The 71,767-nt window shown below is 45.4% G+C and overlaps 1 protein-coding gene and 1 pseudogene across 2 annotated transcripts; both read left to right on the top strand.

Annotated features, from left to right (window-relative positions):
* The first annotated feature begins 1,792 nt into the window (after window positions 1-1,792).
* LOC101604538 lies at window positions 1,793-3,194 on the top strand (annotated as a pseudogene).
* A 34,501-nt stretch (window positions 3,195-37,695) lies between these two features.
* Vps4b (vacuolar protein sorting 4 homolog B) lies at window positions 37,696-70,152 on the top strand. 2 transcript variants are annotated; one of them, XM_045134677.1, is made up of 11 exons: window positions 37,698-37,895; window positions 46,881-46,992; window positions 49,085-49,241; window positions 55,212-55,279; window positions 57,700-57,819; window positions 58,766-58,922; window positions 59,476-59,624; window positions 60,358-60,439; window positions 62,352-62,571; window positions 64,469-64,609; window positions 68,744-70,152. In XM_045134677.1, exons 1-11 carry the CDS (start codon window positions 37,869-37,871, stop codon window positions 68,843-68,845), a joined length of 1,335 nt encoding a protein of 444 aa, XP_044990612.1. In that variant the 5' UTR covers window positions 37,698-37,868; the 3' UTR covers window positions 68,846-70,152. The 2 variants fall into 2 exon arrangements, with proteins under 2 accessions (XP_044990613.1, XP_044990612.1); XM_045134678.1 differs by lacking the exon at window positions 64,469-64,609 and having other exon boundaries at window positions 37,696-37,895.
* Window positions 70,153-71,767: the final 1,615 nt, after the last annotated feature.

Raw genomic sequence — 71,767 nt, 5'->3', positions numbered from 1 at the left:
AGGTTAAAAGCACTTGTTCGCAAAGCCTGATAGCATCTCCACTAGGTCTCCACTGCAATCCAGGGTCCATCCTCACAGCTCCATCTGTTCTCCATGAAAGCACCCAGCAAACCTGCTTCATACTACCCATGACTGTTTCCAAAACACAAACCATGTTGAAAATTCAATGACCCTCTCTTGCCTGCATTTCTTGTACTCCACAATACCAGGTAAGAGTGCCAATTTGTTAATCCGGGGGCGGGGGGGGGGGGAATAAAGCAGACTTTGAAGAACAGAACATTCCTTCAGCATTCAGGCCTCTTCAAAAGACTGCATTCTGTCTGTTGTCCCAATGCAGGTCAGCTGGCCCAATCTCAAAGGTTGTAATCTCATACAATTGCAGCTGAATGGATGGAAGTTTTGGCCAAAAGTTTTCTTTTTTATTTCTGTGCAATATCCAGGACACAGGCATAACAGCAAGCCTCTCACACAAACTGCTTCTAGCCCAGTCCAGGCAAAGCTCTTTCTCACACTCATAAGCCAAACATCACAGTCCTTAGTTCTTATTGAATTCAGGTCTTTCAGTTCTTACAAGAATAGTCCATCAAGCTCTACTTACAGCACTTCAAGGCATCTCTTAGGCCAAGGTTTCAAATCCTTCTACATTCCTCTTGAAAGTCAGCTCCAAAAGACCAATACCACACAGTCAAGTGTCTAGCAGCAATCCCACTCAGAGCTAGTCATTTCCACCCATAGCTGAGCTTCCTAGCCCCAAGGAGGTCAGACTTCCTTCTGCAACCTCCCACCCTTCCTGCTCTCCTTGCTCCTCCAAAGCTTCCTTCCACAAGGAAGCTCAAGATCTTGATCGAGATGATAAGATGAGAAACCAAAGCCATGTGATTCCAGGAGAACCAAGAACACTCCTGCATACAGAAGAGTTTGAAGTTTTGTTTCATTTCATTTTGTTCTTTATTTTCATACTTCATCAAATGTGCTTCAATTAACATAGTCTTTGGTAAATTTCAAAAGTTCCCTCAGCACAAGTGAAAAGTACAGAAGTCAATACTTTCTGTTTTGAGTAGAGATATTCTAAACAAAGGCGTATGCTTTATAATTCCCAGCCATGATTTCATAGTAATTCTATTTTAATCAAAATAATGCATGTGTGTGTGTGTGTGTGTGTGTTATAAAATGAACAAGATCACATAAGGTGGGGATGAGTAAAGGAAATCTGATTCCTATGCACAATGCAACTTTTCAGAACTAAATAAAAATGAAATGATAACATTTGCAGGAAAAATGGACCCAGAGATGATCATGTAAAGTGAAACAAGGACTTGCTCCGCCACCAAGTCGGCCGCCGAGGGTGAGTCGCAATCCAGCTCCCAGCGCCTCCCGCAGCGCTGGCCCCAGCGCCCGGAATCTGCCCGTCAGGACTGATATGATCAAAAGGTACATTTTGTCTCACAAATGTAAAAGCCAGCAAACGGCAGCACTGGATTGGGTACTGTGTGTCTGGCACTTGCTGCGTGCCAGCTGTCACTCTCATCTTACAGAAGTGCGGGCACAGAGGCACTAATGAAGCCACCCAGGATTGCGCAGCAGATGGGGCAGCGCGGTGACTCACCCCCAGCAGCCAGGCCCCAGGCGCGGTGCTCAGCAGGCGTGTCTGACGTCCTTTCAACCACCTGAGGAGCTGGACCGCTGTACCCTCTCTTCCTCTGAGCCCTGCCTCCTTCTGCCGGCTGGAGCTCAGGAGAACCGTTGTTTTGCCTTTTGCTCTGCAGGGAACATGGCGGACAATGAGGAGGAAATAATGAATGTCAAAGGAACAGTCATTCTGCCGATGCTGGTTGTCTCAACTGTGGTGGCGGTGTTTTGGGAAGCTATCAACAGCCCAGAAATTGGTGACAACAACAGTCAGAAGAGATGGTGGTTTCAGACCTGGTTTAACAATAGGACCCCTGGTTATCAAGAAGAGTACATAGGAAAAGAAGGATGGAAGGAAGACCACAGTGAAGAGCTTCCACTAGGCAAATGGTTTAATCCAAAGAAGCGCCCAGAGGTAGTGACAGTGACCCCATGGAAGGCACCAGTTGTATGGGAAGGCACTTACAACAGAGCTATCCTAGAAAAGTATTATGCCAGACAGAAAATCACCGTGGGCTTGACTGTTTTTGCCATAGGAAGATACATTGAGCATTACTTGGAGGAGTTCATAACATCTGCTAATAGGTACTTCATGGCCGGCCACAAAGTCGTATTTTACATCATGGTGGATGATGTCTCCAGGATGCCTTTAATAGAGCTGGATCCCCTGCGTTCCTCCAAAGTGTTTGAGGTCAAGGCCGAGAAGAGGTGGCAGGACATCAGCATGGTGCGCATGAGACCATCGGGGAGCACACTGCCGCGCACATCCGGCATGAGGTCGACTTCCTCTTCTGCATGGATGTCGACCAGGTGTTCCGAGATCATTTCGGTGTGGAGACTCTGGGCCAGTCAGTGGCTCAGCTCCAGGCCTGGTGGTACGAGGCAGATCCCGATGAGTTTCCCTATGAGAGGCGGCGAGAGTCAGCCGCACACATTCCGTATGGGCAGGGGGATTTTTACTACCACGCAGCCGTTTTTGGAGGAACACCCATCCAGGTTCTCCACCTCACCCAGGAGTGCTTTAAGGGAATCCTCCAGGACAAGAAAAATGGCATCGAAGCTGAGTGGCATGATGAAAGCCACCTAAACAAGTATTTCCTCCTCAATAAACCCACTAAAATCTTATCCCCGGAATTTTGCTGGGATTATCATATAGGCCTGCCTTTAGATATTAAAAATGTGAAGATAGCTTGGCAGAGGAAAGAGTATAATTTGGTTAGAAATAATGTCTGATGTTGAATTGTGCCAGTAGGTTTCTGAGTTTGAGAGGATTATTCTGGCTGATTCCTCAGAAAAGTAACACTTCATTTTAATTTAAAAAATACTAACAAAATACCAAAGTGGCAAATGCATACTATTTCTCCTTACAACTCTGAGCCCTGTAATATGTGAGAATGAATCTACGGTAATCAGATGTAAATTCCCAGTGATTTCTTATATATTTTGGGCTTGAGGGAAATACTGTCAGCTGAACAAAATCAACTTGCCAAAGGCAAAGAAAAAGCCAGAACACTCTACCCAGTGTGTCCGATACTGTCCTGGAGAATGGCAATGTTTGGCAACAAGGCATGGCGGGGGAGGGGGCGGTCCCTTGATTTCATTGTCTTTCCGGTTTACATGGTTCTAAAGCGACATAGAGCTGCCTTGGGGCAAGAGGACTTTTAGCAAGGACATCATCTACCATGGCAATCCTCAAGGGCTTTAAAGCTGATTGATTGCTTCAGGCTATTTGCAGCCCGTGTTCCATTAAGATGTTGCTTGGCTTCTGTGTGGAGAGTGGTGCAGATTCCTAGCGGCTGTCAGACGACTCATGTTCAGAGTTCTGAGTGAACCTGTCAATAATGCTCAGCTTGAAGCAAAAACAAAGGTCCAATGTTGAGCTCGCCATGAAATACCAAAGAGAGGGTTGGAAGAGAGGCTCTGACCACTGGGGACACGAGGTATGCTGGAGGCACGGAGGGGTGTCTCCAGCCTCCTTCCCTCCTTGACTAACAGAACAAGAGCGTGAATGGAAGGTGCTTCTTGTTTTGCCCAAGTCACGTTCAGTCCACCAGCACCCGGGAGAGGGGAGCCCATGGTGTCAGAGAGGAAAGGCCCACGGTAGACGGAGGACCCAAGCCTCACCGAAAGCCGATCGGCCATCATCTTGTCCCACCGCCTGGCTGGAGCCTCAGGGTCCCTCGGCCCATCACATTCCAAGGTGGAGGCTGACGTCAAGGACTGGACTGGAGACCTCTTCTTTCCCCGGCTCATCCGCACTCTGGAAGTGTGACAGCCAGATGCTCTTCACACAAGCACGAGCAGGTAGCCGTGGGAGGCCCGGTCATCAGGACTGGATGGCGGGACAGTCATTCAGTTCCCTTCTCCGAGAGAAGCGGTGACCTCCTACACACTACAAATCAAACACGTCAACGTGAAGAAAGTTCTCAGTCAACATCTACGTATGCACATGTATTTATATTTTGCTTGTCTTCTAGTCTTGGTCATTTGTTTCTTTTTTTCTTTTTTTTAAATTATTTATTTATTTATTTGAAAGCGATAGACACAGAGAGAAAGACAGATAGAGGGAGAGAGAGAGAATGGGCGCGCCAGGGCTTCCAGCCTCTGCAAACGAACTCCAGACTCGTGCGCCCCCTTGTGCATCTGGCTAACGTGGGACCTGGGGAACCGAGCCTCGAACCGGGGTCCTTAGGCTTCACAGGCAAGCGCTTAACTGGTAAGCCATCTCTCCAGCCCCATTTGTTTCTTTTTTCAAGGAATTTATTTGAAGTCATTGCACTGCGTTAATGTATAGCACAAAAGATTTCTTCCATAAAAAGGAAATTTAGATTTTTCTCAACATTTCACTGTGCCTACTACTTTCCAACTGTTGCCAAAAATATAAATAGAACCCCCAAAATCCTGAATTGTGGACACTGAAAAAGAAAATGGATACCACACATCAGTTAAGAGTCGTGCTTCTCTGTTATTCAAGCTGAGTAAGATCCAGTGTAAAGAAGAAAGAGGTTAATGGTTTAACTCCTGAGCCAAAGAAATGATCTATCCTGAACATTTAGAAAAGAAAGGCTGAAGGAATTTTGAGGGAATTTCTTGATTTAAAAAAAATTGAAATTTAAATCCTCAGTGGACTAATTTAAGGTCTCATTAATAGTAATGCTTATGCATTTAAAAAAATACAATTGCTGATTTATAATTGAATAAATTATTTTTTCAGTAAAATATAAAATAAAATAAAGTGAAACAAGGCAGACTCAGAAAGACAAACATGAGTTTCTCACATATGTAGAATCTAGATTAAACTCATGTGTGGGGAGGGAGGTATAAGTGTGAAAATACGTTTGTTCCAAGAATTTTCTGAGGTAAATACAAATTATAACATGTTAACTTGAACATACAGAAGGGGAAAAAACCTTCTCAACTTTTCCAGGGTCCTGGTCAGAGTATTCAGCAGCAGGCAAAGGGGCGCAGGTGTCTTAAATCAAGGGCGCTATGAGCCTGCACAGAGAAATGAGCAGGCAGCCACTATGCTTGCTCATGAATCCTCTATACCTGCTCTTTTTTTTATTTACTTATTAGAGAGAGAGAGAGTGAGCACGCTAGTGCCTCCAGCCACTGCAAATGAACTCCACTGCAAATGAACTCCAGACGCACATGCCACCCTGTGCTTCTGGCTTATGTGGGAACTGGGGAATCAACCCTGGATTCTGAGGCCTGAATCACTAAGCTATCTCTCCAGCCCCTCTATATCTTTTCTAATCCAGAATGTCTGTTGACACCTAAGATCCTATTCTCCATTTGAATTAACTGTGAGGGCAATGCTTTCAGAAAATCTTACTCATTGCCAAAACATGTAGCAATTCACAGTACTATAAAAGGTTCAAGTATGTAAGCAAACACTGAAACAATGAAGAAAAAATTCTTTAAATATGTCATAACTGCCACACAAATAAACTTGAATTAAGCAGTATCATAGAAAAATACGAAATTTTAGTTGAGAGCTGGGAGAGATGGCTCAATGGCTAAGGCGCTTGCCTGCAATGCCTAATGACCCAGGTTCGATTCCCCAGGTCCCATGTAAAGCCAGATGCACAAAGTGGTGCATGCATCTAGAGTTCATTTGCAGTGGTTAGAGGCCCTCACACACCCATTCTCAATCTCTCTCTCTCTCTCTCTTGCAAATAAATATAATAAAAATACTTTTAAAAATTTTAGTTGAGCCGGGTGTAGTGGCACACACCTTTAATCCCAGCACTCAGGAGGCAGAAATAGGAGGATCACTGTGAGTTCGAGACCACCCTGAGAATACATAGTGAATTCCAGGTCCACCTGGACTAGAGGGAGACCATATCTTGAAAAATAAAAAAAAGAAAGAAAGAAAGAAAAGACAAAAGAAAATTTTATTTTAGAGATGGCTCAGTGGATAAAGAACTTGCTGTGCAGGTGTGAGTGTGGATCCCCAGAACCCAAGGAAGAATCCGCAGCTGTTGCAAGCACCTGTAATTACAGCATGCCTGTGGGAAGATGGGAGGCAGAGATAAGAGAATCTCCCAGAAGATCACAAACCAGCAAGCCTGGCACTTGCTGTGGTGAACAAGGACAGCCCCCGAGTCAGAGTGGAAGGTGAGGACTGGCATACAGGATCGTCCTCTACCCACACACGCACAGTGACGCTCAATGTAGCTGAATGCGCCACTTCATGAAATAAAACATACAGTAACACACATTCTATCTCTCCCTGCCTCTTTCTATCTCTGTCTGTCGCTCTCCAATAAATAAATAAAAGTAAACAAAAAAAGAGGGGGTTGGAGAGATTGCTTAGTGGTTAAGCACTTGCTTGAGAAGCCTAAAGACCTCGGTTCGAGGCTCGATTCCCCAGGACCCACGTAAGTCAGATACATAGGGTGGCACACGCATCTGGAGTTCGTTTGCAGTGGCTGGAGGCCCTGGTGCACCCATTCTCTCTCTCTGTCTTTCTCTCTCCCTCTTTCTCTCTCTGTCTGTTGCTCTCAAACAAATGAATAAAAGTGAACAAAAATTTTAAAAAATATATAGTAACATGTTTACCATGAAAGCAAAAGAATGAGTATCTATTATTTAATCTTTCCCATTAAAAATTTTGGGTCTTGGGCTGGAGGTATGGGTTAGTGGCTAAGACACTTGCCTGCAAAGCCAAAGCACTCAGGTTCAATTCCCCAGGACCCACACAAGCCACATGCACAAGGTAGAAAATGCATCTGGAGTTCATTTGTAGCAGCTAGAGGCCCTAATTCACCCATTCTCTCTTTCTCTTTGTCTCTCTCTCTCCCTCTCTCTACCTCTTTCTCTCTGTCAAATATATAAATAGAAATTTAAAAAATATTGGGTCTTGGGCCTAGAGAGATGACTAAGTGGTGAAGGCATTTGCTGGCAACTCCAAAGGACCCAGGTTCAATTCCCCTGTACCGACATAAAGCCAGATGCACAAAGTGGCACATGCATATGGAGTTTGTTTGTAACTGCTGGAGGCCCTGCTGTGCCCATCCTCTTTGTCTCCTCTCTCTCCTTGCAAATAAATAAATAAATATTTTTTAAATACTGGGACTAATTTATTTGGAAGTCAACATCCAAGATATGATAGAGGGAAGGAAAAATATTCTTGTTCCATGCGAATTTCTCACTCTGACATTCTTCAGGTCTTCATGGACTCTCTCCTAGCAACCAGAAGAGAGAAATGGACAGAAATGGTGCCACCAGGGCTTGAGATATGGCTCAGTAGCTAAAGGCACTTGCTTGCAATGCCTGGTAGTCCAGGGTTCAACTCCCCAGGACACACATAAAGCCAGATGCACCAAGTGCCTCATGCATCTGGAGCTCATTTGTAGTGACAAGAAACCCTGGCATGCACATTCTCTCTCCCCCTCTCTTCTCTCTCTCTCTCTCTCTCTCTCTCTCTCTCTCTTTTTCAGGCACACACACACACATAAATAAATAAATAAATAAATAAATAAATAAATAAATAAATAAATAAAAACGTGGGGACTGAACACGAGCTGTGGGTCATCTTAGTCTATAATATAAGAGTGGAGTAGTCTAGTTAGGCAGTGTCCTAGATACTTAGGAAAGCAAATGTACTTCCTTTAAGGACGAAGATATCCATCTGCCCTCGGATAAAATAAAATCCATAAACAATACTGAGCATGCAGGTTGGCAGGCACTATGGAACATACTAGAAAGCAAAACAACGTGCATGAGAACAAGATGATTAACCCCCAGATAGTGGGATGAGGAAAGATCACCTTGTCTACTTCAGATCACCCTAAAGACCTGAACAGAACAAAAAGGCTGAGTGCCAAGGATTCTTTTAGCTGGGACATTAGTCTGCTCACACCAAACACACACACATACACACACACACACACACACACACACACACACACACACACACACACACACACATAGCTTGTTTGCAGGAAGGTATCAGACAAAAGTAAATGCCTCTGTGATGTTCTAGCTGTCATTCCAAAATACTCTTGCAACTCTAAACCCTAGTGTCAAACTCAAAGTCTGTGGGTCCAGGACATGCTCAGTGGGTAAAGGGCTTCCACACAAGCATGAAGAGCTGAGTTCAGATCCCTAGCTCCTCTGAAAACGTCAGGCATCCTGGTGCACGCCTGTAATCCCAGTGCTAAAGGAGCAGAAACAGGGAACCCCTGGGGGTCAGTGGCCAGCTAGTCTAGCTGAATCACTGATTTCCAGCTTCACCAAGAGACCCTGCCTCAAAGAACAAAGTGAGCCAGGCATGGTGGCACACACCTTAACCCCAGTACTGGGGAGGCAGAGATAGGAGGATCGCCATGAGCCTGAGGCCACCCTAGAAGCACATAGTGAACTCCAGCTCAGCCTAGGCTGGAGAAAGACCCTACCTCAAAAATAAATAAATAAATAAATAAAAGCCAGAGAGCAACAGAGGAACACACGCAAGGTAAGTATGTGTCCTCCACACGAATACTCGCACACATGTGTGCATACACACACAAAAGAACATGCATACATACACAAACATACCCCACACATTCTCTACAAAAGAAAGCAAAAAGGTGGAGGCATTCCCAAGGATAGCACAACAGGCTGTCCTCTGGCTCTGGCCTCCATACATGCATGTGTGTGCGCATGCACACGCACGCACACACACACACACAAAGTGCACACACACGTACAAACATGCATAAACACATGCATGCACACCACACACAGAGAAAATCAAAGGTCTTGTGCTATGACTAAGGAAAATGTACCAACCCATACTTCTTATGACTGCAGAAAATATATAAGATTCTGGGCCTGGCTTAAAGGTTAAGGCACTTTCCTGCGAAGCCCAAGGACCCAGGTTTGATTCTCCAGGTCCCATATGCACAAGGTGGTGCATGCATCTGGAGTTCATTTACAGTGGCTAGAGGCCCTAAGAGCCCATTCTCTCCCTCCCTCTTTCTCCCTCCCTCTCTCTCTCTCTCTCTTTCTTTCTCTCTCTCTCTCTGTCTAAAATAAAAATAAAAATAAATTTTAAAGAAAATAAAATATATAAGACTCCTATATTTAGCTGAAAGGAGCCCTTCCTTAATCCACTGGGTAGTGGAGCAATGGGTGGGGCAGTTAATGACAGTGTCCCATCAGCCCTGGGCCACTGGGTGCTCTCTGTGACTAAGCATGAGGTGGCCAAGAGCTATAACCTCACCCACACCCAAGTAGGCCAGCAGCCTGAGACATCACAGTCAAGGGCAAGGAAAGATGACTGGGCCATTGTCATGCCTCTCTACAGAGACTGTGTCACATGTGAAACCCTATGAAAGTGGGAACCTAAAGGGTGCCATATACTGGAGCACATATTCCCTTTTGAATCTTACTTATGAATCAGCGCTCACTGAGATGCAAGATGGCAATTGAACTTAGAGAAACAAGAGACCCTTGTTCAGGGAGACCCCTGCCAGGCAGCCAAAAGGAAGCCGAAGGCACTCATATGAATGGGGGACACCTGACTTCACTGTCTTTCCCATAAACAACACTCCTCATGAATCAACAACACTGATTTAATCCACTGAGACGTTTGTTGTCCAACACATTGATCAGTCATCACATTATAAGTATGTGGCCTCATTCTTACAATGGCCAACAATATTTAAAGACACATTTCAAGAAGCAGATTTTTAAAATATTTTTATTTATTTGATTGAGAGAGAGAGATATAGAAATGGGCAGGTAGAGAGAGAGAGAGAATGGGCAAGCCAGGGCCACCAGCCACTGCAAACAAACTCCAAATGCATATGCCCCCTTGTGCATCTGGCTTGTGTGGGTCCTGGGGTGTCGAACCTGGGTCCTTTGGCTTTGCAGGCAAGTGCCTTAACCACTTATCCATCTCTCCAGTCCCCAAGAAGCAGATTTTTAATGAAGGCATTTTTATTATTATTTTTTTTTTATTTTAGAGAGAGAGAACTGGTGCTCCAGGGCCTCAGCCACTGCAATCAAACTCCAGACGCTTCCACCACCTAGTGGACATGTACGATACTGCGCTTGCCTCACCTTTGTGTGCCTGGCTTACGTGGGATCTGGAGAGTGGAGCATGGGTCCTTAGGCTTTTCAGGCAAGCACCTTAAACGCTGAGCCATCACTCCAGCCCTATGAAGGCATTTTGATTGCCAGTTCGTCTGAATTCTAAAATTGAATCAAATAGTTTCATTTTTCCCAGATCATCTCTCCATGGAAGATATATAGAAAACATACTCAGCCCTGGGATCCAAAGCTATATCCAATACAAAATACATGTCTTCACATGACTTTTCTGAACCCCGGGTTTCTTTTCATCTACAAAGTGAAATAATCATACTAGCCTCATGGAATTATTAAATAAACATCTTGTGAATAAACACCGTGCGTGCAATTGAATGTCAACATTGTCTTGGACCTCCAGTTGTGTGGCTGGATCCTCCCCGCCCTGACTGCCTGTGGGCACTGCCTGGGAGCATTTAACAATCACAGTTCCCAAGCACTACCCTCAGACATCCTAGCTCATTGTCATTGCTCTGGGGCGGAGCACAAGCATTGGTAGTTCTTTTTTTCAAAGCTCCAGGGCAATTCTACATGGCAGGGTTGAGAATAACTGGATAGGACATTTCTCAAACTGAAACCTAAGAATGAGTTTCAACAGAATCAGTAAATTAGAGATTGTAGGGTGGGGCCTCTCCCTTTGTCTCCTGACCCAGAACTTCTGGGAGGGACAGCAGGATCTCCGTGGTTAGCTACTGCTGTAGGTAATTAGAATATGCACTGAAGGGCTGGAGAGATGGCTTAGCGGTTAAGCGCTTGCCTGTGAAGCCTAAGGACCCCGGTTCGAGGCTCGGTTCCCCAGGTCCCACGTTAGCCAGATGCACAAGGGGGCGCTCGCGTCTGGAGTTCGTTTGCAGAGGCTGGAGGCCCTGGCGCGCCCATTCTCTCTCTCTCCCTCTATCTGTCTTTCTCTCTGTGTCTGTCGCTCTCAAATAAATAAAAAAATAAAAAATAAATAAAAGAATATGCACTGAAAATCCAGACCAAAAGGAAAAGGGTGGATAGCTTGCAAAAACCAGCACTTCCTACATCAAGTTGAAAAGACAGAGCTCTGAACCCCATTCTCAGAAAGGATGGTCACTTTCGTACCTCGCTGCCACGTGTCCTGACTGCGGGGACGAGCTGTATAGATCCCCGCTGCTTCTACGGCTCAAATACAAAAGACCTCACTCTGGTTCATTACTCAAAACCACGAGGAAGACATTCCTAAACCAACCCGCCTGCCAAGCTCCAACACGGGAGAATAGATTCACCCGGCAGCCCGTTCAGCTGGGGAAACAGGCGTTAAAAATATGTTGGACTCACCACATTCACGTTCTCTTTTTGAATTTCATCTACAGCTTTGATGAGGGAAAGAACAAATTTTGAGGGGAAGATTAGGGGCAAAAAAGAAAGAAAAGTATTAAAAAGTTTAACCAAGTGAGGAGAGCATGGGCGCAGGAAGACCTTTCAGGCAGGATGTTATCACACTCGAACCACCTCTGCACGTCGGCCTCAGAGTCTGTGGCAGGTGGGCTCTCCCCAGGAAACAGAGGATGTGGAGCCCACGGCATCAGCCATGGGTCATAGCACCGTGTAACCAGACAGCACCGAGCACCATCTTTTAACTGCAGGCAGAAAGACTCTACAGCAGAATTCCGACTGGCCTGGCTCTGGTTACATACCTATCAATCAGTCCCTAGTGCCCACATCCCGCAGCTATTTGTAAACAGGAGGACCTCTCAAATGCCCTTGGGGAGTCCTCAGGGCAGGGGCTATTGTAAGGATTAAGCACTTATCAATATGAAGCAGTATTAATAAATCAAGGACCCTCATTGATTTCAACTTCACTAGTTTGAAATTTATTCTAGTGCATAAGTGCTACTGATCTGTATCTAAGAGTTCAAGCTGGACGTGGTGGCGCACACCTTTAATCCCAGCACTCAGGAGGCACAGGTAGGAGGCTTGCTGAGAGTTCGAGGCCACCCTGAGAGTACATAGTGAATTCCAGGTCAGCCTGGGCTAGAGTGAGACCCTACCTTGAAAAACAAACAAACAAACAAAAAAGCTCAAAAACATTAGTTTTTCTTCATATGTGATTACATAAATATACAGCGTTCAGTTCAGTTAGCTGACTAATATCCATAGGTAGCTTATGTTATTATTTATAATATTTTTAAATAGAAAATTAATTTTTTTAAATAGTTCATGTGATGGCAAATATTGATTGTCAACTTGATAGGATCTAGAATCACCTAGGAGTCAAATCTCTGGGCTTGTCTATGGGGGCTTTCTAGAGTAGATTAATTGAAGTGGATAGATCCACGCTGACTGTGGGTAGCACCACTCCATGGATCAGAGTCTCCGACTGAATGAAAGGAGGACAGGAAGCTGGGCCCCCGGCCCCGTCACTCTGCTTCCTGATGAGTCATGAATGTGACCAGCTGCTTCAACTTCCCGCTGCCACGCTGGTCCCGCCACGATGGACTGCGAACCTCTGAGACTGTGGGCTGAAACAGACCCTTTCTCTCCCCAGTTGCTTCTTGTCAGTTACTTTGTCACAGCCGAGGGGAAAGAAGCAAAGCCCTTCCATAATTCGGAATTTTCCTTATCTAAATTAACGTTACCTGACACTTCTAAGCCAATGAGGGCTTGCCTTCCCTCTCTCTCACCCAGTGACATCCACCCCCTCCACCGCTCCCATAAAATGTCTAAGGAGCTCGTTAATTTCCTCACAAGGGAAGACATGTGGCTGGAGGATACAGATGGGACCGGGAGGTCCTCTGACCAAGCACTAGGCACAGCTCCAAGCAGGGTTCGTTTCAGCAGAGAATCACCCGAACAGGCCTCCACAAGAGGACGGCAGGGCTCCCACTCCTGGGAATGAATGCCTCTCTTACGTGATGCCCCACGCCCATCTTCACTGGATGTGAGCTCAAGAAGGTTGAACTCACACTTTGAGAAAGGATGGGGAAAGGAAAAAAAAAATAACGTTTGAGGTCCTTGGCCTCCCCAGGAGCGGAGTTACTGAGCTATTATACCTTTGAGGAATGAATGTTGGACACTAGCTAGCACTCATCAGTCCCCACGACAGGCACCCCACCTTAGGGAGACATTTTTGTGTGGAAATAAATAACAAAGGCTGCATGCGTGCGTTTGCACGGACGTGGTTACATCTCAGGGACCTAGAAGCAGAGCGATGAGCTTCCCTGGGGACTCTTTTTCACTTCCTGTCAGTGATGGCTCCCTCGGTGTTTATTGCTAGTGAGTGACAGAATCGCTGTCTCACCCTGACAACACATTTAGAAACAATCAGGATGACCATCAGACGTAGTATGTGTGTGTGCGCGCGCACGTGCATGCACACGCATATGCGTGCACGTGTATGTATGTAAGAGAGAGCGTCTGTGCATGTATGTGTGCATTTAATATTTCCATTAGCTACTTCATGCTTTTATTGTATTGTACTGTCAGATGCATGGGCATTTATTCAAAGCTTTACTACCTAAGAACTAAAGTAAATAAGGTGTTTCCAACCTCCACTATCTTAAGTGAATAAGCTGAAAATTATTTTTTAGACTCATGGTAAAAATCATTTATAGAACACAAACCCTACTTACCCTGAGTTATAGTTACTCTGAATCCGCACTCAACACCTGTCCTGGCTCAGCTCCTGTCGGTTCAGGTCCCTGTCTCCTGGCACTGTCAATGCAGCTCTCTGACCCTAACTGTCCCTCCCCGGGCTCCCGCCTCCATCCCAACCCGCTCTCTCACTGGGCTGTACATGCCCCGCCCCTGCCACGTACCCATCAGCCACCACTGCACATCCTTTTAAGCTTTTTAATATGTATCATGAGAGAGATGGGAGAGCGTGCGTGTGTGTGTGTGCGTGTGTGTGTGTGTACAGCAGGATCTCCCACCGCCGCAAACAAACTCCAGATGCATGTGCATGCACTTTGTGCATCTGGCTTATGCGGGTGCTTTTTGGAATGCTTATTACTGGATGCAAGCTCCACACTTCATGTGCATTTTCTTATATGCTCGGCACCCTCACGCCTAACTGGCCTTGGCATGACCAGAATTAGCAGCAAAAAAATGTGAGGCAGAAAGTACTAGAAAGGAGAATGGCAAGGAAGACGTAGGACTCTTGCTCAGCGCCAATGAAGGAAAAGATGCTGGGGCTTGGGACAGGAGAGAGAGATTTAGGAAGGAGGTAAGAGACAAGACTGAGCATGAGGGTCACGCCATCTGCCCAACTTTCCAAAGCTGGCTTTGACCAGGCCAGAGAAGTGACGTGATCAAGCCCCTGTTTCCATTTCAGAACCCAGAAACAGGCGGGACCCGAGGCTTGAATGCTGGAGGAAGACCAGGAAGAAAGCAAGCTCCACAGAGAAGCTCTCCCTGGAGTCCCAAGTTGCAGACCCCAAGAGGGAAATAGAAACACCTTGGCATCCCTGGACACTCAAGGGCATCAGGATCACCATGCCCACAGGGGCTCATGGGACTAGCAGGCAAAACTTGCATCCTAATATAGACCCTTAATAGAGCACAATGTCTGGAATAGTAACCCTGACTATGACTGTGTTTACAAGATGAACCTTTAAATCAATGAAGCCCTTCATACAGCATAATTGACATATAAGGAGCTGTGCCTTCCCCCCACTCTGTATTACAAGTAACTTTACTTATCAAAAAGTTGTTGTTTGGGGGAATGTAGCTCAGTGCTAGAGCAATTGCCTAGGATGTACATGGCCCTGAGTCCAGTCCCCAGCACTCCCAAAAATAGGAAAAAAAAAAAACAAAAAAAAACCAGATGCTAAACTTTTGCCAGGCGTGGTGGCATACACCTTTAATCCCAACAATCTGGAGGCAGAGGTAGGAGTATTGCTGTGAGTTTGAGGCCAGCCTGATATACTACATAGTGAATTCCAGGTCAGCCTGAGCTAGAGTGAGACACTACCTCGAAAAAACAAAAAGAAAAATTTTTTAATATATATATTTTTTTCATAGATAATCATATATATTTTAAATACAAGATACTTTTAAAGTGCACCATCCAAACACATGGGGCAACATGGTGCCAAACAATTTTAAGAGATTCAAAGAAAACAGGACAACATTCCAACAAAATCCTATTCTCAGGAATGCTTTTCATTCTTTTTTTTTTTTTTTTTTTTGTATTCTGAATGGTCGGTATATATATATTTTTTCTTTTCACAATTTTTATTAATATTTTCCATGATTATAAAAATATCCCATGATAATTCCCTCCCTCCTCCCCAACACTTTCCCCTTTGAAATTCCATTCTCCATCATATTACCTCCCCATCTCAATCATTGTACTTACATATATACAATACCAACCTATTAAGTACCCTCCTCCCTTCCTTTCTCTTCCCTTTATATCTCCTTTTTAACTTACTGGCCTCTGTTACTAAGTATTTTCATTCTCACGCAGAAGCCCAATCATCTGTAGCTAGGATCCACATATGAGGGAGAACATGTGGCGCTTGGCTTTCTGGGCCTGGGTTACCTCACTTAGTATAATCCTTTCCAGATCCATCCATTAAAAAAAATTTTTTTAAGCTGTTCTTTTGCATATCTGACTTCTGAAAGTTCACAACATAGTGTGATTGAGTGCATGATGTGGTTGGCTGAAAGTGACAAGACCCCCATGGCCTCATGGGTTTGTGATTAAGCCTCATCTTCAGTCTCCAGCTGGTGTGGCCTTTGGGAGGTGCAGCCTTGCTGGAGGAGGAATGTCACTGGAGGGTGGGCCTTGAGATTTGTTAGTCTAGCCCTACTGGGTGTTCACAGCTCACCCTGACTGCTTACTCCCAGTCGATATGACTAGATGTGATGGCCAGTGGCTGCTCCTGCTATGTCTTCTCTGCCGTGATCAAACGACCCCTATAAACTATAAGCTGAAATTACCCTCTCCTTCCATGACTGCTTCTTGTTGGGTGGTTTGTCCCTGCAGCGAGAAAGTCACTGCATGCTCTTCGGTCGTCAAATGTTCGTTTTCATGCTTGTCCTGTCACCGGATGACTTGGAATTTCAATAGCTTTGTTCGTTCTCTGTCTGTACCTCTGATTCCCTCCTGGTTGTTTGCACACCCAAGGGTTTCCTCCAATAAAACTCAGCAAAGGCTTGAGAAGAAAAAGATCTCAGGCTGGAGAGATGGCTTAGCGGTTAAGGCGCTTGCCTGTGAAGCCTAAGAAAACTTGTTGGAATCTCCAGGTCCCACGGACAGCCTGAAGCAAAAGTGACGCAAGTATGCAATGTCGCACATGTGCACAAGGGGGCGCACATGCCTGGCGTTCGTTCAGAGTGGCTGAAAGGCCCTGGGGCGCCCACTCTCTATCTCTCTGGCTCTTTTTTCCCTCTCTGTCTCTCTCTTTCTCTCAAAAATAAAAATAAATAAATAAATTTAAAGTAAAATATCTCCATGGTCAATAAGGAACTTAATTGGTTTAATTATATATATATATATATATATATATATATATATATATATATATATATATATATATATACATACATACATATTTTTAATCAGTTAACTTATGTGGTAATTGTTACTTTAATCTCATATATGCATTCAAGATCTTTAAATGTTAAGGTCTCACTCTAGCCCAGGCTGACTTTGAACTCAACAGAGACCCTCCTACATCAGCCTCCCAAGTGCTGGGATTATAGATAAGAGCCCAGGGCTGCCCCAATTCCAAAAATGTAAGTGTGGGTCCAGAAGCTGGGCAGCAGGAAAGTCTGTTGTGAGGTGTCCAGCCTCCTCTCAGAGCTCGGAGCCCGCCTCGTGCTCTCCCAGCAATGATGCAGAGCCAGGTCCTGGGAAGCCAGTTTGCTAATGTGCGATGGTCCATTTCCAGATGGATCTTGGACTGATAGTGAGAGAGTCCCTGAGCTACAGGCAGTAAATTGTGAAATAGTTATATGCCTCATGTCCTGTCCTTGCTTGTGGTTATTCTTTAACCACTGGACCATCTCTCCCGCTCAGTGGTCAGTTTTACAATGTCCAACATGACAACCACTAGCCCCAGGGACTACTTAGTGCTTAGTGGCTGGAATGAAGCTGGCCCCCACTGAGACGAGCCGCACTGGGAAACCACGTGCTGAGCAATGAGAGAATGTGGACCATATTACCCACTTCTGTAACGAGAGGATACTGAAATGGAACTGCTTTGAATTAGAGTAAAACCACAACTTAAAAATAACTTTATTTATTTGAGAGCGAGAGAAAGAGGCAGGAGAGTATGAGCATGCGCACGCCAGGGCTTTTTGCAAACAAACGGCAGACACATGAGCCACTTTGTGTGTCTGGCTTTATATGGGTGCTGGGGAATTGAACCCAAGCTGTCAGGCTTTGCAAACAAGCACCTTTAACCACTGAGCCATCTCTCCAACCCCCAAAACCACATTAAAAATATATATATTTTAAGCCAGGCATGCCTTTAATCCCAGCACTCGGGAGGCAGGGGTAGGAGGATCGTTGTGAGTTCAAGGCCACCCTGAGACTCCATAGTGAATTCCAGGTCAGCCTGAGCTAGAATGAGACCCTATCTAAAAAAAAAAACAAAAAAAATAAATTATATATATATAATTTATTGACTTATTTTGAAAGAGAAAGAAGTAAAAAAAGCAGATAGGGAGAAGAGAGAAACCAGGCACTGCGAGGCCTCCAGTACCTGCATATGAACTCCAGATGCATGCACCACCTTGTACATCTGCCTTATGTGGGTACTGGGGAATAGAACCTGGGTCGTTAGGCTTTGCAGGCAACTGCCTTAACTGTTAAGCCATCTCTCCAGCCCCATAAAACCACATTTTAAAAATTAGTTTCTCTTGTTCTGTTGTTGTATGCTGGGGACAGAACCCAGGGCCTCACGAATGCTGAGGAAATGTCCTGTCGTTGAAATAAAACACCAGACTTTTCACTTGTTTCACTTTCTACTTCTTTTATGTGGTCATGAGAAATTTTTTAATTGCTTGCCTGGCTCACGAACAGCATCATGGTACAGAGAAGCATCTTTTTAATACAACTCTTGATCTTGGGGCTAAAACTTACTTCCCAGCTGTTTTCCTAACCTGCCTTTCATGGTTCCAACCCTGATGTCACCACGTCTGACAATTTAAAGGGCCCAACTACTACTGAAGTTAATTAACCCCAAGGACATTTGCATGAATAGAAAATCGTAGTTCCTAACATCAGCCACTAGAGGACGCTTGTACCACACTTACTATTGGAATTCGTGGCCAGGACTGTTTGAAATAGAAACTCAAGATTACTCATTAACATAAAGTGATTAAACTGAGGTGGGGGGAACAAATTCGTACTGAATTAGAGAATGTATTTAAAATTTACAGATGTATTCAAAATTGGAGAACTGTTTCCAGAACCCCACAAAAAACATTATTAAAAGAAACCACTATTTGACTGACCATCTGGGAAGTTTCTGCTGTGGGTGAATTTTCCCTTCAGCTGGGCCTGGGCCCAGCAGGGCTGAGCAGAGAGGAGATCGGCCCTTACTCTGCATGTGGGTCCCCACTCCCCACATGGCGGGAGCTCTTTGAATTTCTTTTCTCTCTTTTCTTGCCATGGTTTTCCCAGACCCTCCATGTGGGATCTCTAGCCACGTGGATGCTTTTCCTCAATACACGTCATAATTTAATAATTAAAAAAGGAAAACAATATTTGAACTCTTGCTTCTTTCCTCTGAGTTACAATTTTAAAACTAATTTGAATTCCCCTTTCAGAGTTCTAGACACTGATGAATGAAATTCCACAATTTCCTGCTGCAAGTTACATCCTGTCGTTTGTATAAAATATTTACAACCAAAGGGTGGCTTGGTGGTCAATATTTAACGTCCTGTCACAGTTAATGTTCTTAATAGCAGTTACTCTTCTAAAGTCAATGGGCTCCAGGTTCTGTTTCTCCCGGGAATATTTAGATAATGAATTTCTTTGCTTTTAGTTGGGGTTCTTGGTTGTGGAGGGAAATTTGGGCACAGACACTCCAACACATGGAGAGGATTTTGCATGGACATGACCAAGGCAGTGTGAGCCTCAAAAGTTGCAGGTGACTGCCAGGAACAATGAGGAACAAGGACAGATCCTTCTCTAAAGTTCCCAGAGGGAGCGTGACAATATCGTGACGTGACTCCAGAGCTCTGAATGTATACTGTTTTTAGCCATCAAGTTTGTGTCACTGGCTAGGGAGATGGCTCAGTGGATAAATCACTTGCCACAAAAAAAAATAATGTGTCTGAGTTCAGAGCCCTGGAACCCACTTAAAAAAGCAGATGCTGGGACTGGAGAGAGATGCCTTAGAGGTTAAGGTGCTTATCTGAAAGCCTAATGACCGGGGTTCGATTCCCCAGTACCCATAGAAAGCCAGATGCACAAGGTGACGCATTGATCTGGAGTCTGTTTGCAGTGGCTGAAGGGCCTGGTGCACCCCATTCTCCCTGTCTGTCTCTCTTCTCTCTATCTTTCTCTGCTTGAAAACAAATAACTATTTGTTTTAAGCCAGCTGCTGGGTGTCCTGGCACACTGACACACTGATTCTCTCTCTCTCTCTTGCTCTCGTTCTCACTCTCACTCTCACCCTCACTCTCTTGCATTAAAAAAAAAAAAGGCCGGTATATTGGGCTTGCCTAAAAAAGAAAATACATAAATAAAAAGGATATGGGACTGGAGAGGGCCCAGTACTTAAGGAACTTATCTGCAAATCCTAACGACATGATTTCAATTCTTCAGGACTCACATAAAGCCAGATGCACAAAGTGGTGCATGCATCTGGAGTTCATTTGCAGCAACTAAGAGATACTGGTGCACCCATTTCTCTCCCTCACCCACCCTCCCTCTCTCTCTCTCTCTCCTTTCTGTCTCTCTTGAAAATAAATAAATAAATATTTTACAGAAACATTTTTTTAAAATATGTTACCTTGTTGCATGGCAGTCCCTTCAATAAGAAGAGCGGCCAGGCTTGGTGGTGTGCGCCTTTAATCCCAGCACTAGTGAGGCAGAGGTCGGAGGACCACTATGACTTTGAGATCACCCTGAGGCCACATAGGGAATTCCAGGTCAGCCTGAGCTACAGTGAGATGCAAAACCTTACCTCAAAAAGGTGGCTTCTAATCTAAATCTGCCCATGAGGCTGACATACCTAATAAACATCTCTAGGACTAGACAATAGGGATGGTGGGGTGAGCTGGGGGAAAAAAAAAAACTGGAACCAAACAGAAATGGTACCAGAAACCCCTACACACTGAAAGACATTCTAAAGAGTCGAACCTTCATCAGGTGCTAAGAGAGAATATCTGATTCACAGGGGCCTGGAGAAGATATGATAAAGACTATCCTCAATCTTCTCCTGTTTCTCTCTCTCTCTTTTCTCTCTTTCTCTTTTATATTACCTATATTTTTCTTCCTTCTTCTCCCTTGGCACTGACCTGTTACTCCCAGTACCAGCATGTGGGTAACATCCTCAGTGAACTGTTGACCAGAGAGATCTACAATGCTTCCCAAAAGAAGTCAGAATTCTGTCAGAGTACTTGATGACCCACCAGAGGTTAGTGGTGAGACCCTACTGACAAAAACACCATATGCTGTTGGGACGGAACATGGAGCTACCTGACTGCAAACTGGAAGCAAGTCAGACCCCAGACAGTTAGCTTGTCTAGTGCCAAAAGGTGCTACATGAGCGACTGGGGGAAAATGACCAACATCTGTCTAAGCATCTCATGGTCTAAGCTACTCAACAGCAATCAACCTGAAGTGATATGCACACAAGTGCAATAATGGCACACAGCCATGGTGGGTAACCAACTGCTCTTGATTTGGCTAACAGATCCGCTCAGTGGAATGGAACCCATACCTGGAATGAGGAAACAAGTCAGAACCATATCCAAAAAACAAGCCCAGCCTCCAATATCAAGTGCCCACCAATAGTGAGCTACAAGAGGGCCTACATCTATTAAATTCCCTCTAAAATAAGAATGGGTATCCATGTGTCTTGCTTTGACCTCACTCTCTGTCAGAGAATTTGCTTCTCTTTTTCATATGGATGCAGAACCTGAGGAGAGAATCAGCCCATTGCACCAGCTGAAGCCATAATGGTAGTGGGGAAATGAGCAAGAGCTGCTTTCTCGGTGAACCTAGTACCAGCACAAAGGTGAAGGAGACAGACACAGAGAACACCCAACTCCTACCAAAGCAGATATTCAGAGACACAGAGACTCCCAAGACCACCCGTCACTGAAATAGACCTAAAATGAACCCAACATGGCTCAGGGAAATTCGCAGAAGAGAGGGTGGAAAGATTGTTAGAGCCATAAATAGGGTCGTTATGCACAGAGACAATGCCTCTTCCCAGTAACTGATGGCCACCCCCACAAAGCAAAACCCACAATCCACGGGGGGGGGGGGGGGATGGCAGGGATAAGGTTAACAATGGTACCATTATGGCTGTATACACACTATATACATAACTAATAAAAACACAAAAATAAATAAAGGAAGAAAGAAATTTGAAAGAGGCAGAGCAATCAAACACCCAGACTCAGTCCAGTCTTCTTATTCTCATTTCATTTTGCTTTTTGTTTGTTTGTTTGTTTGTTTGTTTGAGGCAGGGTGTCACTCTAGCCCAGCTTGACCTGGAACTCACTCTGCAGCACTGGTTGGCTTTGAACTCATGTTGCTCCTCCTACCTCAGCCCTCAGAGTGCTGGGCTTAAAGAGGCTGGCCACCATGCCCTGCCGGTCCTTTCTTTTAAGTCCTAACGCATTCGACAAAATATATTTAGAGTTACTTTTTAGATTTCTTTCCAAGCCATCACAGAAATTTTTTTTTTAATTTAGTTTAAGGCCTTATTTATTTATTAGAGAGAGAGGGAAAGAATGGGCGCACCAGGGCCTCCAGCCACTGCAAATGAACTCCAGACATATGCATCTGGCTATATTTACATGGGTCCTGGGGAATCGAACCTGGGTCCTTTTGCTTTGCAAACAGGCACCTTAACCACTAAGCTGTCTCTCCAGCCCCACAGAAATATTTTCAAATAATAGAGCTAGGAAACTGACAACTCTATTGATTTGTTTACATATGAATTGCTTGTTTTCGTGTGAACCAATTGGTGAATGAATTATTATAAGATTAATGAAACTACAGAGGTAAGTCTGACTTGACCCCATTGCATCATACCTACATCCGTGCAGCTCAGAGAGAGAGATGGCTTAGCTTGCGGCTTCCAGGAGCTCCCAGGGCTCAGTCCTCACTCTCTCAGTAACTTATACTATTGACCTTAACTGAGAACAAAACTAGCTGATCATGGCCAAACTCCACCCAAACTCACACACCTAATACCTGATACTCTTCTTCTCTGGGTTAGACCTACAGGAGCGTCCCAAGTAGAGATAAACTTCTGAACCCACTAGGAGGAAATAATCTTCTGGTAATGATTATACACAAACCGCTCAGCCGGCCTGGCCTGCTCCCACCCCTGGGCCCCTGCCTCGGTTCTCCGCAAGGCCAGCGCCTCCTCTACCACTGTGGAGAGGCCATAGCCAGTTGCCTAAGTGACCAGCCCAGCTCAGCCCAGAGCCACCTCCCCTTGTGGCGCCCACCCCTGCTGTCCCTGTGAGCTCCTTGCCACGTATCACTGCAGGGGGCACATTGCTCCCCACGGGAGGCCTTATAAATCCTCTGAGGACAACGCTTAGACAAGGAGGTGCCAAGGAAACTGGGAAAACTGGAAACATTACCAAAGAGCGCTCCCTTGTGAGTGCCCGTGTGAAATCCCACTTCCCAAGACAGCGGATGACTTGAAGTCCACCCCAGAAGCGAACAGTGCTGCGGGGAGGGAGAAAAGCCTGCTGACCGTTCCGCACCTCTGAGGGTCACTTCTGGTACCTGTGTGATGGATGTGGGGAGCGGTCAAGGGGGCATACACCTGTGGGCTCTGCTGTGTTCCTGGAAGAAAGCAGAAACACTCAGCAGTTTCCACAGTATAGGGGGGAAAAATGCAAGAACAGAGCAGTGGGGTCAAGATCTACCAGACACAGTACTGACAAAAAGAAACCTAAAAAGAATGGTCAAGGGGCTGGAGCCATGGCTTAGCAGTTAAGGCACTTACCTGAGGACCCAGGTTCAATTCCCCAGTGCCCACGTAAGCCAAAGGTGGTACATGCGTCTGGAGTTCATTTGCAGTGGCTGGAGACCCTGGTATGCCCATTTTCTTTCTCTTTCTCTCTCTCCCTCTTTTTTGGGTGTGGGGGGGGAGTTTAGGTAGGGTTTCACTCTAGCTCAGCTGACCTGGAATTTACTATGTAATCATAGGGTGGCCTTGAACTCATAGCAATCCTCCTACCTCTGCCTTCCGAGTGAGGGATTAAAGGCATGCGCCACCATGCCTGGTTCAAATAAATAAATATTTTGAAAAGAATGAGCACGGGGCTGGAGAAATGGTTCAGCAGTTAAGGTGTTTGCCTACAAAGCCTAAGGACCCAGGTTCAATCCCCCAGTACCCACACAAAGCCAGATGCACATTCACTTGAGACCCTGACATGCCCATTCTCATTCTCTCTCCCTTTCTCTCTAACAAATAAATAAAATAAATCCTTTTTAAAAAACAAAACAGAATGATTAAGGGAAATGCTGAGCTGAAAACAAAGAAGCTTCATTCCATTAGCATCACAGACCTAGCCTGGAGCCCAGCAGGGCTGGCCCGGGCCACCTGCAGAACCCCTGCGTATCACATGTCAGTACTGACTGCAAAGCCGGCCTGAGAGACATCGCAAAGGTGACACTCAACACCCGGGTAAAGTAATGCGTCTCCGCCAGAGCCCATTAGTAAGTTATCCTACAATTTCATAGCTGATGGTCTCTGTTACAAAAGAGACCTTTATGCTATGCCTGCCCTCATGATGCCCTAGGACCGATAGCTACACAATCTATGTGATTTTCCCTTAGGAGTAATGCTCCACCCCCTGGCATCTAGTAGTTCTTAGGTGTAGAAATTATAAAGCACCACCAGTTACTGAGCGTTCACTATGGACCAGACATTCCTGCTCACCATCTGTCATCTTTGCAGCAACCTTGGAAAGGAGAAAGTATTATTCCAGACTTATAGATTATTTATTTATTTATTTGAGAGAGAAGAAGAGGCAGATAGAGAGGGAGAGAGAGAAAGAGAATGGGCACAGCAGGGCCTCCAGCCACTGCAAATGAACTCCAGCCACGTGCAACCCCTTGTGCAGCTGGCCTTCGTGAGTTCTGGGAAGTAAGCCTGGGTCATTTGGCTTTGCGGGCAAGCACCTTAACCACTAAGTCATCTCTCTGGCCCCATATTCTGGTTTTAAAGAAGACTAAATTTTGAAGTGTTAAAGTAATTCTCTTTGGGTTTCACCTCAAAATCCCTAAGACATTCTTTTATATCTTAATTCCTCAAGAGTCAGGCAGGTAAGCAAAGATATATCTCTAAGTGTCCCAGTAATGTCAAGCACTATAGTTACACAATGTAGCAAGTGATCTTAGACAAGCAAACTAATGACCAAAGAAGTAACGGTCAAATGACAAGACAGTACCTGGACATGCCGGTGCACATCTGTAGTTTTAGCTATTTCAGAGATAGAAGTAGGAAGATTGCTTAAGCCCGGAAGTTCAAGGCCAGCCTGGGAAATACAGCAAGATCCTGTTCTCAGACATTATTATTTACAAAAATGCCACGGTGTTGCAGAATACTGAATTAGGGTGTCCTGACTGAAGCACCCAGATTTTTACCCAGATCCCTTTACAACCGTCTAAAAAAGGCTCTAAGCGATTGAGTGAAGAGCCAAGACTCGGGGACCTAAGTCTTCAGGATCCCCAGCCCAGAGAGTGCCCGTTCCAACCACACCATAATGAGAAGGCATGGGGCGGTGAGATCACAAGGTCCCTGTTGTTACTTCTAAAATACATTTGTGTGTGTAACACCCGTGAGTTACATAATCAATGCACAATGTAACCCTTTCTCACTTGGGAAATGTAGAAGGACCTCGGAGAGTTAGGCACTTTTCACAGAATAGTCGACTCAATTTACATTTATTGATTGGCACACTGGCCACTTGGATCAATTACATGACACTTTACACTCCAGGGTCTTTGAAGAGCTCCCCCTTCTGAATACCTTAATGTCGCCACCTCCCGTCAAGGTATACGTTTCTCTTGGCCTAGTTCTACCCTTTGGGGGCTCTTATAATATCCACTTTCTGGACTTTCTCACCTGGCCCTAGCATAGTAAAGCCACTTTGTGTTGGGGTAACTTTTTTTTTTTAACCTTGATAGAGCCAGGATACTTTCTCTTTTAAGAAGGAACTTGAACCTTCTGCCTCTAAAAGTCCTACCATTGGGGAAAAAAGAATAGGCCTTCACCCATGAAGACTCAAAGCCAAAAGCACTTCTGTATTTGCATGCCTTACTATTCATAATACTCCAGGCATGGCATCTTGTCCTTGCCATGTTTTATTAAATGTTGCTCTGCTTATTGATTTGAGAGAAAGAGCAGATCAGCAAGCGAGTGAGCACGTGAGAGAGAGAGAAAGTATGGGCACACCAGGGTCTCTTGCCTCTGCAGGTGAACTCCAGACACGTGCACAACTTTGCGTGGCTGGCTTCATGTGGGTGCTGGGGAATTGAACTCTGGGCCAGTAGCCTTTGCAAGCAAGTGCTTTTAATGGCTGAGCCATCTCCCCAGCCCTAATGCAGTGTTGGAAGAAACCTCGACCAGCTGCTCAGAATAACAGATGGAAGACATCTGCAATAAGCCTCAGAAATCACACCTTCCCCATACCTTTTTATATACTCACGTTCTTCTTTACAAAATCTATTATAAAACTGCTGTGTGAGGGCTGGAGGGATGGCTTAGTGGTTAAGGCATTTGCCTGCAAAGCCAAAGGACACAGGTTCAATTCCCCAGGATGCACGTTAGCCAGATGCACATGGGGAAGGGGGCGCACGCGTCTGGAGTTGCTTTGCAATGGCTGGAGGCCCTGGCACGTGCTCGCTTCCTCTCTCCCCCTCTCTCTCTTTCTCTGTCAAAAAAAAATTTTTTTAATAATTTTTTTAAACCTGCGTTTTGGGCTGGAGAGATGGCTCAGTGGTTAAAGCGCTTGCCTGTGAAGCCTAAAGACCCTGGTTTGAGGCTCAGTTCCCCAAGACCCACGTTAGCCAGATGCACAAGGGGGCGCATGCGTCTGGAGTTTGTTTGCAGTGGCTGGAGGCCCCGGCACACCCATTCTCTCTCTCTCTCTGCCTCTTTCTCTCTCTGTCTGTTGCTCTCAAATAAATAAAAATTTTTAAAAATTACAGTTGTGGGCTGGAGAGATGCCTGAGCAGTTAAGTGCCTGCCTGTGAAGCCTAAGGACCCTGGTTCGAGACTTGATTCCCCAGGTCCCATGTTAGACAGATGCACAAGGGGTCACATGCATCTGGAGTTCATTTGCAGTGGCTGGAGGCCCTGGCATGTCCATTCTCTCTCTCTCTCTCTCTATCTATCTATCTATCTATCTATTTCTATCTGACCCTTTCTCTGTCTGTTGTTCTCAAATAAATAAATAAATAAAAATAAACATTTTTTTTTAAAAACCTATGTTTTGAACTTCTACTAGCTTCCACTTTACAAGGTACTGGGTTTTGTGGGGTACTTCTCGGTCTCACTTCATCTTGCCATTCCAGGTCAGGTGAGCTCCAGAATTATCCAAAAGTACCTGGATGGGAAGGATGGAATTTTCCAACGAAAAACACAGCTATTTTGAAACATCAAAAATATCATTGGCCAGCAATTGCCCTTGGGGATAGATCGTCTGGCATTGACTAGCTTATTTTCCCAGGATGACCTTAGGATATAATTTGGTAATGAGATCATTTGGCAACCTTGAGCTCTAATACAGTGAAATTAAATAATTGAATTGGCAGTGGTTTTTAACTTACCCTTAGTCTTCCAGCATGGACTTTGGCCAAGATTATGAATAAACATTTGGGCTCTCAGGATGTCCATTTTGTAATCATAATTTGAAGAATATGAAAATATAATCCTTCTGCGTCGCACGGAGTGGCTTTATATGAACAAGCACATTCCCTAGTGGGATTGAGTTTCCTCTGTAGTCGCGGTTCAGGCCCAATCTTTTTTATTAACACATATATTTTTTTATTGACAACTTCTATCCTTACAGCCAACAAACCATGGTATTTCCCTCCCCTCCCCCACTTTCCCCTTCATAACTCTGCTCTCCGTCATATCCCCTCCCTCTCTCCATTAGTCTCTCTTTTAATTGGATGTCATCTTCTTTTTCTGCTCTTGTCTCGATAAATGTATATATTATTCTCACCAAATTGTCCTGTAAGCACTACACTTGACGTTCATATTCATATATTAATGCTAATCTCACTTCTGGTTAGAGAAGCTTCTCTTTCAGATGGTGATGACCACTGGGATGACCCAAAAAGCAACACAGTGCTGAGAAGAAGGGACAGAGGAGTGTCCAGCACTGAAACATCTCACACCCTCCAAGGCTCAGGGTCCATTGCGGAAGAGGTGGCGGAAAAGAATGCAAGAGCCAAAGGAAGGGTTCCACTGCTGACATACAACTGTCCAAACAGAAGTTGGCCTCAATATCCAAGACCTCACAGTTCCTAGCAATACCTACACAGACCCAATCTTTAATGTGATCACTGAACCCAACACTTTCTTACCACTTATCCTTCATTCCTAAGGTACACATTATATTTACCACTCATTTTGGTCCACAAAGACTTCTTTTTAAAAAGCTATTTTGACCGAACATGGTGATGCACACCTTTAATCCCAGCACATGGGAGGCAGAGGTAGGAAGATCACCATGAGTTTGAGGCCATCCTGAGACTCCATAGTGAATTCCAGGTTCGCCTGGGCTCGAGTGATACCTTACCTCGAAAACCCAAAAAACAAACAAACAATAACTTTTTATTGAGAGCGTCCATAAATATACATTCTTTGGGTCACCTCTTCCACAATGGCCTCTAATCCTTAGAGGGTGTGATAGAGATGTCTCCCTTAGAGCTGAACACTCCACTCTCACTTCTCGGTACTTTGGTAAAAGTTGAGTCATCCCAGCAGGCACTGCCATCTGAAAAGAGAATTTTCTCCAACCAAAAGTGAGAGCAGTACTAAAATATGAGCATACACATAAGTTGTTAGAGGGCAGTTTGGTGAGCATAATACATTCATTTTGACAGACAGTGGTAGTAATTTCCACCTTAGGGTTTATGAGCTCCCCAGCCATGGACTTTTTTTAAATTAGTTTTGCACTCAGTGTATACAGTCAAGTTGGTACCATCGTTAGCCACCTCCCTGTCCTACCCCCTCTGCAGGGACCCTCCTAGTTGGGGAATATGGGTTGTGCATTGTGGGATTAGCCATTAGTTATGGGTAGGAGGCAATGTCTCTGTGTATCATGACCCAATATGTGGCTCTGACATTCTTTCCGCCCCCTCTTCCGCAAACTTCCCTGAGCCATGTTGGGTTTATTTTGGGTCTGCTTCAGTGATGAGGTGTTGGCAGCCTCTGTGTCTCTGGATATCTGGTTTGATAGGAGTTGATTGTTCTCTGTGTCTATCTCCTTCACCCTTGTGCTGGTACAGGTTCACCACGAAACAGCACTCTTGCTTGTTTCCCCAATTATTCTTAGTTTCAGCCGAGGCCCTTTTGAGGTATGGTGGGGTTAGGGTTAGGGATCTGCTCCTCTATGATCAAGCTCCCACCAATTATAGTGTTTGAAACAGCTTCCCAAAAGAATTTTTTTAATCTGCGTAATAGGAAGAAAAGATAATGACATCCAAACAGAAGAGAGACTACTTAGAAAGAAGAAGGGAATCCAGTGAAGGGGGGAGGTTCAAAGGAAGAAAAAAGAGAGTAGTGGGAAGGGATCCTAAAAATGACATATTGTTGATATTTATGAGAGTTGTCAATAAAAAAAGTTTAAAAAACATTTTTCAGCAGGGCATGGTGGCACATGCCTTTAATCCCAGCACTCGGGAGGCAGAGGTAGGTGCATCACCATGAGTTCAAGGCCACCCTGAGACTACAGAGTGACTACCAGGTCAACCTCAGCTAGAGTGAAACCCTACCTCGAAAAACCAAAAAAAAAAAAAAAAAAAAAAAAAATTGCAGGTTTGGCAATGTTTTTATATACCCATTCGAACAATCATTAACTACTACGTGCAGGCACTGCTCATTCACCAAGTAGAAATTTGGAAGCAATGTGAAATCTAAAGGTTTCGGTCAAGTTGATCTTTCCCTCGGGGTCCCCAGCCATGTTACCACATCTCCTCTACCTGGGGCATTACGGTCCCTCAGAAATCTACCAAAGGGCCAGTTACATACTCACGGTTCAGCTACTGACTCACAAGGCTTCTGTCCGTGTTCTCCATGAAACCACATCCAATCTGTTCTTTCTTTCTTTCTTTTTTTTTTTTTTCTGGCATAATTACATCTTTCTAAAGAAGTTTTCAGGGGCTGGGGAGATGACTCCATTGATGAAACACTTTCCCTTCGAGCCTGAGGACCTGAGTGTGGGTCCCGCCACTCGCGTAAAAGATAAGCTCAGTGCTGTGGTCCTGCAACCCGGCAGTGGGGAGATGAAGGCAGGAGAGTACTTAAGGCTTGTAAACTAATCTGGCTGAATCGGTAAGCTCCAAGCTCAGCAAGAAGCCCTGTCTTAAAAAAACAAAAATAGGGTGAACTGGGGAAGACAGCCAGTATTGACTTGTGATCTCTGCACACACAAGTGCACCCAACACACGTGTACCCACCTACCTTCAAACATGCATAGGCACTCCACACACACACACACACACACACACACACACACACACACAAAACATTCACAGAATCAACGGAGGATATGTGTCGGGCATGGTGGCACACGCCTTCAATCCTAGCACTCGGGAGGCAGAGGTAGGAGGATCGTCGTGAGTTTGAGGCCACCCTGAGACTACAGAGTGAATTCCAGGTCATCCTTGGCCAGAGTGAGACCCTACCTTGAAACCCCCCCGCCAAAAAAAAAGGATATGTGTCGATATACTTCGCAAAGAAAAAGAAAACACAATATTAACAGGGCTGGGGAAATGGCTCATTGGTTAAAGGTACTAGTTTGCAAAGGCTGCTGGCCAGGGTTTAAATCCCCACTACCTTTGTAAAGCCAAATGCAAAAAGTAATACGTGTTTGGAGTTACACACACACACACCTTTTTAAAAGATATCAGCAAAGCTTCAGGTCTGGTTACACATGAACTTGTAACCAGTGAAACCAGCATCACACTATTTTCAGAAAGAAAAGCCCATCGGTACACTAAGACCGCGTCAGAGTTTTCTTTGGTACAACACAGGACTGCTACTCTCTAACCACATTCATTTTATTATTGTTTAACTTTTTATACAAAAAATTTTATTTATGAGAAAGAAAGAGAACTGGGCGTGGTGGCACGTGCCTTTAATCCTAGCACTCAGGAGGCAGAGGTAGAAGGATCACCATGAGTTCAAGGCCACCCTGAAACTACATAGTGAATTCCAGGTCACGCTGGGCTAGACCGAGACCCTACCTAGAAAAACCAAAAAGAGAAGAAAAAAAAGAGAGAGAGAGAGAAGGGCATACCATGCCTCTTGCCACTGCACACAAAGTCCAGATGCATGAGCCACTTTCTGCATCTGGCTTTACAGGAGTACTGAGGAATCAAACCTAGGCAGGTGGGCTTTGCAAGAAAGCACCTATAATTACTGAGTCATCTCCCAGCAGCTCTGCAGGAAGCCTTCAGGCCTGTAGTGCTGGATTGGGATTGTCAAGGCATCCAGCCATGTGGACTGAGCAGCTATTGGTGGATTGCTGTAAACTAATCCAATCCTTTACAATTTATTTAATTGGGAGTGACAGAGAGAGAAAGAGGCAGTTAGAGAGAGAGCGAGAGAATGGGCATGCCAGGGAATCCAGCCATTGCAAATGAACTCCACATGCATGCGCCCCCATGTGCATCTGGCTAACGTGGGTCCTGGGGAATCGAGTCTCGAGCCAGGGTCCCTAGGCGTCACAGGCAAGCACTTAACCACTAAGCCATCTCTCCAGCCCCGAAATTCCCTTTTAAATACAATTCATCCTATCAGTGCTGTTCCCCTAGAGAACCCCAACTAATACCCTGCGGTAGACACATGCGAAGATAACCCTCCATCAATTGTGCCCTTGGATACCCTCCTTCCCCTGAGTGTAGGTAGAACCTGTGACTTGCTCTAAGCCAATAGATTAATGATTAAAGTGAAGTTATTTCACAGACATAATTAGCTGGCTGGGAGTTCATCAAAAGGAAGATTATCCTGGTGTGTCTGCCCTACTCAAGTTAATACTTTAAAAGAGGACTGGACCCCTGAAGTTGGAGATTTGAAGCAACAGAAATCGTTTGTTTTCCTGGCTTTGAAGAAATAAGCCATCAGCTAGCATGAACTCTAGAGCCAAAAGGAAATGAATTCTGCAAACAACCCTAGGCATCTTGGAAGCAAATCCATCCCAGGTCAGTCTTCAAATTGAGAACAAAGCCCAACTTCCCTCTTGGCCCTGTGAGACCCTAATAGAGATAGTGCTAAGCTAGACTCCTGACCCACTGGAGTTGTGAGACAATGAAGATGCTGTTTGGAGCTGCTGAGTTTGTGCTAATCTGTCATAGTCTCCTGCACAGAAAACCAATCAGAAAACATAAGGAAGAAAATGCTTCTTATGATAGCAGCAGTAGTGCAATAAAATCTCTAGCGATAAGCCTGGATGAAATGTCCTGAAACTATGTTAAGAAAAATTAAGCACACAAGACTTAAGTAAATAAATAGATATCTAAGATCTTTTTGAAAATCAATTTTCTTAAGATGTCTCACTGCATTAGATTATCAATCAATTCAATTATAAAACTAAACAAGATCTTAGGTAAAAAATTTCACAAGATGACACCAAAGGTCATATGGAAAAAGAAATATGAGAATATTGGGCTTGAGAGATGAGTCAGTGGGTAAGAATGCTTGCCTCCCAAGTATGAGGGCCTGAGATCAAATGTAAACAACAGGGCATGGCCAAACACATCTCTGACTCCAGTCCTGTGAGGGGCAGAGACTGGAGAATGACTGGGGCTCGCTGGTCAGCCAGTGTGACTAAAAACAGTGGCTCCAGGTTCAGTAAGACTTGGCCTCAAGGAAATGCACAAATGAGTGACACAGTAGAACATGCTCCTGGGGCCTCTATGTGCACACACACACATACACACGTATGTGCATACACATACACACACCATACAACACTTCATGCAACTTCATGTGACATACACACAAATGTAGATACACACACATTAATATATTTCTACGAAAATCTTAACCACCCTGAAAATTATGCAAGGCTAGTGTGGTGGTTTGATTCAGGTGTCCCCCATAAACTCAGGTGTTCTGGATGCTAGGTTCCCAGCTGATGGAGATCTGGGAATTAACAACTCCTGGAGGCGGTGTATTGTTGGGGGCGGGCTTATGGGTATCATAGCCAGTTTCTCCATGCCGGTGTTTGGCACACACTCCTATTGCTATGGTCTACCTTATGTTGGCCAGGGGGTGATGTCCACCCTCTGCTCATGTGGTCATTTTCCCTGCCATCATGGAGCTTCCCCCTCAAGCCTGTAAGCCAAAATTAAACCTCTTTTTCCCTACAAACTGATCTTGGTTGGGTGATTTCTACCAGCAATATAAACCTGACTTCAACAGTAAAGTGGTTCCGAGGAGTGGGATTGCAGTTAGACACCTGACTGTGTGGCTTTGGCCTTTTGGAACTGATTTTCAAGAGGAATGTGTAAGGATTTGAAACCTTGGCCTAAGAGATTCCTTGCAGTGCTGTACGTACAGCTTGATGGACTATTCTGGTCAGAGCTGAAAGACCTGAATGCAGTAAGAACTGTGGACTGTGAGGTTTGGCTTATGAGGGTGAGAAAGAGCTTTGCTTGGACTGGGCTAGCAGTTTGTGTGAGAAGCTTGCCCGTGTCCTGAGAAGTTGTTCAGGGTTATTGTGGGTAGAAATGGACTGGTGTTAGCAGAAAGATATGGCACAGAAAGAAAAATCTTTGGGTGAACTGTTGCCCATTAAGCTGCAATTGAGAGATTACAACCTTTGAGATTGGGCCAGCTAACCTGCACTGGGACAACAGGAAGAATGTAGACTCTTTGGAAGAGGCCTGTGTGTTCAAAGAGTGTCCTGTTCTTCAAAATCTGCTTTATTCTCCTGTGTTTTACCTGGTATTATGGAGTATAAGAAATGCAGGAAAGAGAAGGTCATTGAGTTTGCAATACCATCTTGTGTTTTGGAAATGGCCATGGAAAGTATGAAGTAGTATGGCCTGCATGGAGACCCCATGGGTCCATGAGAATGACTCATGGATTTCAGTGGAAACCCAGTGGAGATGTCGGGACCATGAGATGGCTGCTAAGGAAAGCTGCCAACCCCGATGAAGTTTTCCAGAACTGTGAGTAGCCTAGCTAGAGGGACAGAATTGGAATGCTAGAGACTTGTTGCTGGTTAGAATTATCAGACTTGAAGATTTGTCACTGGATAGAGGTGTTGGACTTGAAGCTACAGAGTTTGATGTTTGCCCTGGTTGTTTTAAATCTTGTATTGGCTGAGTATTTCTTTGCTATGCCCAATGCCATCTTTTGCAGTGTAAATAATCTGTGCCATTATGGGTTTGGGGAGGGATTTTTTGGTATTATGGCTCAGTTAGAAGATCTTGGACTATGGGGATGTATGAACATCATTGGAATTGATAAAAACTATGGGGACTTTGTAAGTTGGACTGAATGCATTGCATTTTATATCATGTATGGATATCAGTTTGGGGGGCCAGGGGCTGAATGTGGTAGTTTGACTCAGGTGACCCCCATAAACTGAGGCGTTCTGAATGTTAGGTTCCCAGCTGATGGCGATTAGCGAATTAACACCTCCTGGAGGCAGTGTGCTGCTGGGGGCCGGCTTATGGGTGTCATAGCCACTGTCCCCATGCCAGTGTTTGGCACACACTACTATTGCTATGGTCCACCTTGTGTTGGCCAGGGGGTGATGTCCACCCTCTGCTCATGTGGTCATTTTCCCTGCCATCATGGAACGTCCCCCTCGAGCCTGTAAGCCAAAATAAACCTCTTTTTCCCTCAAGCTGCTCTTGGCTGGGTGATTTCTACCAGCCGTGCGAACCTGACGGCAGCAGCTAGTATGCGGTGAGTATTGTGTTCTGAGCCCGGCCTTGTTATGTGTTCATCTTGTTTAATTCCCACACCGACCCATGAGACAGACAGTATTGTAGATTCAGGAAGAGCAGCTGAAAAAGATATGCCCAACCCACTGTATTAGCCAAGAGCAACTAAATGGAGTTAATACTGCTGAGGGTCTTGGGAGAGGATGAGCACAGGAAAGTACAGTCCCTGCCTGAGACTCTGTGACAAGGGAGCGTGGAGTTCGGAGAAAAGAGCAATGATTTCTTTTTTCCTCCGTTCTTCAGCAAGGTGAACATTATTATCCACGAGTTCAATGTAGACTCTAGAACAAGAAATAGGGAGTCATCTTTAGGGGGAAAAAGGTTGAGGGAAGGGTTAAGTTGAGCCAGAGTTAAGAAGGTATCTGAAACCACCTTGGTTTGTGTGAGTTATCCACATGCCACCCACTGACAGCCTGGGGATGATGGTGTCATCCTGCAAACATGAAGGTGGGCATCCCATCTTTTCACCTGTGCTGATGTCATGTGTCGCTCATTTAATCAGCAATGCAGAATGTCTGCTTGAGCCCCACACCCTCCATCACGTAGCTGGTGGACATCAGTGGGTTGATCAAGCTCACTGTGACTTCATATGAATAAAATGAGCAGCTTTAAGTGACAGGGGACTCAGCCTTCATGAGGCCTGGGTATATTCAAAGAGGCATGCCATCTTGGATGGCCTAACAGGTTTCCAGCCTGAGGATGCCTGTGAGTCACCTGTTTCACAAGATCGGCCCCGTCAGCACTTGGCCTGCCTCCCAGTTGTAGCCCAGGTCATGAGGAAGACAACTCTACAAGCAGAGACCTGCCTTCTGGTGCACCCAGACAGCCTCAGTACCAGAAAGTGCCTTTAACATGGTCTCACTGGGGCTGAGGAGGTAATTCAGTGGTTAAAGGTGCTTGCTACAAAGCCTATTAGCCTGAGGTTCGGTTCCCCTGCCACATATGTAAAGCTGGAGGCATTTGCTTGCAGCGGCAAGAGACCCTGGCACACCCATACAGGAACACACACACAAACTTTAAAAAGTAAAATGGTCTAGAATACTAGGTAGACTCGTTCCTGAATGGACTGACTACATGTACTGACCTTTTTTTAATGGCTGACTGCCACCTGTGAGACCCACTGACCTCTCCCCTTTCAAAGTCCTTGAAGCCCAGAAGTGTTTCCCTGTAGTGTTTCCCTTGAAGCAAGGAAACTTGGTTGTGCTCAATTAACCTTAATTACTTATGCACATATCCTATGAGTATAGGTGGAAAGGCAAGACCAGGTTATAAAATGAGAATAAGGGCAGGCGTGGTGGCACACCCCTTTAATCTCGGCACTCAGGAGGCAGAGGTAGGAGGATCGCCATCAGGTCGAGGCCACCCAGAGACTACAAAGTGAATTCCAGGTCAGCCTGGGCTCATCCCAGTAACGGGAAAATGACTGCAGGAGGGACCTACACTTGTGTTCTCACCTTGTACAAAAGGGACAATTATGGTGTGCCTCACAGTTAAGATAAAATGTATGCAGAAGTACTTTGGAAACTGTTACAGTACAATATTTTTCCATTCACATTTTAAGTACGTGATAGGCAAAGTTGTTATGCTACTAGAATGTAAAATCTAGAAAGCCAGAATTAAAAAAGAAAACTTACCTTAAAATGTTTAAGAGATTCACATATAAAGAATGCTCCTATTTTCTTCACTCTGCTGCTGCTAATGTTAAATAACCATGATACATTCATTGAGCTAAGTAATTAAGCTTGGTGTAATGCATTAGCTGAACTAGACTTCACTTTCATTTTGTCAGAGTTTGAACTAATGTCAATCTAGAATCCCACACATTTGTGTCATGTTCTATAGTCCTCTCCAATCTGAGAGTGTCTCAGATGTTCCTTGTCTTGCACAAACTTGCACATTTTTGAAGTACAGTTTATTTTGAAAATGTTGAAAAAAATCACTTGATATGTATTTTCTTAGTGTGATCTGGTTACTAGACTGGGGTTATAGATTTGGGAAATAATATAAAAAATAATGTGTCCTTTCAATGCACACAGAGAATACACCATCTTAACATGACTTATTACTTTCTTATTGCAATATACGAGTTTTAAGCCACATGTGGTGCTTCATGCCTACAATCCCAGCACTCAGGAGGCTGAGGCTGGTCGATTGCAACGAGTTTCAAGACAGCCTGGGCTACAGAGTGAAATTCTGTCTCAGAAAAACAAAATAAATATCCTTATATGGGTATGGTGGTCCACACCTGTAAATTCAGAACTCCCAAGCATGAGTTTAAAGCCCGCCACATCCACATAGTGAATTCAGGACAGTTTAATGTACTATTTTTATTTATTTGAGAGAGAAATAGGGAGAGAAAGAGAGAAAGAATGCGCACACTTCCACCCACTGCAAACGAAGTCCAGTTGCATGCACCACCTTGTGCATCTGGAATGGAGTCTGGGTCCTTTGGCTTTGCAGGAAAGCTCCTTTAACCACTAAGCCACCTCTCCAGCCCACGATAATATTTTCTAATCCACCCATTCTGCACTAAGTTCAGCATCCTGATTCTCCTTCAGACAGTAAGGTCCAGGGCAACGGCCCTAAGTATCTGGTTTACATAACCATTCCCAAAGCTTCCTCGACACAGCTCGACTGCTGAGCGGAGTGCAAAGCACGGCCACTAACGCCACTGAGACCCCGCCGCTCGCCCGTCCCTTCACCTGGAGCGCGTACGGCGGAAAGGAACACCTTGTGCATCTAGCTTACGTGGGTCCTGGGGAATCGAACCGAGGACCTTTGGCTTTGCAGGCAGGCGCCTGAACCGCTAAGCCATCTCTCCAGCCCCCAGAAAAGGGACCCCAAGTACCCAACCCACAAGGTTTTGAGATGGAATAACTCTTTCTTCACACGTGGCTCGAGACGCGGGAGGAACCAGAACCTTTATCTCCGATCGAAACCCGCGCAGCCTCCTGAAACCGCGCCCTCCACTTTTCAAGCTGCGCGCAGCCTGACTTCCGCCAGGCCTACGGCGGGCTTCAAGACGTCCTCTTCTCATCTCGCGAGAGTTCGTCGGGAACGCGACGCACGCACGCACGCACGCATGCCTGGGTGACTAGGAGGCGCGCGCGTGCGGATGACGCAGCGGAAGTGCCGTGGCCCGGAGGCGGAACCGGAGCCCAAAGGCGGCGGAACTGGGATTGCGGAAGTTTGGCGAAGGAGGGTCGGGCGGCCCGGGGTGTGGGTGTTGACTGGCGGTTCCGGAAGCGGCCGGGACTCCGGGCGCGTCTCGACCACGCCGCTGTGGGCTGGCTTCGCCCCTCGTCCGTCCGTGGGGAGCCCTCCTCGCATCTCCGCCATGGCGTCCCCCGGGTCAAACCTCCAGGTAGATTCCCTGGACCGCGCGGGAGCCGGGCCCGAGGGCCGGGAGGGGCTTGGAGATGGGGGCGCGGAGGAGGAGGAAGCGGCCGCGCCCCTCCCCAGCCGGGGCCGGAGGAGCCCCGGGCGCCGCAGGGGGGCGCTTCCGGGGTGGGGGGGGTGCTTCCGGGGTGGGTGGGGGCGCTGGGCCTCTCCTGGACCCCGCGATCTGTGTGTGGGGGGGTGGTCTTCATTCGCTCGGGACTTGAACACAGCCTCCAAGCTTGAGCCCAGCTGAGCACAACTCTCCACTCAGGACCAGGAAGGAAGGAAAAAGGGCATATTTAGATACGATGTGCTTCCCAACCTGATGGAGCAGAGCTGTGTTCTTCAGGCTGTCAGGTGAATGGAATAGTTAAGGCACTTGCCTGCCAAGCCTAAGGACCCAGGTTCGATTCCCCAGTGCCCACAAAAGCCAGGTGCACAAGGTGGCACGTGTGTTTGCAGTGTTTAGAGGCTCTGGTGTGCCTATTCTCTCTCTCAAATAAATGAATAAATAAATAAAATTCAATTTAAAAAAGATACGAGGGCTGGAGGGATGGCTTAAGTAGTTAAGCTGATTGCCCACAAAGCCAAAGGACCCAGATTCTATTCCCCAAGACCCACATTAGCCACATGTGCAAGGTGGTACATGCGTCTGGTGTTCGTTTGCAGTGGCTCGAGGCCCTGGCACGCCCATTCCCCCCCCCTTTCTCTGTCAAATAAATAAAAATAAAAATTTATTTTAAAAAAGAAGAAATACGAGAATAACCTCCAGAACTTGAGGTGAGAGTCAGCATCCATATAATATCCATGAATTCAGAGAGCGCGTGTGGTCAGAGTTCACGCACCTGGTCCCAAGTTAGTGTGCAGGATCAGGGAGTGTGTCTAAACTCCTTGGTGGTGGTACGTCGTCACCCCATCGCAACAAAGCACAGTGTTTTGGACATAAGTCCTGGAGTCCTAAGACAGTCTACAGAAAGGATCTTCGTGGTCCTTTGTGGAATGGAATTCTCTGAAAAATGTTTGCTGCAGTTATGTCTTCCATACTCAGTGGATCATTGAGGTTAATAACCGGGATTGACCTCCAGGGCTCCCAGATCATTAGGTTTGTTAGAGACCAAAGAGTAATATGAAATACCTGTGAGCATTGAATTCTTGTTACCCGCTTCCAATAGCTTGTCAAACAGATATTTGTTGAGTGTCTGGGGAAAAAAAGATAATGAAAGACTTCCTTAACACAGGATAGTTGGTTCTGAGGAAAGTCACTCAAAGTAGAGACATTTAAGTAGAGATCAAACACACATTCACACACACATTGGAGGAGACTCTTGCTTGGGGCTCTTATCTAGAAACTCAGCTTAAAAGATTATGAACATAAGTGTCCTGTATCTTCAATAAAATATTAAAATTGTTATAAAATTTTACAATGACTCCTTAAACAATGAGTTACATGGGCTGTAGAGATAGCTTAATGGTTAAGGCACTTGCCTGCAAAGCCCAAGGACCCAGATTCTGTTGCCCAGAACCCACGTAAACCAGACGTACAAGGTGGTGCACGTGTCTGGAGTTCGTTTGCAGTGGCTGGAGGCTTAGACAACACATTCTCATATTCTCTCTCCCTCCCTCCCTTTCTCTCTGTCTGTCTCTCAAATAAATAAAAATCAAGAATAAGTCACGTGCTGATTTGTATGTGTATCAAGATTGTAGTAAACTAAGATACAACAATTGTCAGTTTATATTCCTTGCAGCCTCATTCAGATGCTTGTTTGGTTGGGCTTGGTGTTCTGGTAAATGGATCTTAGAAGAATACTTAACCAGTGGTGAAGGCATTGTTCCATTTTATATTAAAGGGGGCTTATTTTGCAGTCCCAGTCTTGTCATGGCCTGGTTGGTTTGCTAATTACTTAGTTTCGTTCCATCAGTGTTTTATTTACTTTGTGGCTTACGCATTCGTAATATAATTTCCATCAATTGCCTGGTCTGTCTTCTGCAGAATTTGCAGTTTGGTTCTGTAGCCAGAATGCACTGTGTCAGCCTGAATTGGGTTGTAGGGTACTGTTCAGTCAGCCAGGTAGAGATTGACTGTTCCAGGCATGGTTGCTGGGCATGAAGAGGGTCTTAGTTAAAACCATATTAGCAGTTGATTTGGGTATGCATTCAGTCAGCCTCTTCAGCCTTTAAACAGGGAATGTTGTGAGGAACATCAGCTGATGAGTAACGTTCTCAAGGAGCAAAGCAAAAATCTTTGCCACCAGATACTTATAATCTAATGGAGGGTGTCCATAAGTAAAAAGCAGACTTGTACAATAAGCACTGTAACAGTAGGTAGATGTTTCCCAAGACAAGAAAAGCTTCACAAAGGAGATGATGCAGTCTCAAAGTGAGCGTCGATGCTAATGTCTGCTCAGTGTTTGATGTGCTCTCATTTAATCCTCAGAACAATTCTTTTATTTTTAATTTTTTTTTTTTCCCAAGGTAGGGTCTCACTGTAGCCCTGCCTGACCTGCGACTGACTCTGTAGTACTAGGCTGGATCTTCTTACCTCTGTCTCCAGAGTGCTGAGATTAAAGGCATGCGCTGCCGTGCCCGGCGAGCCTCAGAACAGGACAGGTATGCCAGTTACATAGCATTTAGAAACCTAATTCATTCAGTTTATGATTGTTTAGGTTAGTTTTGAATCCAGGTCTCTGCAAGTCTGTTTTTGGTGTCTCCCCCCTTCTGTGTGTGTGTGTTTCCCTGCAAAATTTTGCTTTCTTGAACAGGAATGCTGAGTGCTTTCCAGGTAGAGAAAACAGTGTATGCCTCAGTCCAGAAGGGTAATAAACCTTGTATAGAGATGGTAGAACCTGCCAGTCACACAATACGCAGTAGAACTCAAGGATTACTTAGTCCTTATGTCTGTATGCTGGACATTATGTTATTCCAAGCAAATTTGTGTGTGTGTGTTCACATAACATGTGTCATAAGTATGTATATATGTATGTTAAGTGACAGACAGTATATGACAGACAGACAGTAGCTGATGGTGCACAGTGCAGTCACTGCACCCGAGACCGATCAGCCATCTCTGTATGGGGAGAGCCCTGCCTGGTGGTGAGGCAGGGAGAGGGCCACTGGTTCAGAAGGCCGAGGCCGTGTGATGGGAGATGGTGACTGGCCAGAGCCGAAGGAAAGCTTGGTCAGAGCAGTTCGAAGGAGACGAGCCCTGCGCCTGCAGTGAGGAAGTGAGGGGGAGGGTCTGGCCAGGAGGCTGTGGCCGAAAGGCACTTGCTGAGTCCAGATCCCCAGATGATTGGGTTTGCCAGCCACCTGCAACCCCAGCGCTCAGGAGGCACCAGCAGGGCACCCCTAGGGAAAGTGGGCTGCCTAGACTGGCTGAACTGCGACCTCTGAGCTCAAGGAAGAGAATGTGCCTCGACAAAATAAAGAGGGTAGTGATGAGGAAGACACTTGCCATCAACTTCTGGCCTCTGCCCCCCCCCACACACACACACACACGTCCCCTCGTGCTCGCGCATGCTCGTGTGCACAAATCACGTGCAGGGAAATGAGAAAGAAGCAGTCTGGATTGTCTGGGAAATTTCTGGATTGGACATCTGAGTAGATACAAGTTGGTTCTGGGGATATAAAAAGGTGTATTTGGGGAGCAACAAAATTTAGTTCTGAACTTTAGTTTTAAATGCTTGAAGAGAAAGTTAAATAAAAATGCCCAGTGAGTATTTATTTATTTTTAAATATTTTTATTTATTTGAAAGTAGAGAGAGGAGCTAGGGCCTCTTGCTAATGCAAACAAACTCCAGATAAATGCACTACTTTTGCATCTGGCTTTATGTGGTTACTGGGGAATTGAACCTGGGATGGCAGGCGTGGTGAACAAGTGCCTTTTACCACTGAGCCATCTCCCCAGCCTCATTGAGCATTTAAATACATGCACATAGAACTTGGGGCTAGGCTGGAAATAACGATTTGGGAGTTAGTAGTATAAAAGTGGTAATAGAAATTGTGGACACCCAATCCTCTCTTGGGGAATTTCCAGAATGAGAAGAAAACAAGGACTACAGAGTATTAACCAGACCCTGGAAAAAGGTGGGGAGCCAGTGGTATAATAATGTAAGGCTGGGAAGGGAGACACTGGGCATTGGTGACTGGTGCTGAGCCCTGCAGAGGTGTTAGGGCAATCTGAAGGTTGCATTACTGTGAAAGGAATGGAGAAACTGGAATGGACTGGGACGAACTGGACTGCTTTGTGCAGTTTAGCTTTGGAGGTGAACAGAAGCTAAGATGGCAGCCTAAGAGAGCCCTAAGATGTGAAGAGAGCTGCTGGTTACAGTATGGGGTTTGGAGCTGTGAGAGGACGGGCGGAGGTGGGAGAGGTGGGACACAGCCCTGCAGGGGTAGATCTCTGATGGAGCAGAGGTCCGAGCAGAGCCCAGCGCAGCTTCTGAGGGTTTTCCAGGATGGACACGTCCAGGTCTCCTCCCCTGAATCACAGTAGAGACAGACTCGTATGCACATTCCTCCTTACTGCAGCCTGGAGGGATTTTATGCATGGGAAACATGGGCAGCTGTCCTTTAAAATGGACTTTGAGGGTTCACAATGTAAAGATTGTCAGCCTAAATTGTTGAAAACATGTCATGTAAGGAGAGAGTAAGCAAATGAGGCTTGGCCCAAAAATTCTGAGGAGAGGGGGCTGGAGAGAGAGTTCAGTGGTCAAGGTGGTTGCCTGCAAAGCTTAGCAACCCGGATCTGATTCCCCAGTACCTGTGGAAAGCAAATGCAGGAAGTGACGCATGGATCTGGGATTTGTGTGCAGCATGTGGAGGCCCTGGCATACCCGTTTTCATTCTCTGTCTCTCTCTCTGCTTGCAGATAAGTAAAAATAAAACTTTAAAAAGAAAAATAGTCTGAGGGCCGGAGAAATGGTTTAGCCGCACTTGCCTACAAAGCTAAAGACTTGGGTTTTGTTCCCCAGGACCCACGTAGGCAAGATACACAAGGTGGCACATGCATCTGGAGTTCGTTTGCACTGCTGCACCCATCCTTCCTATCTACCTTTTTCTCTCTCTCTCCCTCAAATAAACAAAAGAAAAAAGGTGTGAGCCACCATGCCCTATTTAAAAAAGAGAGGGAGGAAGGAAGGAAAGAAGTGTCTGAGGGGAGGAAGCCCGTGTTCCATACAAGGAGAGTCAGCAGTGTAAGGGGAAAGGGCGCCCAGAGTGGTAGGAAGAGAATTGGCAAAGTGGTGCCTGTGGGCCCACACTGGACAGCGCCAAGAAGAGAGAAAAGATGGGCTTGGTAGAATGTTCTCAAAGGCTTACCATGAAGGCAGAGGTGGTCTTTGGGTCTGGCATAGGTGAGAACCTTGATGTGAGCAGCTTCACTGAGGATTAAGGAGGAGAGAATGGAGGCCGATCCAGCGCACACTGTGCTCTGAAAAGTAGCGGCAGAGAAACAGGGCTGAGCTGAAGGGTGAGCTGGTGCCAAAGACCGTTGGAAGGGTAGCAAAAGTGGAAACAGGTTGACTGCCCACAAGGCGAGTTCCTTTTTAACAGATGTGGTGGATTGAAGCAGGATGGTACCAAAGGAATTGGCAAAAATTATATTCTGAAGGAATGGTAGCTCATCAGACCATACAGGGCGGTTATTTTCATATCACATGAAGAATTAATCAAAACCAAGAGTAAAATAGGGTATGCATTAAGAAAAATCAGATGCTTAAAGGGTTAACATGCATCAATACTGTTTGGCTATTTCAATTAAATAAATAACAGTCCTCAGGACAATAGTCACATTTTATGGACTCAAAATCCATATGTGGCTGGTGGCTTCTGTAGTAGACAGTGCACATACATACATTTTCATTACAGAAAGGCTGGTGTACTCTGTGTAACCTGAACTGTTTTTGGTGCCAGATGTTTTATACTAACTAGTTTTCCTGAAGGCTGGGATGGTGGCTCGTGCCTGTAGTTCCTGTTACTCAGGAAGCTGGGAGCCTAGCTGATGTGGGGGGGGGGGGACCTGAATCAAAACACCACATCACACTTACTGTAATTCCCCGGGTCTGCTCCCCCCAGGGACTGGAGTTAATGGCGGGTGTGACCCACCCAGCAGTCCAGTGTGGGTCCTGGAGATGTGAATTCGGGTGGACTCAGCATCCCTTGTGCTTGTTCAGGAAGCCCATTTACCTGTTGAGCCATCTCACCAGCCCCTTTCCCCCCCCCCCCCCCCGCTCTTATTTCTCTTTTCAAGTAGGATCTCACTAGCCCATGCCGACCTGGAGCTCACTCTGCAGTCCAGGTTGGCCCTCAGACTCATGGTAATCCTCCAGTCTCAGCCTCCTGAGTGCTGGGATTACAGGCGTGAGTCACCATGCCTGGCTCTCCAGCCCTTTTTAAAAATTATTTATTTATTTATTTGAGAGTGACAGAGAAAGAGGCAGATGGAGGGGGAGAATGGGCACGCCAGGGCCTCCAGCCACTGCAAATGAACTCCAGACATGTGCACCCACTTGTGCATCTGGCTAACGTGGGTCCTGGGGAATTGAGCCTCGAACTGGGCTCCTTAGGCTTCATAGGCAAGTGCTTAACCACTAACCCATCTCTCCAGCTCTTTTTTTTTTAAATTTTTTATTTATTTATTTGAGAGCAACAGACACAGAGAGAAAGACAGATAGAGGGAGAGAGAGAGAATGGGCACGCCAGGGCTTCCAGCCTCTGCTAACGAACTCCAGACGCGTGCGCCCCCTTGTGCATCTGGCTAACGTGGGACCTGGGGAACCGAGCCTCGAACCGGGGTCCTTAGGCTTCACAGGCAAGTGCTTAACCGCTAAGCCATCTCTCCAGCTCTTTTTTTTGAAATTAGTTTTTATGAAAGGTCTATGTTAAGGTAGCCTAACATGCAGTCACCTTTGAGGAGCGTGTTAGTTACCCTTCTTGCTGTCAAGAAGCATCTGACTAGATGCAGCTTAGGGAAGGAGGAAGGGCTGCTTTTCTAACAGGTCTAAGGACTACTGTCCATGCTGTGAGGAAGGCAAGTGTTGGGTTTCCATCGGGAGCAGAGAACAAACAGGAAGTAGGGCCAGACTGAAGCCTTAAGACTTGCCCCCAGGGACCTACTTCCTCCAGCAAGACTCCATCTCTTTAAAGTTCCACAGCCTTCCTGATGAGTGCCCCCAGCTGGGGACCAAGGGTTCAAACCCATGAGGCTAGGAGGGACATTTTACACTCACGTGCTAAGAAGCCCGAATGCAGAGTGCACCTTCACCTAGTTGCACCTTGTCAGACTGGCGCATCATCAGCCAGGACGTTGACGTTGACGTTGACGTTGACGTTGACGTTGACGTTGATGCAACTCTTAGTCACGTCTCCCCAGTCTGACGTGTACTGGGGGGGGGGCTCTGGGCAGTGGTGTTACGGGGTAGGTGTGTTCCCACCATCACAGAGGTACTTCAGAAACTAAACACACGAGGAGCAGGCGGACAAGCAGCCGCTCTCAGAACAGCTCCGTCTGCAAGGGTCACCTGTGTCTCCACAGCCACTGCCCTTCTTTCAGTGTCCCTAACAGAATTTATCTTCTCATCCCGATTCATTCTTGAGAGCGTATGCAAATGGAGTCATACGGTATGTGGCCTTTGAGGGGTTAGCTTTTTTAACGAGCATAGTGACCTCCGGGTTCATCCAAACAGTATGTTACGATAGTCCGTCTAGTTGCTGAGCGGAGCTCTGAAATTTTGATATGCTGCAGTTTGTACAACGCTCAGCCCTTAAAGGAAATCCACAACCATTCATGCACAGGGTTTTTTTGCACACAGATCTTTATTTCTCTGAGAGCGTCTGGTAGTGTGCATGCTTATTTATGTGTTATGTGTTTTGTCTGCTAAGCTAAAGCGTCCTGTTTCCCAAGGTGCCAGGCTGCCTCAGCCCCCAGCAGTGTGAGCGAGCCAGGGCCGTTCCGCCGCTCTGCGCCCTGCCGTCCTGACGGGCGTGCGGCGTGCCGTTGTGCTTTTCCCCTCGGTGTCGCGGCCTGGGGTGCTGGGCATCATGCTATGGCTTCCGTGCCATCCGTATCCGGGTTCATTTTAAATTTTTAGTATTTCAGAGACAGAATGGGTACACCAGGGCTTCCTGCCACTGCAAACAAACTCCAGATACAGGCAGCACTTCGTGCGTCTGGCTTTATATGGTCACAGGGGAATTGAACTGGGGCCTGCAGCCCTCGCAGCAAGTGCCTTGAATCACGGAACCTCTTGAATCCTCAGCCATGTACACACACACACACACACACACACACACACACACACGTCACAAGCCACCCCAGTACCATCCACAGGGGATCACATGTGCAAGCACGTGAGGCAGCAGGGGTCATTTCACATTCAAAGTGCCACAGATATTTTTCAGATTCTTGATCTCATTGGCCCATGAAGGGATTAATCCTGTTCATAGTCTCCTATTACATGCTTTAGACAAAGCAGTGCTTGTTTTTTGAGAATTTTTCTAACTACTTTTTTAAATTTGAAATTTCACACTATTCAGTTATTCCTTACTATGCCTGAGTTTTACTTCCATTTTAAAAATTTAGTTATTTATTTATTTACTTATTTTAAGAGAGAGAGAATGAGCATGACAGGGCCTCCAGCCACTAATGAATTTCAGACACCTGCACCACCTTGTGCATCTGGCTTATGTGGGTCCTGGGGAATTGATCCTGGGTCCTTAGGTGTTACGGGCAAATGCCTTAACCACTAAGCCATCTATTTTGACTTTAAGTGAAAATTTTGTGAGAATCTTTAGTGGCTGGCATTAAAGTAATATTCAGGTAGCATGTATTCATATAAAACGTAATTGCATTTTATAAAGTTGTGATTTATAATAAAATGTAGTATGGTTTGGCACTTTCTTCAGTGTGGTTATTATCTGAAAACTTATATTTATACTTTGATTTTTATAATTACTCATTTTCCTTGAACAGAAAGCAATTGAGCTGGCGAGCAGAGCGGCGCAGGAAGACAAGGCGGGGAACTACGAGGAAGCCCTTCAGCTCTACCAGCACGCGGTGCAGTACTTCCTGCACGTGGTTAAGTGTGAGTGTGCGCTTGCCCTGTGTCCTGCACGTGGTTAAGTGTGAGTGTGCGCTTGCCCTGCGTCCTGCCCATGGTTAAGTGTGAGTGTGCGCTTGCCCTGCGTCCTGCACGTGGTTCGTCCTGCACGTGGTTAAGTGTGAGTGTGCGCTTGCCCTGCGTCCTGCCCGTGGTTAAGTGTGAGTGTGCGCTTGCCCTGCGTCCTGCCCGTGGTTAAGTGTGAGTGTGCGCTTGCCCTGCGTCCTGCACGTGGTTAAGTGTGAGTGTGCGCTTGCCCTGCGTCCTGCACGTGGTTAAGTGTGAGTGTGCGCTTGCCCTGCGTCCTGCACGTGGTTAAGTGTGAGTGTGCGCTTGCCCTGCGTCCTGCACGTGGTTAAGTGTGAGTGTGCGCTTGCCCTGCGTCCTGCACGTGGTTAAGTGTGAGTGTGCGCTTGCCCTGCGTCCTGCACGTGGTTAAGTGTGAGTGTACGCTTGCCCTGCGTCCTGCCCGTGGTTAAGTGTGAGTGTGCGCTTGCCCTGCGTCCTGCACGTGGTTAAATGTGAGTGCATTTGCTTTACTTCAGACCGCTGGAAGGAAAGAGTGCTGTGTTTCAGTTTTAAAAATTGAAATATAAAGTCAGAAAAGTCTAAACCCTCCATTTTTTAAAGTTACTTTCTTCCTAGTAATGTTCAGACACTTAGCTAACAAGAGTGGTAATAATTCCAGTTATTACTTTCTGTACCCAATATCTTAAAATGTTGAATATTCAGTGGAACTAATTTTGTGGATAACATCCAAATTATGTAATTTGAACTTACCCATATGTTTGAAAGCGATTTTGCCTTACAATGGGTTATGAGACATTAAATATATTTTACAAATGCATATTACATGTTTTCCCCCTCCAGGCTCTGTCCTAGGAATTGGAAGTACAGCAGTGAGAAAATGTGTTTGGAAACCTTTGTTTTCAAATTATCTTATAGTTAAGGTGTGGATTAGTTACGGCTTTCTTTTGTGCTTCTCTTTTATTATTTGTTCATTCATTTGTTCTTTTTGTTTGTTGTTTTCAAGGTAGGGTCTCACTCTAGCCCACACTGACCTGGAACTCACCCTGTAGTTCCAGGCTGGTTTCAAACTCACTACTATTTCCTACTTCTGCCTCTTGAGTGTGCACAAACCTTTAATCTCATTCATTCATTTCTTGAGTCAGGGTCTCTCTCTAGCTTAGGCCAATTTGGAACTCACTTTGTAGCCCAGGCTGGCCTTGAATTCACAGTGATACTCCTTCCTCAATCCCTCCACCACACACACACCCCAGTCAAGTCCTGTGTGCTTGACTTCTAAGGGGAAGGGGAGGGTTTCTGTTAAAGTGAAATGAATGGATCATTGTATGTAAGATAGTAGAGACTTAGCCATCCATTGTATAGATTGCTGAAGGCCACTTTTGGCAACAGCCCCCCCACACACACAAGAGGCCCTTGTGTAATAAAATGACTATGTTGGTGGTCTATGTAATAAACGGGATTTCTGTCACTCCCATATCCTCCAAAGTGCCACTCATGTGTGGATGGCACTCGTGTGGTTGGCGTTCACTCCTGCTGCTGCGCTTCTCTTTCCCATTGTGTATGTTTATATGAGCACATTTTAATTTATCGGGTCTTGGGGCCTTGGTTTGCCTGAGCACATGCATATAGTAGATCCTGGTCAAACCCCCTCCTTTTCCCAACTCTAATAATCACTATGCTGCATTCAGGGTGTGTATGTCCTATGAGACAGACGGCTGTCAGCCACGCAGACTCAAAGGGAGAAGGAGAACCTCAGAGAACAGTGAGGGTTCTTAACATTCAACGTGAACTTCCAATACCTGATGTCTTCCTCAGATCTCCGCTCAGACTGCTGTTGTCCTCCAGCCCCGAGGACAACAGAAAAGAGCTGATAATCATTAGTGTCAGTGAATTTGAGATACTCTTCCCTCCCTCCCCCAACATGCACTTTTTGGTTTAAAAGACTGTGCCTAAGTATATGACCCTGTCCATGAAGAAAGTGCCCAAGCTTGTGACCAGCTCCGTGTCAAATGCTAATACTAACAGAGAAGTGTCTCGTCCCCTTCAACAGATGAGGCGCAAGGTGACAAAGCCAAGCAGAGCATCAGGGCCAAGTGTACAGAGTATCTCGACAGAGCAGAAAAACTAAAAGAATACCTGAAGAAAAAAGAGAAAAGACCTCAGAAGCCCGTGAAAGAGGGGCAGCCAAGCCCACCTGATGAGAAAGGGTATGTATTTTTTTAATGTTAATTTTATTGTATCTTAGCTTGTAATTTGTAAAATGCATTTCTTTTGCTTAAACCACATATTGGCCAGCCATCATTGTTCATGGGCCAGGAGGACTTGCTTTCTAGCTGGATTTTTTTGTTTTGTTTTGTTTTGAGGTAGGGTCTCGCTCTAGCTCAGGCTGACCTGGAATTCATATGTAGTCTCAGAGTGGCCTCGAGCTCAGAGTGAGTTTCCACCTCCGCCTGTCAAGGGCTGGGTTAAGGGTGTGCACCACCACAACCGGCCAGTTTTTATAGTTCAGCTGGGGCCTAGCCTCATGCCTCCACTGACGCTGCCACCCCAGCCCGCTCTCGTGCAGTAACAACATTGGCTGTCACAAAACCTGAGGTTTGTCCATCTGGCCTTTCATAGGCAAAACTTTGCCAGACTGTGGTTTCCCAAGCTTAGGTGTGGATATACCTCAGGTGCCCCGTGCCCCCTGCCCCTGCCCTGAAGGTGATGGAGGACAGTGCTGGTGGGCACGGCAGTGGCACATCTGACCGTCCTGTGATCGTGAGCTTAGCACTGCAGGACTGACCTGTGCATGAAGTCACTGACCGCATGGACGAAGTGAAAAATAATTCACAGTAACTTAAATAACTTTTGGATATGCAGAGCTTTTTATTGTGGATTTGCATTAAAGAAAGCCACACAGTGTGGTGTACAAACAGTGGCACCCATTTTTGGAGCATCTTCCTAGATGAGGGATATGTCACTTGTAGATGCATTTACTCTACCTGCCACATGAGCATGCCCAGCTCTGCTAAGCTGCACACATCCTAGCCATATCCTCCCAAAGAGTCTGAATGTTGCCAGGCGACATACTCTGGGGAAAGCAAGGCTCGGCTGATGTGCCTAGTTGGACTTGAAGCACTGAGCTGCTGCTGAGCCCAGGAACATGTGGCTGACTGACAGCTCCTGTTCTTAGTGAGCCCTGCAGTCACCTGGAGGAAGTGCCTCTTAGGTACTACTTTGAGGGATCTTCCAGCTCTGTCCAGTGTTTCTGCATGGTGAATTTCAGCTGTGCTACCTACTTGCCTAGTAAATATCAGTTTAAAGGCTTGAAGATTGTAAAAACCAGAGTAAGTGACTGCCTCATAAAGCAACGCAGAGTTTGAGGAAACTTATAAACTCAAAGTTTCATACTCGATGTTTAAGACATGGTTAGGGCCAGGAAGTTTCTGTGACATCCCAAGATTATTTGGTCTTCTGCACTATCAACAGTGACAGCCCAGTCTACAGATTGTCAGGATTATCAGAGCCCAGTCCAATCCGCAGAGCGTCAGGATTATCAGAGCCCAGTCCAGTCTGCAGAGTGTCAGGATTATCAGAGCCCAGTCCAATCTGCAGAGCGTCAGGATTATCAGAGCCCAGTCCAATCTGCAGAGCGTCAGGATTATCAGAGCCCAGTCCAATCTGCAGAGTGTCAGGATTATCAGAGCCCAGTCCAATCTGCAGAGCGTCAGGATTATCAGAGCCCAGTCCAGTCTGCAGAGCGTCAGGATTATCAGAGCCCAGTCCAATCTGCAGAGCGTCAGGATTATCAGAGCCCAGCCCAGTCTGCAGAGCGTCAGGATTATCAGAGCCCAGTCCAATCTGCAGAGCGTCAGGATTATCAGAGCCCAGCCCAGTCTGCAGAGCGTCAGGATTATCAGAGCCCAGTCCAATCTGCAGAGCGTCAGGATTATCAGAGCCCAGTCCAATCTGCAGAGCGTCAGGATTATCAGAGTCCAGTCCAGTCTGCAGAGCGTCAGGATTATCAGAGTCCAGTCCAGTCTGCAGAGCGTCAGGATTATCAGGGCCCAGTCCAATCTGCAGAGCGTCAGGATTATCAGAGTCCAGTCTGCAGAGCGTCAGGATTATCAGAGTCCAGTCTACAGAGCGTCAGGATTATCAGAGCCCAGTCCAGTCTGCAGAGCGTCAGGATTATCAGAGCACAGCCCAGTCTGCAGAGCGTCAGGATTATCAGAGCCCAGTCCAATCTGCAGAGTGTCAGGATTATCAGAGCCCAGTCCAATCTGCAGAGCGTCAGGATTATCAGAGCCCAGTCCAATCTGCAGAGCGTCAGGATTATCAGAGCCCAGTCCAATCTGCAGAGTGTCAGGATTATCAGAGCCCAGTCCAGTCTGCAGAGCGTCAGGATTATCAGAGCCCAGTCCAGTCTGCAGAGCGTCAGGATTATCAGAGCCCAGTCCAATCTGCAGAGCGTCAGGATTATCAGAGCCTAGCCCAGTCTGCAGAGCGTCAGGATTATCAGAGCCCAGTCCAATCTGCAGAGCGTCAGGATTATCAGAGCCCAGTCCAATCTGCAGAGCGTCAGGATTATCAGAGTCCAGTCCAGTCTGCAGAGCGTCAGGATTATCAGAGTCCAGTCCAGTCTGCAGAGCGTCAGGATTATCAGGGCCCAGTCCAATCTGCAGAGCGTCAGGATTATCAGAGTCCAGTCTGCAGAGCGTCAGGATTATCAGAGTCCAGTCTACAGAGCGTCAGGATTATCAGAGCCCAGTCCAGTCTGCAGAGCGTCAGGATTATCAGAGCCCAGCCCAGTCTGCAGAGCGTCAGGATTATCAGAGCCCAGCCCAGTCTGCAGAGCGTCAGGATTATCAGAGTCCAGTCCAGTCTGCAGAGCGTCAGGATTATCAGAGCCCAGTCTACAGAGTGTCAGGATTATCAGAGCCCAGTCCAGTCTGCAGAGCGTCAGGATTATCAGAGCCCAGCCCAGTCTGCAGAGCGTCAGGATTATCAGAGCCCAGCCCAGTCTGCAGAGCGTCAGGATTATCAGAGTCCAGTCCAGTCTGCAGAGCGTCAGGATTATCAGAGCCCAGTCTACAGAGTGTCAGGATTATCAGAGTCCAGTCTGCAGAGCGTCAGGATTATCAGAGCCCAGCCCAGTCTGCAGAGCGTCAGGATTATCAGAGCCCAGCCCAGTCTGCAGAGCGTCAGGATTATCAGAGTCCAGTCCAGTCTGCAGAGCGTCAGGATTATCAGAGCCCAGTCTACAGAGTGTCAGGATTATCAGAGTCCAGTCTGCAGAGCGTCAGGATTATCAGAGCCCAGTCTACAGGAGCGTCAGGATTATCAGAGTCCAGTCTACAGAGCGTCAGGATTATCAGAGCCCAGCCCAGTCTGCAGAGCGTCAGGATTATCAGAGCCCAGCCCAGTCTGCAGAGCGTCAGGATTATCAGAGCCCAGCCCAGTCTGCAGAGCGTCAGGATTATCAGAGCCCAGTCCAATCTGCAGAGCGTCAGGATTATCAGAGCCCAGTCCAATCTGCAGAGCGTCAGGATTATCAGAGTCCAGTCCAGTCTGCAGAGCGTCAGGATTATCAGATCCCAACCCAGTCTGCAGAGCGTCAGGATTATCAGAGTCCAGTCCAGTCTGCAGAGTGTCAGGATTATCAGAGTCCAGTCTACAGGAGCGTCAGGATTATCAGAGTCCAGTCCAGTCTACAGGAGCGTCAGGATTATCAGAGTCCAGTCTGCAGAGTGTCAGGATTATCAGAGTCCAGTCTACAGGAGCGTCAGGATTATCAGAGCCCAGCCCAGTCTGCAGAGTGTCAGGATTATCAGAGTCCAGTCTACAGGAGCGTCAGGATTATCAGAGTCCAGTCTACAGGAGCGTCAGGATTATCAGAGTCCAGTCTACAGGAGCGTCAGGATTATCAGAGTCCAGTCTACAGGAGCGTCAGGATTATCAGAGTCCAGTCTACAGGAGCGTCAGGATTATCAGAGTCCAGTCTACAGAGCGTCAGGATTATCAGAGCCCAGCCCAGTCTGTGGAATATCAGCATTATTGGAGCCCAGTCCAGTCTTAGAGCATATCAAGTTTAAATTTAGGGCTTCTGGTACGACAATACAACTCCCACATGAAATGAAAATATTGGAAAGAATTCAGCTTACCTTGAATGCCCAGAGCCTCCACATCTTATGGAGATTTCTTGCCAGCAGGAACATTTGGTCTTCCCTTGTCATCTGAGACACTCCGTCTTGCATGAAGATCCTGTAATCCGCTCCCCTGCCATGGCTATCTATCAGGGAAGCAAGTTTTTCGTAGTCACAAACAGCAGGACTCACTTTGGCTAAAAGGGATTTCTTACAGGGCATTCACTACCTTATGGAATTTGGGGGCTAGAAAATCAGAGTTATTTTCCACGTCACTAGCAGAAGGGCTCACTGCGCCGTGTGGGGGCATAAGGCATAATTCAGACATGAGGAGGGTTAGGGTCCAGTAGAGACCCTGCTGCCACCCCCTCCCACCCCACACGGCCAGAGCTGAGGAGTGGTCAGTTCCCTCGGAGGCCAGTGCTGTCCCCTGAAGCTGAGTTCTACAAGCCCCTGCCCCCGAGCAGCTGCGGTGCTGGGAGCCTGCGGGGGCGCTTGGCTCGCAGTGCCGTCCTCACGCCGTGGGAGGAGCGAGGGGAGGCCGGTGAGTGTCGGGCATTTCGCTGTCCACCTCGCCCGAGTCCCCCTGCCGCCCTGCGGTGACCAAGGCTGCCCGCGTGGGCAGGTCCCGAGCAGCAAGCTTTCATCCCTCTTCATTTCTTAAATGGGAAAACGGAGGACTCGTTTATCTTGCCCTCGCCTTCCCACTTGTATCAGGGACTTTTTTCTGTTAAACTCTTGCTCTCTTTTTTATAGAAAGTTCATTTGCTCGTGTGTGTATGTGTACACACACTCTGACACACACACACCAGGGCTTCTTGCCGCGCAGAGGAATGCCAGATGCTTGTACCACTTTTTACACCCAGCTTATGTAGGTGGCTGGGGAATTGAATCCAGCCGGCCAGCAGGCTTTCCAAGCAAGTGCCTTTAACTGCTGAGCCATCTTCCCGTCCCCCTCACCTTTTGTCCCCTCTGACTCCCACTAGCGCTACTCTTCCAGCTAGCCGCCCTTCTAGTTGGGTATGTCTCTTCCGGTTGCCCACTGGGTTGCCTGCGTGAGCATGGACACCTCACCAGCGGCGACACCACTGAAGAAAATGGCTCTGCCTCCCCAGCAACCACTAAATGCCAGTGGCTCCTCAGGAGAGGCCGGGCCTCAGGAGCCCTGCCCCCACCCGTGACAGCACGTTGAGCCAGTCTTGAGCATTGTGCAGGTAACCCTAGCTACCGTGAGGTCACGCGTGTGTGGTAGCCACGCCATGTCTGGAAGACAGTATCCACAGCAACCCTCCCCGACCTCCAGCGCTTACATTCATTCTGTGTCTGGTTATTTCCTGTTCGGGGCCGAGCACTCAGCAGGCATCTTCTCAGCACCATCACCAGTTTTGCTATTCTGCAGTACACCACTGGCTGTAACAATGCATTTTTAAAGGCAGCAATGCATTCTCTTAAAAGCTAATCCCTATAATTGAAAATATTTTTTTTCTTGGTTACAGTATAAGTGTAGTTATCTTTGTAGTCAAATCTGCAAATTATTTATTCAGGAAGAATTGCTAGTTGTAAAATAGTGCACTGACCATTTTTCTTTGGGTTTTTTAGGATTTTCATTAGCAAACTATTACTTTGGAACCCTCAGACTTAGGCTTATAGACCTTTTACCTTAGAAAAAAATAGAATACTTTTTTTTCTCCTAGTACGGATTCTTGTTCTATTTTGCCTGGTCCTGGTGCTTACAACTCTGCTGTATTTTGAATTTGTCATGGAGCTATGCGGCATATGCACACATAAGTTCATCCCCATGTAGCACATGTTCTGAGACTCGAGCTAGTTCTCTGACCTCGTCCTGGTTGTTTGTCCTTCCGTGCACTGAGTGTGTGTGCTTCCTGTTGTGACAGCCTGATGGTCTTCTTTAATCGCGTCAGTAAACATAACTTGTCATGTAAATGTCTTGCCACTAAGTTATAAAGGTTTCAGGTTACCTTTCCTTCACTTGTGCATTATTTATTAGCAGTGAGTGATCATTTGAATATATTAAATTCTTTTTATCAGGAATGACAGTGATGGGGAAGGAGAATCTGATGATCCTGAAAAAAAGAAACTGCAGAATCAACTTCAAGGTCACTTTAGATTTCCTTTGTAATTTACTATCGTGCTGAAAAGACTCATGGTGAACTGTGTTTGAACTGTTTTCCCCTCTGTATTTGAATGTAACTCAAAAACTAGTTTTGGTTACGGGTGGTCACATGCTAGCTTTTTTCCAGTCTTTTCATAGTGTTTGCCCTTAAGGGTTGTTTAATAGTTTAGTTTTTTCAGAGTGAAAATTATTATTTGCTTCATACCTACCTTTAAAAGGCTGTGAGAAAACATACCTTGTTTTATTTGCCCCCTTGTAGAAAAGCTAACATTTATACAGGTGGCACAGCACGTGGTGTAAGATTATTACAAGAAGGGTTCTTACAGGCTCTGTGTCCTAACACCACGTCTGCTGGTGGCAGAGCTCCCTGCTGTCGGAGGAACAGAGTAGTGAGCAGTGCCACCTGGTTTCTAGCCGTGACTGCTGTTGCTTTGTTGGTTCATTTTCTGTCCTTGTCTTCCAAATCTGCTTTTCATTGTTTCCATGTATATTTTTTCTTTGTGTTTTCTTTCCTCTTGTCATCTGCTGCGCCATCCAGCCCCTTTGGTCTGCCATAGCAAGGTGGTAGAAAGGAGAGGGGCAGCCACTTCACGTCTGCCATCCCAGCTGCCCAGTGGCGGGCGAGTTCTCAGAATCCTAGTCCCCATCTTGCACATGGAAATGCCTGCCTGCCTTTCAGGAAAGGGGGATTCATGACAGTGTGAAACTCCTCAGTGACATTCGCAAAGCTAGGAAAGAGGCAGATCAGGGTGCCTACAAGACTTCTGCTTGGATTGCTCAGATGTCTTCATTGTGTTGTGTTAGCTTGTGCTTCTCCAGGGAAACTTGATGTCCTGTCACTGAAAGTATTTGTACATTTAGGGAGATAGCTCACTGGTTAAAGGCCCTTGCTTAAGCCTGCAACCCAAGTTCAGTTCTCAAGTCCCCACATAAAGCTAAGCAAGCAGTCATTTCTAAGGCAAGAAACCCTGGTGCACATGTGTGTGCCACACACACAAATAAGTTTCACACTAAGCTGAACTTTTTAAGGTATTTTATTTATTTGCAAGGAGAGAATGTGTGAGAGCGCATACACCCAGGCCTCTAGCTACTGCAAACGAACTCCAGATATATGGGTACTGGGGTATTGAACCTGGGTCGTTAGGCTTTACAGGCAAGTGCCTTAACCTCTGAGCCATCTCTCCAGCTCCTGAACTGAACTTTTTTTTTTGTTTGTTTTTTGAGGTAGGGTCTCTCTCTAGCCCAGGCTGACCTGGAATTCACTATGTAGTCTCATGGTGGCTTTGAACTCAGGCTAATCCTCTTACCCCTGCCTCCTAAGTGCTGGGGTTCAAGGTGTGCACTAACATGTCTGGCTCCCTAAACTGAACTTTTTAGATATAAAAATATTTTTTATTTTATTTAATCTAAGTCCATTAAGCCAGTTTTCTCATAATGTATGAAAGTTATGTTGCTGAGGACTGTCTTAGAGTAACAGGTAGGTGGTATTTTCTAACAGGAAGAAGTGACCTACAAAAACTTAATTTCATAACTAGTGGGTTGTGTTAGTGATGCTGTTCTGTTACATTTGAGCCACTCAGTCTTCTAGGGAAGGCTGCCGCCTGGCTTACAGTCAGCAACTTCCACACACCAGGAAACTGGAAATGCTTTCAATGAGAATAGTGCGATATTTTCCTAGGATGGACTCTAATTGCAACATTTGTTATGGCTCTAGATTAGGCTTGAGAAGAAAGAACTTTGCTAATTGACAGAAAATGTATAAATAAGATGGTCTATTCAAAAGCCACCTAAAAATTTGGCCCTTCCCAGGAAAGTGCCGCAGGTCTGCAGGAACACATACGCCTGGGCTCTCCCGCCTCTGCCTCCACTGCTCTTTCCACCCTCTCTTTCCCTTCTGCTTCGCTCTTCTGTCTTTCTATCCTCAGTTAAAGTTGTGTAAGTGTGTTTTTGCTCCACAGTTTAGCGTTAGATTGCCTTTTCTTTGATTAACAAGAGAAATGGTATGGTGAGTCAGCACCGTTAAGTGCACTTGGCTGTGCGGAGTCTGTTCAGATACTGGGTCTGCTTCCAGTAACGTGGTGCTGGTCCAAGCTCTCTGGTGCTCATGGCCTCACTTCTCTTGCACCAACCAGTCTAAGTCACTTGACCAGGGGGATTGTTTTCACTGCAACAATGAGGAAGCAGAAATAGAGATGCTAAGTTCCCTAGTCCTGGGTTATCCAGCCACTCACCTGGGTTCCTTCCTGACAATGCCCAACAATTACTTTCCCTTCATGTTATTTCCAAAAGGCTTTTAATGCAGAAAGTTGGATCATGTGTACTTTAACTGTCCTTATTTTGTATTGCTCTCTACGTTGGACAAAATGGTCTTCCTTAATTTAAAGATGACCCAATCTTTTGTAGGTGCCATTGTCATAGAGCGACCGAATGTGAAGTGGAGCGATGTCGCCGGTCTGGAAGGAGCCAAGGAAGCCCTGAAGGAGGCAGTGATTCTGCCCATCAAGTTTCCTCATCTTTTTACAGGTGCGGTGGCCTCACAGCCAGAGAGGTGAACTTATCCCTTTTTAATTTTTTTTAATTTGTTTTTACTTATTTATTTGAGAGTGACAGACAGAAAGGAGAGAATGGGCACATCAGGGCCTCCAGCCACTGCAAGTGAATGCTAGGTGCATGTACCACCTTGTGCATCTAGCTTATGTTAGTCCTGGGGAATCGAGCCTTGAACTGGGGTCCTTAGGCTTCACAGGCAAGCGCTTAACCACTAAGCCATCTCTCCAGCCCCAATTATTTTTTAATTTTAAGAGGAGTAGGATGTAAGAGTAGTATCCCCACGTGGTCACGCAGCCTTTGAGATAGCCAACCATGGTGCTGACCCGTGGCTCATCAGTCAGTTCAGCAGAACTTCACACCACATCTAGACTATTAGTTCACTCCTCCAAAAGTCATATATATTTTGTTTAAAAATCCTTCCAAGTTCAAGGCCAACCTAAGACTACATAATGAACTCAAGGTCAGCCTGGGCTGGAGGGAGCCCCTACCTTGGGAGAAAAAAAGTCCTTTCAGCCACCCTCCTGTGTGACCACTCCTGCGCTGCCGTGGTGTGAGCAGCGCACACCACAGGCGTCAGTCAGAAAGCGCCCTTGGATGGAGCTCTTTCGCTCTCTAGACTGTCAGTCTGTGAAGAGCAGCAGAGCTCTGTCTGTCCTCTCCATGTGTTGTGCTTGTCGAGAGAAGAGTGAGCAAGTCAGTACTTTCCTGTGAGGTGGGAGGGCTGTGTTGATGTAAAAGAACTTGTGACAAATGGTCTCTAGACACAGAGCAAAGAAGACATACTTAAGACATGCTTTAGATAGATTGATTTTATTCTTAATGCAAACTTTCATAGTACTCCTTTATGTGGATAATGTCTTCAGTAACTGGAGTGAACAATCCTGAAAATCTCACCTTGTTTTTCTAATGCAACTTTTAGGAAAAAGGACCCCTTGGAGAGGAATCCTGTTATTCGGGCCACCTGGGACAGGAAAATCCTATTTAGCCAAAGCTGTAGCAACAGAAGCAAACAATTCAACATTTTTTTCCATTTCTTCCTCTGACCTTGTTTCTAAGTGGCTAGGTGAAAGCGAAAAGTAAGTGATGAATTGATGTTTTAGCTTCTCTGCCTGTTGGTCCCTTTATCCAGTCTATAAAGTAGTAGGTTTCTCACATCATTAGTAGATGTTCAGGCAAGTAAGACATAGACATTCATTTCTCTGTCAGATCCAGCTCTAATTTCATATTTATTTTGTAGAAAAAGATTGTGTGGTACATATGTATGTGTTGTATAACTTAGTAAAACAAATTACCTAGTTATAATATTCTTTCTGTCTGCACTTGAAGCACAATTAGACTTTTGGTCTGTGTGATTCTTATTTATTTATTTACTTATTTATTTGAGAGAGAAAGAAAGGGCACGCCAGGGCCTCTAGCCACTGCAGATGAACTCTAGACACATGCACCCCTTGTGCATGTGGCTAACATGGGTCCTGGGGAATCAAACCAGGGTCCTTCACAGGCTTCACAGGCAAATGCCTTAACCCATAAGCTATCTCTCCAGCCCTGATTCTTGTCATATTGTTATATTGCTTTGTTTCAGTCCTTTAATTTTTTTTGGCAACTACACATTTTGTTTTTGTTTGTTAGACTAGTTAAGAACTTATTTCAACTTGCCCGAGAGAATAAGCCTTCCATTATCTTCATTGATGAAATCGACTCTCTCTGTGGATCACGAAGTGAAAATGAAAGTGAAGCTGCACGGAGAATTAAGACAGAGTTCTTAGTCCAAATGCAAGGTAGGGTGACTGACTTTTCATTACTCTAGCAATAATGGGAAATTTTATACAGAATTTCTCTGTCAAACTATTATTGGCATGTCTGATCGTTTTTCTGTGGATGCATAGTTGTTACTCTGGGATTATCTTATGGAATGACTGATAATCATTTGAAGGAGATTAATATAGCAGCTTATACCGGGAGCAATATCAGAGTAGTTGAAAGACTGTTGATGGTATTTTTTCTCAGTTTAGATTAGTGCTTGGGAATATTAGCCTATTTTGTGTCAGCATGATACTTGATTAAGTGGGTTTTTGAGGGTGATAGTTTAGTGTTGAGTAAAGCGCTGTATTTCTTAATAAAACATACACAGTTTCAGGAGGAGTGGGTGAGGAAAATGTGTACACACCCAGGAGCTTTTCAGCCATGCAGAAGAATGAGGCCACATTGTGTGCAGGAAACCAGCGACAGCCAAGGATAATCACAGAGAGAATTTGGTCAGCTTCAGAGACACAGGCCTCGTTCCACTCATATGTGGTTCCTAAACTGTTTGTAGGTAGATAAAGTCTTATATTTCTATATAAGAGAGTCATAATGAAATGTCTAGGGGAACAAGGACTACATAAGCTCAAAATGCATTTTGTACTTGCAGAAATGTATTTGTGACACAATGCCATGTACAGTGAAATACACCAATGAAAAACTTGTTTAAAAGCAACAGTATCATTTTTAATATTGCCTATTTTCATACAGGAGTTGGTGTCGACAATGATGGGATTTTGGTTCTGGGAGCTACAAACATCCCCTGGGTTCTGGATTCTGCCATCAGGCGAAGGTATGATGAGAATAAATGTCTCCTGTTCCCCTCTGCTCCAGAAGGACAGCCTCTGATGCATGTGCAAAGAGATCTGAGTGTGGCATAATCTTGTTACCCCTTTGTCTTGGACAAAGAATGGCATTGGCTTCTTGGGTTGCTTGCTGTGTGGAAGAGTTCGACAGTCGGGGCTGCTTCATTTTGGAAGATAACATTGCTCTATGATTATTTGGTTTGGATTAAGCTTAGAGGGAATGCTGCTTCTATGATTTCCAAACACAGTTGAATATTTCATTGGAAATCCTTCGTGTAAAAAAAGGTATTTTGTTGAGTGGAGGATGGTACACAACCAGGTCTTCTGTAGCCCGTGTTGCCTCAAACACCCAACAGTCCTCCTGCCTCTGCTTCCACGTGCTATAGTTACAGGCGTGAGTCACGGTGCCCAGCTAGGAAGGTAGACTTTTAGTAAAGAGATGCAAGTATGTCTGCAGGGAGTTTTTTCTTTTGTTTTCTTGAAGTAGGGTCTCACTCTAGCTTAAGCTGACCTGGAACTCATCCTGTAGTTTCAGGCTAGCCTCAAACTCACAGTGAATGTCCTGCCTGTGCCTCTCAAGTGCTAGAATTAAAGGCATGAAGCTAGAGCTGTAAGACAGTGTGCAGGTCTTCCCAGGTCTGCAGTCCTCTGCCTTGCATTTACTTCTCATCACAAAAAGAGCACGAGTGGTTTGGAGAGATGGCTTAGTGGTTAAGGTGCTTGTCTACAAAGCCAGAGGACCTAGGTTCAATTCCCCAGGACCACATAAGCCAGATGCACAAGGTGGTGCATGTGTCGAGTTCGTTTACAGTGGCTGAAGGCCTTGGTGTGCCCATTCTCTCTCTCTCTCTCATACATAAATAAAATGTATATTAATAAAAAAAGAGCACATCAGTGTTTGCCACTTTTCCCCGTTCATTGTGGATTTGCTGCTGTTGTAGTCAGCTCCACGTTGCTGGGATGAGCATCCAAACCAGACAGTTTGGGGGAGGAAGGGGTGTATTTCAAGCCCACAGATCCAGGGGACACCCGTCAGTGGTGGAAGAAGCCGCTTGCACACATCCCAGCAGAGAACCAGCCCGCAGGCACCAAGTGACAAGCTCAAACCAGCAGCAAGCAGCAGGGCCCCAGGCAGAGCTCAGACTGCTCTGCACACCTTTGGGCTGGAAACCAGATCCACCCCAAACTCACCTTAAGACTGGACCCCGGAATCTGCCCCCCACCCACTGTGACAGCCTCCTCCAAGTGGAGGTCCCAGTTACAAGCTCTGACAGAGCATCTGAGTCTGGGGCGGTCGTACGTGCAAACTGTTACAGCCACGGCGCTTGATCACCATCCAGGCCAAGAATGGAAAGGAATTAGGTTTACATTAGGCAAAAATAAATTTCCAGTTTCCAAAAATATCTACGTATAGAGGTAAGAGAAGCTTTTAAGAGTCAGACTACCGTCATCAGGTACCCGGAGAGCAACACCTGCAGAGACCACTTAAATTATCTTTCTTTGCCTCCTCCTCATCCCCCAATACTGAAATCCTGGGAAGACAAGGAAAACTACTGTCATGAAACAGGGTTTGCGTTTATGGTATAGGGTTACGTGTGTAGAATGAATTCAGTAATAAGGATGATAAAAGACACGTTGTGCAATGCTTATTCTGGAAGATTTTGGGCACTTTCACTATTTAGAATTTAGAGGATTAATCACCTCTGTTTTATATGATTATCTGTTAATTCTTTGACCAAGAGTTCAGAGTACAGTTCTGTAGGAAGCTGTAATCCTGTGGGATTTGTCTTTTTATGCCATAAACTCCAAACATAAACTCTATGGACAAAGTCATACAAAAGTTGTGTTAAAATTGAATATACATTTTAATATCCCTGACACAGTGTCTTTTACTTTAAGATTTGAAAAACGCATTTATATTCCCTTGCCCGAAGCCCATGCCCGAGCAGCCATGTTTAAGCTGCACTTGGGCACCACCCAGAACAGCCTCACAGATGTAGACTTCCAGGCGCTGGGCAAGAAGACGGACGGCTACTCGGGAGCGGACATCAGCATCATCGTAAGGGATGCGCTCATGCAGCCTGTCAGGAAAGTCCAGTCAGCCACGCACTTCAAAAAGGTAAGGTGCTCTGTCCTTGCCTGGGTTTTTTAAATTGTCTTTCAGGACGGTTGCTGGCTTGTTTTCAAGAAGTTGGAAGGATGTTGTGTAATTATGCAAGTGAGTTCACATAGCAGACGTGAGCCACCATGATCAGCACCTTTTCTTATTACTTATTTGCTTTTTTGTAGTACAGACTCAGTCTAGCCCAGGCTGACCTGGAATTCACTATGGAGTCTCAGGGTGGCCTTGAACTCATGGTGTTCCACCCACCTCTGCCTCCCAAGTGCTGGGATTAAAGGCGTGTGCTTCTGTTCAGTTGTTTAAGGCTAATTATTTCAACAACTAAGGATTTGTTTGCCTATTTATTTAACTTATTTATAAAATATCTAAAATACTGTTTGGGCCCAGAGTTAAATCAGAATGTAAATCATCAGAGAAGATAAAATGTTTGGGAAGGACAGTTATAAATATGTCAGCTGACCAGGTGTGGTGGCGTACACCTTTAATCCCAGCACTCTGGAGGCGGAGGTGGGAGGACCACAGAGAGTTCGGGGCCACCCTGAGACTCCACAGTGAATTGTAGGTCTGCCTGAGCTACAGTGAGACTCTGCCTTAAAAAACCAAAAAATAAGTAAATGTGTCAGCTGAAGCCAGGCATGGTGGCGAACGCCTTTAATACCAGCAGGTGGAAGGGTCACTGTGAGTGTGAGGCTGGCCTACGGCTACATGGTCAGCGCAGGTCAGTCTGGGCCAGAGCCAGACCCTACCTCAAAAATGTGTGCACACGCGCGCGTGTGTACATAGTAAGCAAACCTACAGTGTGTGCTTCTCATGCCTGCGCCAGTCTCCAGGTCCTGGTGGTCACCGTAGAGTAGAGTTGAAAGCAGCCCTCCTTTGGCACAGGTGTGCTGCTATCAAACTTCTCCGTGAGCTCTGTCACAGAGACACTTTCACTTTATCTGCCTAAAGAAATTACGCATCGTAAATAGCACAGAAGTTACTTAACATTTTATGTGCTTGTAATTTTTAAAAATTTTTGTTAAAAGATAAAGATTCAGATGTTGAGTGTGTGTGTGTGTGTGTGTGTGTGTGTGTGTGTGTGTGTCTGTCTGTCTGTCTGTCTCTCTCCTCTTTGGAGACAGGGTCTTAACATTATGCCCTGCTCTGACCTCACCAGGCTGTCGTGTCCTCTTCCGCAGTTTCCAGCAGCTTCTCCTGTCTCCTCCCTGCTCTCCCGCAGGCAGGACTGGGATTACAAATGCCTGCCACAGGCTGTCACAGCAGCAGCTTTTTGTCTGTGTGCTGGGGTTCCAGACTCGAGGGTGCACACGTGTACAGCAAGCACTTTATCCACTGAGCCGTCTCAGCAATTTCACAGTAATGCTGCCAAGTGCCACAGATTCTTCAGCTCTGGCAAAGAAAGCAGATGAAGAGAACTCTATAATATGTCTGTTTTGATCTCTAAAATAACTGCCATTTACTAGGCATTAGAGGAAGAGAAGAGAAAATGTAGCCAAAAGTAACTGTTTCTTCTTTTCTCCAAGGTCGAGTCTCATTCTAGCCCAGGCTGACTGCAGTCTCCAGTTGGCCTTAAACTCACGGCAGTCTTCTACCTCTGCCTCCCGAGTGCTGCAATTAGAGGCGTGCACCACCACGCCCGGCTTAAAACACTTTTCTTTTGTAATCTTAATGATCATACAAATTATTGTAAGATTTTAAGCTGTAGGAAGCATGAAGAAAAGAATGTTAATATCACCCAAAAATTGAGTCAGTGAGAAAAATAACTACTTACATTTATTTCCAGGAGTAAACATATCACACAAAAACTATGGTACGTGTTATCTTTCTTGGTAATCACCTAAATCTTACTGCTTAGTATTTATTCAAATAAAGTGTCAAATCGTCGTGATTGCAGGTCCGCGGGCCGTCCCGAGCCGACCCCGGCTGCATCGTAGAAGACCTGCTGACGCCCTGCTCCCCAGGAGACCCTGGAGCCATTGAAATGTCATGGATGGATGTCCCTGGCGATAAACTTTTGGAGCCAGTTGTTTCCATGGTTTGAAATTTTGCTTTTAACGAAATAAATTACAGGCTGGAGTGATAGTTTAGCAGTTGAGGTGCTGGCCTGCGAAGCCTAAGGACCTATATTCAACTCTTCAGGTCCCACAAAAGTCAGATGCACAAAGTACTGCAAGTGCTCCAAGTTGCACATGGGCACAAGGTGGCGATTCGGCTGCAGTAGCTGGAGGCCCTGGCGCATCGATTCTGTCTTTCTTTTTCTCTGTCTCTCTTGCTCTCTTGCATTTAAAAAAAAGAAAAAGAAAAAGAAGAGGAAGCCGGGCGTGGTGGCACACGCCTTTAATCCCAGCACTCAGGAGGCAGAGGTAGGAGGATTGCAGTGAGTTAAAGGCCACCCTGAGACTCCATAGCGAATTCCAGGCCAGAATTCCTGGGCTAGAGTGAGACCCTACCAAAAACCAAAAAAAAAGAAGAAGAAGAAAGAAAAGGTCCAAGGTCCATCCATTGGGCTTGCCTCAAGAAAGATAAATATCTTACATCATTATACTTCATAACTCACCAAAGATCAAATGTTTCAATTGTGTAAGATGTGCTAGAAAATGTTATAATCAGACATGTTTATTTAATAGTTTTAAAATTGTGAAAGATTAACTCAATTTAATAAAAATAATTATTGTAGGCTATAAGATCTTAATTGGAAAGGCTATATTTTAAAACATAGTGTTTTGGACTGGAGAGATGGCTTAGCGGTTAAGCGCTTGCCTGTGAAGCCTAAGGACCCCGGTTCGAGGCTCAGTTCCCCAGGTCCCACGTTAGCCAGATGCACAAGGGGGCGCACGCGTCTGGAGTTCATTTGCAGTGGCTGGAAGCCCTGGCGCGCCCATTCTCTCTCTCCCTCTATCTGTCTTCCTCTCTGTGTCTGTTGCTCTCAAATAAATAAATAAATAATATTTAAAAAAAAAACAAAAAAAAAACAGTGTTTTGATTTTATAGGCCATCCCCCAAATGTTAATATATTGCATAAGTTATTGTCAAAACTTAATGAAAAGTAGGATTGATAATTTTTTTCCTCTTGATTCTACATTTTTTAAACTTTTAAAAAATATTTTATTTATTTATTTGCAAGTAAAATGGGAAAGTAAGCGAAAGAGAGAGATGGATCAGGGCCTCTAGCCACTGCATACAAGCTCCAGATGCATGACCACTGTGTGCCACTGGCTTTACGTAGGTACTGGGGAATCGAACCCAGATCTTTAGGCATTGCAGGCAAGTGCCTTAACCACTGAGCCCTCTCTCCAGTCCCTGAATCTCACATTTAAGATATAACAAGAAATAGTACTAAAGCTCAGATCAAAGCATCCATACTTGATACTAATGCTCAGATTGTAAATCCATAAATTATACTAATGCTCAGATCGTAGTATCATAAATGATGCTAATGCTCAGATGGTAGTATCATAAATTATACTTTCCTACCTTTTCTAGGCTCTACAGGAAGTTTAAATAATATGGATTTTCAGATGTTCAAGTGAAATTTTGAACTTCTTTTTTCGCAAAAATTTTAACTGAATTTAAAAGAATTTTTGCTAAAACATATTTTTGAGCTTATATTGGAGCAATTATAGTAATTCATTAGATTTATTTCATATAGCATTCATTTTAGAGAGTTTGGGTTGATTAAAAAGGTACATTTATTCCATTTGGTTTTTATGAACACTCAGTTTTCAGCATTTTCTGCTTTAGTTACTAATTTTCAGAGATCATTATGGTAGGTTTGCCAGTAACTTTCAGTGAAGAAAGTTATATAGACTAGGTATTATACATAGATGTGGCCAGGCATGGTGGTGCATGCCTTTAATCCCAGCACGTGGGAGGCAGAGGTAGGAAGATCACCATGAGTTCAAGGCCACTCTGAGACTACATAGTGAATTCCAGGTCAGCCTGGACTAGAGTGAGACCCTACCTCGAAAAAAACAAAACAAACAAACAAACATAGATGTCTATTCATGTGTGCATAAGTACATGTGTGTATGCTCACTGTAATTCTTAAAATTATTCAGAAATCCTTTTTTAATCCTTGATACATTATTATTAAAGTTTTTTTTTAACCCAGTTTGGAGAGTTCTCACTTAACATGCTTTCCTCTATCATCTGCCATGCAGTTTTAACATTTTAATAAATCTCTGATATTATCACATTTTTACTTTGTTTCAATCTTAATTTTTTTTAAAAAATGGTGACTTGATAGCATTCTGGTGACTTACAGAAATGTGCTTTTTTTTAGTAATGAATAAAATAAAAGTCAGGGGCTGGAGAGATAGCTTAGCGGTTAAGCGCTTGCCTGTGAAGCCTAAGGACCCCGGTTTGAGGCTCGGTTCCCCAGGTCCCACGTTAGCCAGATGCACAAGGGGGCGCACGCGTCTGGAGTTTGTTTGCAGAGGCTGGAAGCCCTGGCATGCCCATTCTCTCTCTCTCCCTCTATCTGTCTTTCTCTCTGTGTCTGTTGCTCTCAAATAAATAAATATAAATAAAATAAAATAAAATTCAGTAATTCAAAAGGAAGGTAGTAATGTTACTATCAAAATATTTTTTTCTTTGTTATTTATTTGCAAGCAAAGAGGGAGGGAGAGAGACTGAGAATGGCTACACCAGGGCCTTTTGCCACTGCAAACAAACACCAGACGATTGCACCCCTTTGTGCATCTGGCTTCGTGTGGGAACTGGGCAATCAAACCCAAGCCGTCAGGTTTTATGAGCAAGATTCTTTACTGAGCCATTTCTCCAGCACCCTTCTCCCCCCCTTTTTGTAAGGACTCCAGATGTATGTGTCACCTTGGGCATCTGGTTTGTGTGGTTACTGAGGTATTGAACCTGGGTTCTTTGCTTTGCAGACAAGAACCTTAACACTGAGCCATGTCTCCAGCCCTGATTTATTTTATTTTTTATTTGTTCATTTATTTATTTGAGAGCGAGAGAGAGAGAGAGAATGGACACACCAGGGCCTCCAGCCACTTCAAATGAAACCAGACACATACACCACCCTGTACATCTGGCTAACTTGGGTCCTGGGGAATTCAGCCTCAAACGGGGGTCCTTAAGCTTCACAGGCAAGCGCTTAACCACTAAGCCATCTCTCCAGCCTTTTTTTTTTTTTTTTTTTTTTTTTTTTTTTTTTTTGAGGTAGTGTCTCACCGTAGCCCATGCTGACCTGGAAATCTCTGTAGTCTTCAGCCTGGCCTAAACTCAACAGTAATCCACCTACTGCTGGGATTAAAGGCATGTGCCATCATGTTTGCCCCCTTTTTATTTCTATAGTTTATATTGAAATATTTAAAGTAATTTCTAAGATTTTTCCTTTTTTTTCAACTTTATTTACTTATGTGAGAGAGAGAGAAAGAGGCAGAGAGAGAGAGAATGGACATGCCGGGGCCTCTAGCCACTGCAGACGAACTCCAGATGTATGCACCCCCTTGTGCATCTCACTTACGTGGGTCCTGGGGAATCTAACTGAGGTCCTTTGGCTTTGTAGACAAGTGCCCTAACTGCTAAGCCATATCTCTCTAGCCCATGTTTTTCAGTTTTTAAGGCATATGATTTTCACTCATAGAACTTAAGGTGATTGAAAAGTTAACACAAGATTTTCAAACCTTAGTGCTTCACTTAGACTTTCAACTAACTTTGCAAGAAAATTAATAATTTTTTGTAGTTCCCTTACTATGTTCCTTTTTTGGTTTTCGAAGTAGGGTCTCCTCTAGCTCAGGCTGACCTGGAATTCACTATGCAGTTTCAGGGTGGCCTCAAACTCATGGCGATCCTCCTCCCTCTGTCTCCCAGGTACTGGACTTAAAGGCGTGCACCACCATGCCCTTACTGTATTCCTTTTGAATTGAATTTAATGGAAAAAGTAATCTCTTGTTTACAGAAAAGTTAAATAAGGCCAGAAATTAGATCCTGGGACTAACAGGGTATCCTAATGATATGTCCTAAGAACCTCTGGCCAGTTTTGCCCTAGACAAGGGAAGAGACTGCAAGGGCTGACGTGGCCAAAGCTGCTCCTAGGGAGACAGAGAGAGCGTGGTCAGTGCTGCGGCCCTGCAGGGACTCACAGTTGATGATGCTGTGGTGAGTTCTGTTGGCGCTGTCGTTAATTAACCCTCCCTTTCCCTGACAGGGGGATATGCTACGGTCACTGTCAAGCACAAAGCCGACGGTCAATGAACAGGACTTGTTGAAATTGAAGAAGTTTACAGAAGATTTTGGCCAGGAAGGCTGAACCAAAGACAGCAAGGAAGATGTTCACTATGCATATTCTTTCTTTCAGATGTTTTTGCCTTTCCAGGATCCCGATTCTTTCCATAAAAACTCTTACCACAGGGAAACATGCATCTCACTTCAGAGTTACTTTAAGTTTTATATTATACTTTTCCTCCATTACCTGTTAAGTGCGCCAGTTAACAAAACTGTAAAACAGTAGTTATAAGGATGTGAGCAATCTGTGAGTGGCATAAAAATAGAAATTACCCAGTAAAAGAGTATTAAACATTGATTGACATACACGTATTTCTGATTTTTATGAGTACTGGTCTTTACATCTTTTTTTTTTTAACTAAATTGAGATAGGGCTTTTATTGTAGAAACATTAATGTTCCCTAAACATTCTTATCAATGTAAAGTGTATTACTTACTAAAAGTTAAAAATGATAAAATCTTTACTCAGGGATGGGCAGTAAGACAGTGATGGGTGTGGAAGGATTGTGAATTGTGTTCAGCCAGTGCTCTTACTGGGGTTTTGTATGTGTCTTTAATAGTATGTTGTTATTGTTGTTGTTTTTCCCTTCTGTGTAGATTTAAGAAATTCCTTTAAACACAGAAGACTTTCAATGACGCTTTTCACTGTGCAATCTCAAGAAAGACTTTCTAAATTAATCATCCCTCTACCTTGGAGAAGAAAATTACATACTTCAGTGTCTTTTTGTAGCAAAACAGACCAAAACAGGTGGAAATAAGTATAAGTTTTTAAAATAACTGTCATATATAATACTGTAGTGAGCACCTTTGCTAATACATAAATGATCCCCCCTTTGGATTATGGGATGTTTTCTGTGTATGATGTGGGTATATCTGTGTGTGTGTGTATATATGTGTGTACATATATATATAATGTTTTTTAATGTAGACTAGTGAGGGTCCTGTCTTACTTTTTAAGTTCAGGGAAGTTTGTCCTGGCCACATTTACATTATGAAACTGTAGAAATGAACTGATGTGTCATTCAATAGTAAACCATCGTGACGTCAGCGACCAGGTCAGCGCTGGGGAACGTGTTGCTCTCTTCAGCTTCGACACTTAGGTTGTGCCTCCTGCATCCTCCATGTGCAGAACATTGTGTTGGCCAGAACTGTGCCGACCTGGCTTGCAGATGCCATCTGGTGACTCGCAGTTTGAAGTATATTTGCACATTTTGCATATTACGCTATATGGTTGCCTTTGGGTTTTCTGTACAAATTATTTTTGTTGATATTCAGTGGAAATCATAAGCCTGAGATACACTGTTCTTATGTGAAATAAATTGCTGTAACCTACTTTTGGCTATATTCTGTGTATACTGCTTTATTTTAAGACCTTTTTAAAAAATGTATTTATTTGAGGAGCTGGAGAGATGGCTTAGCGGTTAAGATGCTTGCCTACAAAGCCAAAGGACCTTGGTTCAATTCCCCAGTACCCATGTAAGCCAGAGGCACAAGGTGGTGCATGCATCTGGAGTTCATTTGCTGTGGCTGGAAGCCCTGGCATGTCCATCCTCTCTCTCCCTCCTATCTCCCCCCCCCCCCGCTTCTTTCCCTCTCTCAACTAAATACAGTATTTTAATAAAAATTGTATTTATTTGAGAGAGAAACAGAAAAGACAGAAGGGGAAAGAGAGAAAATGAGCACTCCAGGGTGTCCTGCCACTGCACACAAACTCCAGACATGGGTCACTTTGTGTATTTGGCTTTATGTGGGTTCTGGACAATTGAATGCGGGCAGTCAGGCTTTGCCAGCAAGTGCCTTTAAGTGCTGAGCTGTCTCTTGAGCCCCTGCCCGACACTCTCCACTTCTCTATTGCGGCGGCGTCCTTTCTTCTCTGCTAGTCCAGATGCTAAAGTGTTTGCACTGAGACTTAGCTGGTGTACTCTGTCATCTTTCTTTTTTATTTTTTAATTTTTATTTATTTATTAAAGTCAGAAGGGGGGAGAGCGAGGGTAAGAATGGTCACACCAGGGCTTCCAGCCACTGCACACAAACTCTAGATGTGTGAATGAACTTGGGTCCTCTGGCTTCGCAGGCAAGTGCCTTAACCACTAAGCAGCCCTCCAGCCCTCTGTCATCTTTCTTACAATGCCTAAACTGTCCCCATCAACCTTTGGTTTCTTCCTGTAGGTTTTTTTTTTTTCTTAGATGTTGTGTGAATGTGACTCCAGATGCATGTGGAAGTCAGAGGAAAGCAAGTGTGGATCCTCACGCTCCGCTTGTTTCGAGGCAGGGTCTCCCTTACTGTTCGCAGCTGTGCTCTCCAGGGTAGGAGACCCACAGGCTTCAGGATTCTGTCTCCACCTGCCTTCCCTTCGTAAGTGCGCTGGGATTACAGACACTGCACAAGCTCTGCATCCAGCTCTTACATGGCCTTGGGGAAATCCAAGCTCAGGTTGTCTGGCTGTGCAGCAAGTATTTCTTACCCGCCAACCCATCTCTCAGCCTTCTTTCTGTAAGCTTTTTTAATACTAATTTTTACTTATTTGAGAGAGAGAAAAAGAATGGGCGCACCAGGGCTTCCAGCCACTGCAAACGAGTTCCAGAGGCATGCGCCATCAAATGCATCTGGCTTACATGGGTCATAGGGAATTGAATTGCATGGGTCCTTTGGCTTTGCAGGCAAGCACCTTAACCGCTAAGCCATCTCGCCAGCCCTGGTTTTTGTTTTTTGAATTAGGGTCTTGCTGTAGCTCAGACTGACCTGGAGTTCATTATTATGTAGTTTCAGTGTGGCCTCAGAACTCACAGCAATCCTCCTATCTTGGCCATCTAAGTGCTGGAATCAAACTCATGTGCAAACACACCCGGCCCCTCTCTGCAAATTTTAAGCATGTTTAATTTAAATCTTTGTAACCCATTTTCTTTTCTAAGAAGTGGCATAGTGCTGGACACTATTGTAAGTTCT

Source organism: Jaculus jaculus, chromosome 15, assembly GCF_020740685.1.
Source record: "Jaculus jaculus isolate mJacJac1 chromosome 15, mJacJac1.mat.Y.cur, whole genome shotgun sequence".
Classification (NCBI taxonomy): Eukaryota; Metazoa; Chordata; class Mammalia; order Rodentia; family Dipodidae; genus Jaculus; species Jaculus jaculus.
This window is presented reverse-complemented; position numbering and strand designations above follow the sequence as displayed.

Coding starts and splice junctions, on each gene's coding strand:
- Vps4b (XM_045134677.1), top strand. CDS start 37,869: ATGGCGTCCCCCGGGTCAAACCTCCAG. Junction 58,923..59,475: donor TGGCTAGGTGAAAGCGAAAA/GTAAGTGATGAA, acceptor TTTGTTTGTTAG/ACTAGTTAAGAACTTATTTC. Junction 64,610..68,743: donor TGGAGCCAGTTGTTTCCATG/GTTTGAAATTTT, acceptor TTTCCCTGACAG/GGGGATATGCTACGGTCACT.